Source organism: Panthera tigris, chromosome B4, assembly GCF_018350195.1.
Source record: "Panthera tigris isolate Pti1 chromosome B4, P.tigris_Pti1_mat1.1, whole genome shotgun sequence".
Taxonomy (NCBI): domain Eukaryota; kingdom Metazoa; phylum Chordata; class Mammalia; order Carnivora; family Felidae; genus Panthera; species Panthera tigris.
The window spans coordinates 15026959-15090970 of NC_056666.1; the positions used below are offsets into that span (position 1 = coordinate 15026959).

At 38.0% G+C, this 64012-nt stretch overlaps 1 long non-coding RNA gene across 1 annotated transcript; it reads right to left on the bottom strand.

Moving 5' to 3' along the window:
* Window positions 1-33058: 33058 nt before the first annotated feature.
* Window positions 33059-54056, bottom strand: LOC122240566. Its single transcript, XR_006220346.1, has 2 exons — window positions 53971-54056; window positions 33059-33478 (listed from the first exon to the last, which is right to left on the bottom strand). It is a non-coding gene; the product is annotated as an uncharacterized LOC122240566 (long non-coding RNA).
* Between the last annotated feature and the right edge of the window lie 9956 nt (window positions 54057-64012).

Here is a 64012-nt window from a genome sequence, read left to right on the forward strand (position 1 = left end):
AATTCAATTATTACCTTGGCACAATTACCAGGGTGAGAACAAGTTAAAATTAACAGGTAGAATGGGATCCCATAAGAGCAAGCAGATAAGAACTGAAGTGGTTTCAACACATATGAGGCTCTCTCCTATCATTACTGAGAAATAGCTTCCAAATTGCTTAAACCTATCCAGCAAGAATGGTTCAAAGTGTAATTGACAAGGGGAGGCCATGGGAGGGGAGGGACAAGGTAGTTAATTATAGGAAAGTAATTAGAAGGTAGTTTGGGGGAGTAATGATTGAGGTATATTCAAGGTATCTAAATCAGATGTGTGGTTAAAACCCAGAAAGGGTCCTTCAGATATCTCTGCGTAATTCAAAAACTCAGAAAGCAGAAAAGTCCCCTAGACTGTAAGGATTCAATGAAGTTGTCAGCAGCAAGTACACATGTCGGGTGTCTATGGTCAGATCATGTTGGGTTGTCTCAGGGCTGAAAGACATGAACAAAATGCGTCTATTGCCCTCTGGTCAGTGTCTGGCCCTATCTGTGAAGTTATGCTGACTTCTGTAAGGAGAAACACAGCATTGAACAGAACTGCATACTCACTTAGGAACATGATCAGGAGTATATATGGAAATTAGTAACAAAGGCTTCTGGAATCTTTCAAAATTTAGGAGGACTGCAGAGGATCAGCTTTGTGAATGATTAGAAACACCTATGAATCTAGTTATCCATGACAAATCCAAAGGCAAAATTAAATAATGATACTTAATAGTTTGAAAATTAAATTAGACCCCAGAAAAGTGGGGGAAATGAAATGTTTGATCTTTTCAGGGAAAATGAATATAATAAAAATGGATTTTCCCTGGAATTTAATGTCTATCTCATAAAAGTGTTAGAAAAATAGCATTCATTTCAAGAGAAAATAATAAACCCAGGACGGAAGGAATAAAAACAAATGGAAACTTATTAAACATTTCAATTGATTTTAAAATGCTATAACTTTTCAATTCAGAAAAGCTATCATAATAGATCATAAATCAGATTAAAAGAGCCCTAACTTGTGTCTGCATAGGGGAAGAACTCACAAAATGAAGCCACATACATTTGCTTATAGAAGAACATTCTGGAAAATTTCATCCATGAACTACTTGAGCTCTTAACCAGATAGCACACGTCAGCAATTATTCTGTGTGATATTGCTTTGAATCTTCTTTAAATTAATATCACTCTGACATATTTCAGGGAATGGAAAATCTTTACATCCAATAAAACTGATAGGAATTTTAGAAATCATGGTATATTTTCCTTATGCACCCTTCAAAAAAGACATATTACAACATCTGGTTCCAGTGAATGGAATCTGTGACCAAAAAAATAAATAAATAAACAAAATAATAACATAAGTCAACAAACAAAAATCTCATAAATGCGTTCCCTTGACTTTGAAATTAGCCACTTCCCAACATGCAGAGTGTGAATCACGGGTCCTGTAGAAAGGGTGCTTGAGACAATATTTTGTAGTAGGCGTTTTAAAGATAGAAACCTGCATAAGCACTTCCACTTAAGGATATAAGAAAAAGCATAATTTCAACAGTGGCAGAACCTTACTAAACTATTCTGAACATAGTCATTCACCAACCTATACCACATGATTTTCTTCAAGAGGTCAAAACACTGGTCATTTCTGTGCCTTTGGTAATCAAAATAGTATATAAAAGAATTTAGCTGATTGGGTCTTTTGCAAGTTATGGTAAAAAATGAATATGGTTCAAATGAAACAGTTTGATGGGCAAGGGCTATGTGGAAACAGCCATTAGGGTGGTGAAAATGAGATTCAAAATTAGTTCAATTCAGCAAATGTTTGTTAGCTTTATACATAAGGCTAGAGAGGTGTTCTAAATCGGAAAGATATGGAGATGAGTAAGACAAGTTGCTTTCTCTCAAAGTCTTCACAGCTTAGAAATGAAGCCAGCTATGTAAACTCTGTAACAGAGTACAAACCATAGTGCTATAATAGACTTACAGTCCTCAGAAGAAATTTCCTCTTGACTAGGAGACCTCTAGGGAGAAGTAGAAGACCTCCAGGGGCAGTAAAATTTGAAGAAGTCCTTCAGTGGAAAGAGATGAGAGATAAAGCAAAGAGAAAAGAAAAGTGCATGTGTTTTCTTGAAATGGCAGGTATTCAAATGGGATGGACACAGAGGGGTGGCAGAGGTGGAATATAAGTCTGACCAGAGTGTTTAGGGATAATTGTGTAGGACTATTAAGCTCTAAGCTTAAGGCTGGCACTTTGTTCTGCAGGCAACAAGGAGACATCATAGTCTTTTGAGCAGAGAAGCAGTGTGATTAGATCTATAATTCAGGCCAAGCATTCACATAGCCATATGTGGAGTGGATGGCAGCCAGGAGTGACTGTCTCGGGAGGCCAGTTCCAGAGATTGTTACAAGATTCTAGGTAAGAGGATATGAGAGCAGCAGGAACAGTAAGTGGAGTATGGCCAGAGGGAAATGAAATGAGGCAATGGGTACAAAGTTAGATGACAAACTGAAACAATAGGACCTGTAACCCTATTAGCTTATAGGGAGGGATAACCGGAAGGGGTAGAAGTAAAGATGCCTGATATTACTGCCTTTACTTCTTATTTGTAAGTGAGTTCAGGCTTATAAAAATATATAAAAATTAATATAAAGAGTTTTTATGGCTCTTCACCCAGATTGCCCAAATGTTAAATTTTATCATTCTTCCTTTTTCTCTTCCTCTTTCTTCCTCACACACATCACTATATTTCTTCTTCTTAAAAAAAAATCCCTGACCTCTAAATACTGAACGTATTTGAACCTCTGAGCTTTGAGGTACTAGAAAATTTGTGACAACAGTAATTTAGAGTATGAATATGAAAGAAGAAGAGAAGGATGGGTTGTGGACTATACAATGCAAAAATCTAGGAAACACCACAAAAATGCCCTACAAACACTTTTTCCTAATGTTTACCTCAACAGTGGGTATTCCTCCTCTGTCTAGAAAGCTTAACCTTTTCTAGCAAATGTACAACTCTGAAAAGATCACAGTCAGAGCAGTGACTGAGATGGAAGGGCACTCACCTTGGCAGATAGTTTAGGTAAGTGGAAGCTGGTGACCAGATATTGCAACAGATCAAATTAGACATTATACTAGACATCAGTCTTCCTCCCAACTCTAAATCATTCATTTATTTAGTCACTCAACAAATAGTTATTAAGGGCTTAATATGTCAACCACTTTTCTACATACTGGAAATTCAGCAGTGAACAAAACAAAAATCCTTTGCTCTAATAAAACTTACAAGCCTAGTGGGAAGGAAGAGACAATAAACAAAGAGATATGCATCATGAGATAATAAGGGCTATGAAGAATAATTGAGCTGGATTAAAAGACAATAATAAACCAGGTTCAGGCAGCCACCTTTATTAGGAGGTCAGGAAGGGCTTCTCTGATAAAGTGGTATTTAGGCAGAGATGAAATGAAATCAGAGAGTGAATCATGTAGATATCCTCATAAGAGCAGAGAAGCTCTCAGACATGGCACTGAACTGGACTCATGTTTAACACATCTGGGAAACATGAGGAAGAATTCTATTGAATTGATTATTGCTTAAAGCAACCATCAAAACAACAAAATGAAGAATTACAGTTCATAAACTGACAGAGATTAAATTAAACCATGGCAAAAAACAATCCCAAAGAAAGCAGAATAAGAGGAAAAGGGAAATGAGGAGCAAATGGCACAAATAGAAAACAAATAGTAAGATGATAAGCTCAAATATAATCACATTAATAATTACATTAAACATAAATGGTCTAAACACTCAAGTAAAAGGTTCAGATTGTTGGGAGGCAGGATCAAGATAGTACAATAACAACTTTCCGAGCTCACCCCCTCCCACAGATACACCGAAACTACAACTACATATAGAACAACTATGAGGACAAATTGAAGACTAGCAGAACAAATTTTATACAACTACGGATATACAAGCAAACCTCAAAGATATTGTAGGTTCTGTTCCAGACCACTGCAATTAAGCAAATATTGCAATGAATTGATTCAAATGAAGCTTTTGTTTCCCAATGCATATAAAAGTTATGTGTATGCTATATTGTAGTCTATTAAGAGTACAATATTATATCTAAAAAAATAATGTATATACCTTAATTAAAAAATACTTTATTGTTAAAAATTTCTAGCCATTATCTGAGCTTCCAGCAAATTATAATCACTGATCATAGACCACCATAACAAATATAATAATAATCACAAATATTAAAGTACTGCAAGAATTACCCAAATGTGGGGCACCTGAGTGGCTCAGTTGGTTGGGCGTCCGACTTCAGCTCAGGTCATGATCTCACGGTTCGTGAGTTCGAGCCCCACGTTGGGCTCTGTGCTGACAGCTCAGAGCCTGGAGCCTGCTTCCAATTCTCTCTCCATCTCTCTCTGCCCCTCCCCTGCTCATGCTCTGTCCCTCTCTCTCAAATATAAATAAAAACATTTAAAAAAAAAAAAGAATTACCCAAATGTGACATAGAGATACAAAGTGAGCAAATGTTGGGAAACAATTACACCAACAGACTTGCTCAATGCAGAGTTTCCACAAGCCTTCAATTTATAAAAAAACAGTATCTGTAAAGTAAAGCAGAGTAAAGTGAGGTATGCCTATGAAGGAAAAGTCACATCAAGATAGATAAGATGGATGGAGATTCAGTTTAGTTAGAATTCACAACATGAGCATGGGGTGACCAATAAGCAGGAAAAATACCACAACCATAGACACACTCACGTGGGAAAAAGTGGTCAGAGCCCCACACTGGGCTTCCCAGCCCAGGAACACAAGCACCCACAATATCTAGCTCTGGAAACCAGCAAGGCTGTGTCTGGAAGAGCCAGAGGGGAACAGGAGAATAAGACTTTGCTCTTAAAGGGTGCACACAAATCTCACTCACACTGAGTGAGACAGCAGTTTGAAAAGTACCTGGGTTACAAGTGAAAGAAATTCGTTGACTAATTTTAGGGCACATGCCAGAGGGGCAGAGATCTGTTGGAATGTTCTCCAGAGATGGAAGTGCTGTCAGGCACCTTTTTTTTCCCTCTCCCCTCTACCTAGTGGGCCTAAGTGCTGGTGGAAACCATTTCTGACATTCTTCATCTAATGTGCTAGCACTGCCTCACCCTGTCTCAGCATTCCCTTGCAGATTCCCCAAACCAACCTGCCAGCCTTGGCCAACATCCCTCCTAGGCAACCTGCTCATCCCACCATACTCAGCAAGTGGCCTCAGCTGGTACCTCATAAGTACCCCACAAGTGACTCCCTGCACACTAGCATTCTTTCAACAGCTGAGTCTCTCAGCCAGACAGCTGGGGGCCAACGCTTCTCACCAGTGCACCCATACCAGGTGTGGATGGGCTCACAGACAACCACACCAGGGGGCAGCCTTGCACATCAGTGAGCCCACACCAGTCACAGTCGAGCCACAATAGGAGGACACATGCAGCTCACACAGGGGACACCCCTGGAAAGTCTGGCTTGGCTGACCAAAGTGGGGGATCGGTGTTTGCTCTACTGGGCCCCACAGGACAACTTCTATACAAAGCCACTACTTCAAAACCAGGAGATATAACTGACCTAACACATAGAAACAGACACAGACAGGAAAAATGTAGAGACAGGGGAATATGTTCCAAGTGAAAAAATAAGACAAACCTTAAAAAAATATCTAAAAGAAATAGAGATAAATTACCACATAAAGAGTTCATATGGCACTCATCAGACTTGACAGAAGAGTAGATGAACTCAGTGAGAATTTCAACAAAGAGATAGAAAATATTTAAAAAGAACCAATCAGAGGTGAAGAATACAGTAACTACAATGAAAACTACACTATAGGAATCAAGAGAAGATTAGGTAATGCAGAAGAATGGATCAGGAATCTGGAAGACAAGGTAGTAGAAATCACTTGGGTGGAACAGGAAAGAAAAAACAATTTAAATAAATGGAACAGTTTATGGCAGCTCTGAGACAACATCAAGGGTACTAACATCTGCATCATAGGGGTCCTATAAAGAGAAGAACTAGAGAAAGGGACATAAAATCTATTTGAAGAAATAATATACAAAAACTTCCTTAACCCAGCAAAGGAAATGGATATCCAAGTCCAGGAAGCACAGAATCCCAAATAAAAAAAATCAAGGAGAGCTACACCAAGATACATTATAATCAAAATATTGACATTAAAGATAAAGAATCTCAAAAGCAGCAAGAAAAAAACAACTATTTATATATAAGAGAACTTTCATAAGGTTATTGGCTGATTTTTCAGCAGAAATTTTGCAGGTCAGAGAGAGCAGCAGGATCTATTCAAAGAGGAAAAGACTTACAACCAAGAGTAGTCCACCCAGAAAGGTTATCACTCCAAATCAAGAGAGAGATTAGTTCATCACCATCAAATCAGTCTTGCAAGAAAAGTTAAAGGGAATTCTTTAAATGGAAAAAAGACCATAACTAAAAAAAAGAAAATTATGAAAGGAAAAATCTCATTGGTAAAGGTAAACATACAGTAAAGGTAGTGGATCAACCATCTACATAGCTAGTCTGAAGGTAAAAAGACAAATGTAGTAAAATAATATAGACCTACAATTATTAGTCAAGGGATACACAAATAATAATACATAAAATTTGATACCAAAAACACAAAAAGTGGAAGGGAAGAAAAAAAATGTACTACTTTTAGAAGACATTTGAACTTAAACAACCATCAACTTAAAAAGGACTGCTATGCATGTAGCATGTTATATAAAACCTCTTGGTGAACACAAACCAAATATTTACACAGATGCACAGAAAAAAGAAAGAAAAAACAATATCAGCATAACACTAAGGAGAGTCACCAAATCTCAAGGGAAGAAAGCAAGAGAATAAAGGAACAGAAAAGAACTGTAAAAAAAACAACAAGAAATAATCAACAAAATGGTATATCTATATGTCATATATACAAAAGTACATATATATCAATAATTAATTTAAATTTAAATGGATTAAATGCTCCAATCAAAAGACACAGGGTGGCCAAATGAATAAAAATGCAAGACCCATCTACATGCTGCCTACAAGAGACTCACTTCAGTTCTAATGACACATACAAACTGAAAGTGAAGAGATAGACAAAGATACTCCGTGCAAATGCAAAGAAGTATGAGGTAGAAATATTCACATCAGCCAAAATAGACTTTAAACAAAGACTGTAACAAGAAACAAAGAAAGGCATTACATAATGGTGAAGGAATCACTCCAAAAGGAGGATGTAAACCTTATTAATATCTAGGCACACAACACAGGGGCCTAAACACATAAAGGAAATATTAACACACATAAAAGGAGAAATGGAAAGGAATAAAGTAATGCTGAGGGACTTTGACATCCCACTGTATCAAAAGATAGATCATCCATACAGAAAAACACTAAGACTACTTGGCTTTAAATGACACATTAGATCAGATGGACTTAACTGAAATATACTGAGCATTCCATCCCTAAACAGCAGAATACAAATTCTTTTCAAGTGCCCATGGAACATTCTTCAGGATAGATTACATGTTTAACCAAAAAGCAATTCTCAGTAAACTTAAGAAGATTGAAATCATATAAAGCATCTTTTCTGAATGCAAAAGTATGAAACTAAAACTCAATTACAAGAAAACTGGGGGAAAAAAACTAACCATGGAGGCTAAACAACATGGTACTAAACAACGAAAGGATCAGTGAAGATATCAAAGAGGAATTATAAAAATACTTTGAAGGGTGCCTGGGTGGCTCAGTTGGTTGAGTACCGACTTCTGCTCAGGTCATGATCTTACAGTTCATGGGATGGAGTCCCACATCGGGCTCTGTGCTGACAGCTTGAAGCCTGGAACCTGCTTTGGATTCTGTGTCTTCCTCTCTCTCTCTCTGCCCCCCCCACCCCACTCAGGCTCTGTCTCTCTCTGTTTCTCAAAAATAAATAAACGTTAAAACAACATTTTTAAAAAATACCTTGAGACAAATCAAAATGGAAACAACAAATGGAAGTTTATAGCAATATAGGCTTACCTCAGGAAACCAGAAAAATCTCAAATAAGCAATCTAACTTTGTACCTAAAGGAGCTAGAAAAAGCACAAAGATCAAAGTTAGTAAAAAAAAAAAAAAAGGAAATAACAAAGATCAGAGTAGAAATAAATGAAATAGAGACAAAAAATAGAAAAGATCAATGAAACGAAAAGCTTGTTCTTTGAAAAGATAAACAAAATTGATAAGCCTTTATCCAGAACTCCTTAAGAAAAAAAGAGGGATCAAATGAATAAAATCTGAAATGAAAGAAGAAAAGTTACAACTAATACCACAGAAATACAAACGATTATAAGAGACTACTACTATGAGTAATTAAATTCCAACAAATGCCTCAACCTAGAAGAAGTGGATAAATTCCTAGAAATGTACAATCTTCCAAGAATTAATAAAGAACAATTGGAAATCTGAACAGACTGATTACTAACAATGAAATTGAATCAGTCATCAAAAAACCTTCAAGAAACAAAAGACCAGAATCAGATGATCTCACAGGTAAATTCACCAAACATTTAAAAAATGTTAGTACCTATCCTTCTCAAAATATTCGGAAAAACTGAAGAGAAATAAATACTTCCAAACATTTTATGAGGCCAGCATTACCCTGATACCAAACCAGACAAAAGCAACACACACGCACACACACACACACACACACACACACACACACACACACACACACAATTACAGGCTAATATTCCTAATGAACCGAGATCCTCAACAAAATATTAGTAATCCAAACAAAAAAATACATTAAAAGGCTCATACAGCATAATCAAGTGGGATTTTTTTCTGGAAATGCAAGGACGGTTCAATATCCATAAATCAATCAATGTGATACACCATATGAACACAAAGAAGGGTAAAAATCATATGATCATCTCAATAGACATAGAAAAATAATTTCATAGAATTCAACATACATTTATGGTAAAAACTCAATAAAGTAGGTATAGAGGGAATGTACCTCAATATAATAAAGGCTATATGTGACAAGCCCAGAGACAAGATCATACTTAATGATGAAAAGCTAAAAGCTTTTTCTCTAAGATATGGAACAAGAAGGATGCCCAGTCTTACCACTTTTCTTCAACATTGTATTGGAAGTCCTAACCCCAGCCGTCAGACGAGAAATAAAAGGCATCCAAATTGGGGCGCCTGGGTGGCTCAGTCGGTTGAGCGTCCGACTTCGGCTCAGGTCACGATCTCGCGGTCCGTGAGTTCAAGCCCCACGTCAGGCTCTGTGCCGAGTGCTCAGAGCCTGGAGCCTGTTTCAGATTCTGTGTCTCCCTCTCTCTCTGACCCTCCCCCGTTCATGCTCTGTCTCTCTCTGTCTCAAACATAAATAAACGTTAAAAAAAAAATTTAAAAGACATCCAAATTGGAAAGTAAGAAGTAAAACTTTCACTATTTTCAGGTGACATGATGCTATATATAGAAAACCCTAAAGTCTCTACCTAAAAATATTAAGACTGATAAATAAATTCAGCAAAGCTGCAGGATACAAAATTAATATATATAAATCTTGTATTTCTATACACTAATAATGAACATCAGAAAGAGAAGTATAGAAGAAAATCTTTATACAAGTGCATTAAAAAGATTATCTAGGGGGTCACCTGGGTGACTCAGTCAGTTGAGCATCTAACTCTTCATTTCAGGTCAGGTCAAGATCCCAGGATTGTAGGATTGAGCCCCATATCCGGCTCTATGCTGAGAATGGAGCCTGCTTGGGATTCTCTCTCTCTCTCTCTCTCTCTCTCTCTCTCTCTCTCTCTCTCTCTCTCTCTCTCTTTATCTGTCTCTCAAATTAAAAAACAATATCCAGGATAAGTTTAACCAAGGAGGTGAAATACTTGTACTTTGAAAATCACAAGACACTGATGAAAGATATTGAAGATGACACAAATAAATGGGGAGATGTCCTAAACTTATGGATTGGAATAATATTGTTAAAATGGCCATACCACCCAAAGCAAACTACAGATTCAATGCAATCCCTATCAAAATAGCAATGGCACTTTTCACAGAATTAGAACAAAGAATCCTAACATTTATGTGGAACCACAAAACACCAAAAAGCCAAAGCAATCTTGAGAAAGAACAAAGCCAGTCATGTCACACGCCCTGATTTCAAACCCTAAACAAAGCCACAGTAATCAAAACAGTATGGCACTGGCACAGAAACAGACACATAGATCACTGGAACAGAATATAGAGTCCAGAAATAAACCATCACTTACATGGTCAATTAATTTTCAGCAAATAAGGTAAGAACATACAATGGGGAAAAGACAATCTCTTCAATACACGATGCTGGGGAAACTGGACAACTACACACAAAAGAATGAAACTGGACACTTTCATACACCATTCAGACAAATAAACTCAAAGTGAATTAAAGACTTAAATGTAAGACCAGAAACTATAAAACCCTCAGAAGAAAACATAGGGAATTAAGTTCTTTCACATGGATCACAGCAATATTTTTTGGACCTGTGTCCTCAGGCAAGGACAATTATAGCAAAAATAAACAAATGGAACTACATGAAACTAAAAGGCTTTTTGAAGAAAACCATCAACAAAATGAAAAGCCAACCTACTGAATGGGAGAAGATTTTTGCAAATGATATAACCAATAAGAGGTTGGTATCTAAAATATATAAACTCATAGTATTTAGTATAAAAAAAAATCCAACAATCCAATTTTAAAAAATGGGCAAAGGATCTAAATAGACATTCTTCCAAAGAAGACATCCAGATGGCCAAAAGACACATGAAAACATGCTCAACATCACTCATCATCAGGGAAATGCGAATCAAAACCACAATAAGACAGAACCTCACACCTGCCAGTATTACTATTGATCAAAAAGGTAAGAAATAACAAGTGTTGTCAAAGATGTGGAGAAAAGGCAACCCTCATGTGCTGTTTGCAGGAATGCAAAATGGTGCAGCCACTGTGGAAAACAGAATGAAGTTACATCAAAAAATTAAAATACAAATAAAATCCAGCAATTCCACTTCCAGGTATTTATTCAAAGAAAATGAAACCATTAATTTGTAAAGATATATGCACCCCTATGTTTATGGCAGCATTATTTCATTATTTACAATAGCCACGATATGGAAGACACCTAAGGGTCCATCAACAGATATGTGGATAAAGATGTGAGTTGTTAGAAAGGTAAGTAGGTAAGTAGGTAGGTAGGTAGGTAGGTAGATAGACAGACAGAAAGACAGACAGACAGATATGATGTGCATACACACATACACACACTAAAAAGAAAGATGGAGTGGCTACATGAATATCAGCCAAGGTAAATTCCAGAATAAAACTCATTTTGTGGGAAAAAGAGGGTCGTTTCATCAAGAGTAAAGGGTAAGGGATCATTCTGTTAAAAAGACATAGTAATCTTAAATGTTTAGTCCTCTAACCACAGCTTCAAAAATGATGAAGTAAAAACTGATAGAACTGCAGGAAGAAATTGAAAAATTCACCAGGGAATCAGATATTTCAATACCTCTCTCTCAATAAATGTTTCAACAAGTACTATATTGAACAAGAACACAGATTTGACCACCACCGACTAACTTGATTTAATTGACATTTAAGGAGCGCTCTACGTGGGGGCGCCTGGGTGGCTCAATTGGTTAAGCATTCAGCTTCAGCTCAGGTCATGATCTCACAGCTTTTGGGTTCAAGCCCTCCGTTGGGCTCTGTGCTGACAGCAGAGAGCCCACTTCAGATCCTCTGTCCCCCTCTCTCTGCCCCTCCCTCTCTCTTTCTCCCCTCCCCCACTCTCTCAAAAATAAACAAACATTAAAAAAAAAAGCATGCTTTAGGCAGAATACACATTCTTCTTGAATGCACACAGAACATTCACTGAAACTGGATACATACCTCATTTGCATAACTCAAGGCAAGAGCATTCAACGATTACATGATACCCTCCCTACTCTGGCTCACAGGGAGCCACGTATTTTCTGATGTCTTTTTTTTTTTAATAGACAAAAACAAATACAATCACAAAGTTCTTTAAACAGTTATAATCACAAAGTGCCTACTCTGCTAGGAAAATCTGTGCTCCAGACCAAAATTACAGATCAATCCACACATTGTATTCTCTTAGTCTGCTTTGTTTGGTTAGCCAACAAAACCAAACTCACTGTCTTTCACTCTAAGGTGTGATGTTCACTCTTAAATCATTAAATCCCTCTAAATTAAACTCTGAGTTTGCCCTTCATTGTTTGGTTTGAGGAATTTCCAGCATTCGCTATTAATGGAGTTGCAGTAGACACCATCCATATGAAATAATCCCATTTAACACCGTCAAATTAGTGAAAATGCCATCTAGAATAGTGTGCTAAATTTAGCAAATAAGAATACAGAACAGACGCCCAGTTACATTTGCATTTCAGATAAACAACAAGTAATTTCTTAGTATAGATACAGTCCAAATATTGCACGGGGCCTACGTATCTTAGATGATCACCCGGAAACTGCAGTTGAGGACCACGTAGTAAATTCTTATGGTGGAGGATTAGAAGGCCACAATGCCTACATGTGGCAGGAAAATGAGTCACTAAAGGGATCTAAAACAAAACCAGCCAACAGGACAGAGGGATGATCACAAGCACAGAATCAGAGCCACGTATGTGTGACATGGAAATAATCTCGGTGACTTTCCCCAAGAGGTGTCCATTTGGCCCCAGCATGAACACTGGTACGATTAGCCAGAGTGCAGCTCTTAAAGCCTACAAACTACAGTGCTGTATTTGTCTTGAATCCTTCTTATGCTTCCTACATGCAGTAATTAAAGTAATGCTGCTACTGCTATTTTTATGGATGTATATTGCTCTGACTTCCAAAATGAAAGCTTTAATCTATAATCACACACCAAGGCTCTTGAGCAAAGGATACAGTCTTTATTCATAAAACCATTCCCTCAAGTAACCACCCTGCATGGGTTAGATTAAGGGAGAGAGGAAAAAGGAGGGGGACAAAGGAGGAGGAAGCAAGTGAGGAAATATGAATAAAACTGCTTTTGCTAATAATGAACTCGTAGTTATAGGAGGCAAGGAAAATGGACATGCTTTAAGAATTCCTCGGGGCTAAAGCAATTGTTATTTTTACATTTTCAACCTCTAATTTGAGATCTTTCTTATAAAAAGAATAAAGCCGTGAAGTCTTAGAATAGTAGTAGGCTTATATAGCATTGAGCACACTACATTGACTGTAATAACCAAACCTATTGAAAACAGAGACATCAAAACACCATTTGGTCCCCTATCTTCAGACAGGGCTGTTCCGATATCTCTCAGGCCAAAGAGAATTGATTCTAATTTGCGGGGAGGGACAGGAAAAACTCTTAGGGGAACAAGACTGAACACCTTCTTTGCTAAATTATTTTAGTCTTTCCTGCCAAAACAGGCAGGAAGTTCTTTCTCATAACTCACCCCAATAACTCCTATTGTAGTTCAGATTGACATCCTTTGAGATTTATTAATATATTCCATAGAGAGAAAGAACAGCTAGTTACTATCTTCTGGACAGTCCTCCTTCAGGCACTGAAAAATCCTGACCAAATAATTCCATCAGCCTTCTCACAGATTTAATTATTTCAGGTCTTGTAACCTTTGTTAATAAGTCCTATTTTTCAAGCCTTTGTTCATTTTTAATCATTAGTTATACCATTGCATGAAGATCAGTGCATAAACCTTTTGAAAAAGTGAAAAACTCAAATAATTCATTCCAACAAATGAAATGCTAATGCTGTTGCTATGTAGCAACGCTAGGTTCATTAGATGCCTTTGCTCGGCATACCATCTGCAGATCTCCTTCTTTTATCCCACCAGCCTTGGAACATTTCAAAGGGTGGAATGTGTCATAACCCATTTATTTTGACTAAATACCAAATCGCATCTCTGTTTTCTATAAGACAAAAATGAAGCTTGTCACACTTGGACTAATAGTTCTTAATGAGAATTATGTTCTTTATCGTTATGTTTTAACATTCCCCTAAGAGAGACATTTTCAATTTGAGTAATTGTTTAATTAATGACTATAAAGCAATTTGATGCAACACCAATAGCACGTAGCATGAATTCTGAACAACTATGATTGTTAGTTTGAGCCACATGGACTCAGTTTTCATTGCATGAGGCATGTCAATAAAATAATTTCTTGTGAGCCTCAACGAGACTCTGGACAAACTTGTGAAATAAAGCAAGTAAATGTGTCCTCTTAAATTCTTATTATTTACCGATGTGTTCTCTCCTCACCTTCTAAACTGTGCCCTCCAACCCATAATAGGCACTCAAAGCTGTCCTGCCCCTTCTGAAAAAACTCCTTCAACTGCACATTCTATCACTACCCTGGGTCAGCGACCCAGATATTTGCCAGATCTATCCCTCCTATAATCTATTTGCCAGACTCTGCTGAATTTTGAATAACTAGTCAAATCAATTCATCCGCTCTAGTGACACAAATTCTCTAAAAGAGAAAAATTACAAACTGAGAGAGTAATGTTTTTGATGAGGGGAGCATCCGTTAACCAATAGAAATATGTGGGGGCCACGATTTTTAACTCATGAATCCACAAATGTATCTGTATTTCCATCTTTTCCCATTGCTTCAGCATACACTCCAGATATTACTTTAGCATTTTTTCCAGAGTGGACTTACATCAAGACAGGAAAGTGTCTTCCTCCTTTTGCTGGAGGTACTCTATTGTTGATTCATTAACATTGAACGCACAGCCAACACACTAACTCATGCCTGAGCAAAGCAGATCTAACACACATTTTTCCTTGTAAGGTACATCGTAACTTCCTTACACTTAGAAGCACTAGACAGAACTTCAACATTATGCTTAGTGTCCATTTTAAACAGCAAAATCGCCAGAAAGCACAAGCATGAAAAGCAAAAATTGTGGAAATAATTGCCACTAAACATACCATGAAAAAGACACGTGTTTACGGTATGAATGCTGAAACAGGAAGGTAGAGTGTTGCCTTGCTCAGCCTCAGCTGGCAGGGAATGGGCACAGGAGGCAACTCACATTATTTGCAGCTCTGTGGTCTCAAAACAGGCACTGATTTGGGGGTAATATGAATCAAAAAGAATAAAATATTTAGGCATAAGTTAACCAGGAAGGTAAAAGATCTGTATACTAAAAACTATAAAACAGTGATAAAAGAAATTAAAGGAGACACAAATATATGGAAAGATACCCAGTGCTCATGGGTTAAAAGACTTAATATTGTTAAAATGTCCATACTACCAAAAGGGATCTACAGATTCAATACAATCTCTATCTAAATCCCAATGGCATTTTTCACAGAAACAGAAAAAACAATACTAAAGCAATCTTAAACGAAAAGAACAAAACTTCATTTCAAATTATATCACAAAGCTAAAGCAATCAAAACAATATGCTACTGGCATACAGACATATAGACAGATGAAAGAGAATAGAAAGCCTAGAAATAAACAGATGCATACGTGGTCAACTAATTTTTGACCAGAGTGCCAAGAACACACAATGGAGAAAAGATAGTCTTCTCAACAAATACTGTTGGGGAAAGTGGATTCCAGATGCAAAAGAATGAAATTGGACTTTTACACCATGGACAAAAATCAATTCAAAATGGATCAAAGACAAAAGAGAGAGGGAAACAAACCATAACAGACTCTTAATGATAGAGAACAAACTAAGGGTTGATGGAGGGAAGTCGGTGGGGGATGAGCTAGATGGGTGATAGTTATTAAGGAGGGCACTTGTTATGATGAGCACTGGCTGTTGTATGTAAGCGATGAATCACTGAATTCTACTCCTGAAACCAATATTGCACTGTATGTTAACTAACTAGAATTTAAATAAAGTAAAAAAAAGTGGATCGAACACTTGAACTCAAGAGCTGAAACCATAAAACTCCTAGATGAAGAACATAGGAGGAAATCTCCTTGACAGTGGTCTTGGCAATAATTTTTTGGATATGGCACCAAAGCACAGAAGACAAAAGCAAAACCAAGCAAGTTGGACTACATCAAACTAAAAAGCATCCACATATGAAAAGAAACAATCAACAAAATGGAAAGGCAACCTGCAGAAAGGGGGAAAATATTTGCAAACCACATATCTGATGGGGGGTTAGTATCCAAAAACTAAGGCCAATAAGTACATGAAAAGATATTCAACATCAGTAATCATCAGAGAACTATAAATCAAAATCACAATGAGATTTTACCTTACTCTAATTAAGACGGCCATTATTAAAAGAGAGAGAGAGGTAACAAGTGGTAGCAAGGATGTAGAGAAAAGGAAATTCCCAGACACTGTTGATAGAAATGTATATTGGTACATTCATTATGGAAAACACTGAAAAAATTGAAAATAGAACAACTATATGAACTAGTAACCCCACTTCTGGGTATATATGCAAAGGAAGTGAAATCAGCATTCTAAGAGATATCTGTAGTGCCATGTTTATGGAAGCATTATTTATAACAGCCAAGATATAGAAGCAGCCTAAGTGTCCATCAAAAGGTGAATGGATAAAGAAATTGTGGTATGATGGGATATTATTAAGCCTTGAAAAGGAATGAAATTATGCCATTTCCAACAACATGAATGGACCTGGAGGGCATTATATTTCGTGAAATAAGACAGACAGGCAAATACTGCATAATCTCATTTTAATATAGAATCCAAAATTGACACTCATAGAAGAGAGTGGAATGATGGGTGCCAGGGGCTGGGGAAATGAGGAGGTGATGGATGAAAGGCAGAAGCTTTCAGTTATACAAGATAAGTAAGATCTGGAGATCTACTGTATACCACAGTGCTGATAGCTAACAATGCTGTATTGTATACTTAAAATTGCTAAGAATGCATATCTTATGTTAGGTATTCGTGCATTCAAATAACAGAAACAATAACAATGATGAGGTTAGGGAGAAACTTTGGGAAGTAATGGATATGTTTATGTCCCAGATAGTGGAGATGGTTTCACAGGTGTATATTTATCTCCCAACTCCAGATGTATGCATTAAATATCAACTGCTTTTAATGCATTAATCATACCATTAGTTGTATATTAATCATTGACTGTATTATCCTCATTGTAGAGATGAGGAAACAGGTAAATGGGGTAAATAATTTGCTTAAGGTTATCTAGCTAGGAAAATAAGTGGAAGTCTACCTTTAATACTTTCTGGATCCAAATCCTATATATAAGCTATTATGCCACAATGCTTTCCATATTGGTTTCAGCATTATTACACTGTCCTATTGCATGACATCCTTTGTCTTCTCTTGGTGAAAAGTGAAAACAAGCATCGGATATCCCCATCCTGTATACATCCCAAAATGCTAATATTGTTACTTAGAGATATTCTAGGCCCTGTCTTCTCGGTGACAGAGGAAACCTGTCTTCTGATGCATTTACATTCCTGATGGTACGTTCAGAGCTGGCGTTGCAATCAAGTAAGGGTTTTGGAACCATAAATTTGCTAGTTACCCCAGCTTTTCTCTACACTAGTTGTGTGACCCTAAAGATCTCATGTATCCTCAACACAGGAATTGTCATGCTAATTTCATAGGATTATCCTGAAGATTAAATCAGATAGCTAGTGCAAGGGCCCTAACTCATAGTAAGTGCTTGGAAATAAGCATGTAGTGCTCTTCAGAATTTGTTCTTCGGGGGGGGGGGGGGCGGGCAGAACCTATGCAACAAAGCGACTTTTCATCAGTTGGTTTCTCCATACAGGCTCTTAAAAATCAAAAGTAAAAACAACCGTCACTTCGCCACGACTGTGATAATAGCAGCTACATTGCTCTGCAACCCTCTACAGCTCAGCTCTAGCTATGCCCCCCTCTTTGTCAAGGGCAATATAGACGTGTGATACATATATAGTAGCTCCAGGGTGGAGATCCCAATATTCCATCATCAAACGTGGCTTGAAAACAAACCTTAACCCCCTTAGAATTAAAGCTAAGTCTGCCATGAACAGTTGTTTCTAAACTTCCACCTCTTTAAAAAGCACTGTGTTTTGATTTTCAATCCTAGTGCAGAAATCACTCCATCTGGCCTGGCCAATCAGGATGCACAAGAAGCACCGGATTTAGTTTATTTTATTTATATATATAATACCAGAGGATGTGTTAATGTAAAAATGAAACCAGGTTTGCAATAATGCTGGGGAAAAGATGGAAAGATTTCAGGAACATTTCTCCAAACCCAATGGGTTTGGTTAAGATGGGAGACTCGGGTGGTTTCACCAGAAAGACCACAATAGCTTCTTAAGGAGAGGACTAAACAAAGTTTTAATTCATGGCGGGCAAGGTTAAAAATAAAAATGACAACGCTGTTTTAAAGGATGAACCAACCACACAGGGTACCTATGTTATCTGCGTTTTCCACATATTCTGAATAATGGGAAGATCATGTTTCGGATTTGAACTGCCACTCTTTTACTTCCTTTGTGACCTGTGCAAGTTACTTGATCCCACTGAGCCAAACGTTCTGTTTACAAAAATGGTGGGAATAATATCAGACTCCCAGCATTGTTGCAAGAACTGAAATTAGGAGATACGTATGAAATTTCCTGCAACAGAGGTCTTAAGAAATCTTAATTTTGTTCTCTAAAGATGAAGAATTATTGACTGGCAATATAGATTTAAGATGAATTTTTTTTCTTCAAAATATTTCAATCATTTATTCAACTTGCACTGATCATTTTCTGTGGGCCAGATACCATGCTAAATCTTCCAAGTCAGAAATCCTTGCTGTGTGTGGGGGTGGGGGTGTGTGGGGGGGTGTTGATAGAGAAGGAGCATGATACTATCCGTGGATGTCTCTTCAGAGATGTATAAATCTTACCCTTTTATGTACCGCGAATTTGACATATTAGCAAAGACTCTACTCTTGTAACAATCCCAAAAGGGAATTAAATGTTACTTCTTCCATTAAATTTTTTCCCTCAACATTCCGAACAGAAGCAATCACCTTAACCTCTAAGTTCTTACTACATCTCTCACTTATTCATTTAACAAGAATTAATGTATCACTTTTCCATTTAATAAGTACTTACTGGACTCGTACTGTAGGTAAGCCATGAAGCTGTAAAAGGGGAAAAGATCTCCTTTCAGCAGGATCAAAGGAGACTTCTTGGAGGATGGGCTTTAAAGGACGGATGGCATTTTGACCAAGAGCACAAAGTAAGACAGGAAAACACAAGTTCTGTTGGTTTTAGCAGAGTTAGGTATGGCCTTGTGTTGTTCATCGTCTATTCATTTTCACATCTTATCTCCCCATCTACTTGACAGCCACAGAGACTGTGTTTAATCTCCTGTTACTCGCACATCAAATGACACACAAGGTCATATGTACGTGCATCAAATGGCTGGATTTGAAATCCAGATTGGACTAGATTAATTCAGAGAATACATGCAGGTAAGATCTACTCCACCTTCCAGTATTCAAGGAAAGAAACCCTACAGCACCCTCAAAGTCAAAGTGTTTCCATTGGGGTCCTACAGCTACCTCCAAATCCCAAAGGATTTAGTTACCGGTCATGACATGTCAGCATGCTAGTACCAGAATATGTTCATGCAAACATGTGACATGTGCCTCTGCTCATTTTCTGTGTTCTTTGTGGCCTTTTCTTTCTCCAGTGTGACAAGACACTTCAAAGGAATGTTGTCCATCCCTGGCCAGGAGATGGAGTCCTGGGCTTTGATACAGGCAGCACCACTTACCTTCCTTGCTAGAATTTTCTCCGAGGGTCTAATTCAAACCCTGTATCAGGGCTTACTTCATTTCTAAGGCAGTACCAAGTCATAAAGTTACTACAGCACTGAATTAGCATATGCTGTTGCAATTTTTTGGCATGAATGCAGTTTTTATGTAGTTAGAAAAGGTTATTACTATGGTTTTTGGAAAGTAAAAATAAATGGTTGGGGAAATAGTTATGATATCATTTTTTTCAAAAAATAGACATGTTCCAAATTCTCAGCACCTATCTCAGCACAGAAAACATGGCCCTGAATTTCAATGCATGTTGGACAAGGGCCCCAGCTTTCTGTGTATCAGCAGTCTTAATGTCACATCATCTAATTCATAGATGATGTGTTAAGAGAATTGGAAAATACTTTTCACTCCTGGAGATGCTCTAGGATTGTTTTTGTTTTATTATTTTCACACTATCACATTGCTTTTTTGGTTCCTACTGGGGAGTCTAGAGATGAGAACTGATTCCTAAGCCTTGGAAATCTTTTATTAAGGAGGAAAAACCAGTCAAACTATTATTTGAATGGCATATTCTGGTCTTAAGCAAAGTTAACAATCTCACTGAATACATGCAAATCAAGTTTCTAGCAAAACTTGGCTTTGCTTCTACATCAGTAAGTAGGTGGCATAGGAAAACCTCATAGGTCAGAGTCCATGTAACCACTACTTTTGGTCCCATAAATATACCACCATAACTCCTGGCTTGTGTTATTAGTCGTATTGGAAGACATTGGCAAACATGGCTCGTAAGTTTTGAAACTTTTTGCCGAAATCTTAAGTAAATAACAGAAATTCTGGTCCTCTTTCAAAGTACTAGAATTTAAAATGCTACTTTAATCTATTAGAATAATCACTATAGGGGTTCCTGGGTGACTCAGTTGGTTGAGCCTCCAACTTCAGCTCAGGTCATGATCTCATGGTTCATGGGTTTGAGCCCGGTGTTGGTCTCTGTGCTGACAGCTCAGAGCCTGAAGCCTACTTCAGATTCTGTGTCTCCCTCTTTCTCTCTCTGCCCCTCCTGCACTCGTACTCTCTCTCTCTCTTTCTCAAAAATCAATAAACATTAAAAATTTGTTAAAAATAAAATACAATAAGACAATCACTATCTGTCAGAGTTAGGAGAAAATCCAGAGCTGGGCTGGTACAATTCTTGCTTTCTCAAGGGGTCATGGCTGGTTGGAGATGCAATAGCTCTCAGAATCCATACTTTCTAAATTAAAGTTCCTGACAATCAGCTAGCCTGAAGCTTAGTAGAGTATCCTAGATGATCCAGGTGAGCGAGTGTGACCATAAGTGTCTTTATAAATATAAGGAGGAGGCATGAGAGTCACTGATGCTATGTGAGAAAGGCTAAACTGTCTATTGCTGGGTTTGAAGATGGAAAGGGGACATGGACGAAGGGATGTGGCACTTTTTAGAGGCTGGAAAAGGCAGGGAAATAGTTTTCCCTTAGAATTCTCAAAGGAATGCAGCCATGCTAACATATTAATTTTATCCCACTGAGACCCATTTTGGATTTTTGACTTCCAGAACTGTAAGATAATAAATTTGTGTTGTTTTAAACACAAACTGAAGTTTGTCACAACAGTAATAGGAAACTAACACACTGTCTAAGGATGTATTCAGTTCAATTTCCTCTTTAGTGTATAGGAAGGCACTAAATTTGCTTCCTCCTGCTAGGCACAGAGGAGAAAAACTCCCATCAATTATTTCCCCCAGCAAATACTCGACAGCTCAACAAAATCGGTATTTAGGATTTAAGACCCATCTAGCTCCATCAGTCACTCAGTGTTTCTGTACCCACCCTAAGCAGCATAGCACCCAAATAAAAGGTACAAACCACCTTGTATTAGTCAGGGGGTGTAGCAGGGAACAGATGGTTCATTTAAAAAGACTAATTGAAGAGAGCTTATTAAAATGACTATTTGCAAAAGGATAGGCAGAGTTAGAAATAGTACTAAAGAAGGGATGATAAGTACCCAGGGACGAGCAATAGAGAGAAATTAAGCCTAGGATTAAAAGGACAAGGCATGGAGGCCATTCCCAAAACTCAGGGAGACCTGATGCTGTAGAGAGGATGGTCTGGCAAGAGCTATAGGCTCTGACAGACAAATAGAGCTCGAGCCAACCACAGACCATGGAGAGAGGATGCCAGAGGAATAAATACCTTGACCTTTCTCTCTTCCTACACTCTGGTTTCCTACTAGTTCCTCCCATTGGCTGAAACCTAATGGAAGTCAGAAGGCAGCAAGAGTAGTTGATGTAGTCAACAAAGGTCAACCTTCCAGGGCACAGATCTGGGAGAGAAGGGAGAGGCATGAATCTGGAAGACCAAACAGAGAAATACAACATCCTCTTTTCAACTCACTAGACCCTTCTCCCCTTTTCCATGATATGAGAGGTCAAATGGACTTGCTATTAACTTATATAGTGGAAAGATAACATGTTATGGGAAAATGAAAAATATTTCAGAAACATTTGGATAAGGCTCTTTCTACTACTATCAATGCATAAAATGGTTTCAGAAAACATAGATGGTAACAAAACTTCCTTAAAGTTAAGAATATTTTGGCACATTTGAGATTAGTTTAATAAAAGGGCACTACCCTGCATTCTCCTCAAAAAATGTTGGTCAGAACCACCAATGCCAAAGATAAGATGATGGCTGGATGTACCATTAGTCTGACCCAGCATGCCGTTTCTTATAGTGCTATGATTTATGGGATTATAATTTTTTGGCCAAGAAATAACAAAAATTTTACTGAAATTTGTTTCCTGGGCCTTCTAATGTTGCAGTAGGACAAATTTTTATGAACTTTTCTGTTATACCTACAGAAAATAAAAGATAGACAATGAAATCACCTAAGGACCAAGAATGAATGAATCCAAGGTAGTAAATTTAATACACTTACTAGCATTAAACTGACTAGAAGACATTTACCCTTCCTAACAAAAAACAAATACTTTGACAGCTCTTAGTCAAAAGTGCCATTGATCTAAAGAGATGCTACAACTTCTGACCAACTTCTGTCACATCCACCCTTGGTGTATACTAGGCCACAGTATACAGAATCACTAAACTTGGAATCATCTCAGACTTCTACCCCCACTATATATGCTGAATCCCTTTAGCATTATTGACCTGTACAAAAAGAAGATCCAGGGGTAGAAATATGAAATCAGTGTGAACAACACTATCACGCTGAAACATAAACCCTGGAATGTAGTCGTTCCACCTCAGCTACTGGATGAAAGCAAGAAGTTCTGCTGCCTTAATCCTCCAATTCATTCCTTCCTAAATGTTAATAAGCACAATAGAGAAGCAGCACTAAGATTAGCATGAACCCTGAAGTCTTGGAGATCCTTCATCATCCTGTGGCCATGGTGATGAGTGAAGCCATGTCTCATAATGTGTGAACAGCCCCCTGTGGGTTGTAACCAGTGGAAAAGGGCCATAGGTTTAGAGCCCTTGCAAAGTACCCTCCAGTTTTCCAGCAGTTATTAATTTCCTTGGTGTTAGAGGTTGGACATAGCCTTAGGTATATTTATACATAGTAATAAAGGACCCAGTTCTGATGATGAGAATTGTGTAGGGGGTCACTGAGGACAGAATTTGGCTTGGTATCAAACACATACAAAAAGCCAAGTTTACCCATATTCAGTTTCCTAATTATCATTTGTTTCCAAATTGGCTATATTATTTTCATTCTGCCTTTCCAAATAGAAGAATCAACAATATTTATTATCATATAAATGCTAGTTCTAACATTACTAAATTTTCTTTAAACTTTGATTTGACAATTCTACAAGATGTTAAATAATATCTAGTGCTTTGTAGAATGCCTGCATTTCCCATTGCCAAAATATTTGGAGATGATATTCACCATCCAAATATACAACAGAGTAAATAAGCCAGAAAAGAATGTTTTTGTATTTAATACATAAGGTGATATTAACATTAATATGTTCTGAAGGCGTTTGGACCTTCACTTTCTCCCACACACATTGGCATAATTTCAGATACAAAAACTTTTGACATTTAATCTACTTAGCAAAAATCCTAATTTCCTACTAAAGCCTTGGTAGTCATTAGTGCTATTCACATATATTTATAGTTTTCTTCATCCTGGGTACATGGCAAGCTACATGTTTCCCCTGAAGTCAGATAAAACCATCTGACTTACTTTAGCTACTGAAGAGTGAGTAGAACTAATATGTATCAATTCTGGGCTGAAGCTGCTGTATGCATGATCTGCTTTGTTCCCAACTCCCTGCCATAGGTACCAGTGATATTCTAGAGGTTGGGTCACCCTCAGCCTGGGACCAGAGTGAGGACAATATGCTAATCTGAAATGAACATGCAGAATGAGTAAGAACCACACTACATGCACTCAGCTTACCTTCTCTGCTCTCTCTGGGAATGACTAAACCTTCCTAAGAATCACACACATACACACAAATGCCCACACGGCCCTAAGGTCTAAACACCCTTTCACAGCTGTGCTATATTTCACAGACCACACTGGCATTTAAGATACTTGAGATTACTGGGGTTATTACCAAGTACAGCCACACCTCTCCTGATGGATAAAAGACAACTTTAAACTTCTCACAATTTACATCTCTCACAACAAAGGGTCAACTGAATGAAGTAGAGACAGTGTATTTGAATGAAGGAAGCATGAGTTTCGTAGTCACCTTGATCTGGTTGCAGTAGAGGGTTCATCAGCTATTGTTTATACAATCTTACAAAACTACTTAGATAGTTTGAACAATTTACTTTTCTCATCCATGAAACAAGATAATACTATGTATTTTACAGGATGCTATGAAAGATAAAAGAGATAACTAATTTCAAGTATCTAGCCCAGGATTTGTAGTAACCATCAGTGTCTATTTGTTTCTCCTACTCTGATCCCTTCTGATAACGAAGTATTACTAGAAGTGACAAGATCGGGGTGAACAAATTACAGCCAACAAGCCAAATATGGCCCACTGTGTGGTTTTTGTAAATAAAGTTTTATTGGCTCACTACCCCATTCACGCATTTATGAATTGTCTATGGTTTCTTTCACACTAAAATGCAGAGCTGAGGAGCTGCAACAGAGACTGTATGGCCTACAAACCCTAAAAATATTACTTTTTGGATTTTTTCAGAAAAAGCATGTTGACCTCTGAACTAGATTCATTTATAACGTGGACAACGGAATTTCTCATACAAATCTCGTCCCGGACTTATTTTCCTAGAACAGGTCAATATTGTGTTGTGTACCAGTGGTAGGTTATGGAAGCTTGAGATCCAATGATCACGGCCTGGTGTGTGACATGACCCAAGATTTTACAGTGAATCATGAAGCATACTAATGGACAGTCAAAAAGGTTGCTCTAAGTCTACTACTTGAATGTCCTAAATAAGCACTTATGTTTTCACTTAGTAATTCATCTCACAAGTAAGTGTCTAAATACCAGCTATATGGCAATGGACTGTGCTAGGCACTAAGAACATGAAGACAAACAGTGCTGCACTCAGAAGTTCGTGGTCTAGCAGAGTGGGAAAATATGCAAAGAAATAAATAATTACAATTCAGTGAGTTAACAGCTAATGAATATATAAGCGTACACACATAAGCAAACTGTAGCAAGGAGATGAAAGGTGGTATCTGAGCAGAACAGACTGGATTCCTTGACATAAAGCATCCCAGAGTGAAAGCCTCTGCATATGGACGTATAGAAACAAAAACAAAGGCACTAAGCAGACCCCAGGGTGGGCAGAGTGCACATTTCCCTGCTCTTGTTGGAGATTTCAGATAGTATCTTGATCTGGATCCTATTTGGTTCCCGGCTTTCGCTTCTTGGGAATGTCTTGTGACATTTCTCTTGACCTCAGAGTTGGAGCCTCAATACCATCACAACTTATTCTTTGTTAGACCTGACTTGGTTCTTCTCTTTCAGTTCTGGACTTCCCTAGAGCCATGCTGACTTTTCCATTTAGTTCAGAACCCTCACCCCAAGCTTTAGATCTTCTCTTATCTGATTCTAATATGCTCACCTCCTTACTTCTGACCTATAGGTGTCAACAACTTGTACCTTTGTCCTATTGTTGCAATCCAAATTTGATACTGTTGAATGGAGTGTTATGGAAAAGAAAGATTTTTCCAAGGAACAAATGCAGACAGTTATTACAGTTGCATGGAATGTAATGTTTGAAGTTGCAAAGGTGTGAAAAAGTAAGGTGGGTTTAGTTCCCCCAAATAAATTTGATATGGATCGTGTATATACTACAGAGCAAAGAATGGCAGAAGATTAAACTAAAAACTAGTAAAGAGCAAGATTGTGGAGGAGCTTGAAAATCATGTAAAGGAACATGTACTTCATTCAGTGGCTAGTCAAGAACCATTGTCAGATTTTAAACAGAGAGGCATATGATCATCTTTGCATTTTCAAATATTTCTCTGGAAGCAATATGGTACATGATTGGAAGAACACAGAAGCTTAAGGAGAAAGAAAGCAGTTACCTAACCATTGTCATATGCCAGGTAAACAATGAGAGCCTAAACTGAACGAAGAGAAGAGAATGAATTTGAGATATATTTGGGATGGGATCACAGAATTGATGTCTGCATGGATATATAGTGAGGGCAGAGAAGCAGTCTAGAACAGTGCTTCTCAAACTGTCTCAGTGAAGTCCAGTTTAGAGAATTCATAACCACTGTGGAGTAATACCTTTGTAAAACAAAACAAAAGAAAATGATCATGTGCTTGGATGTTGCAGAAATATCAAATCGCTCTAAGAGTTTCTAATGCGTACTTTCAATTTGTGTGTTTATCTCGTGACAGTGGTAATCTGTGGTCCAACACTTATCCGTAGACCACACCTTGAGTAGTCCTGCACTACTAGGCCCCCAGGGTTTCTGGTTTGGATGACTAGATGGGTGGAGAGGACTTTAGCCAAGTTAAGGAACAGAGGGCAAGTGGATTTAGAGGATGAAGGATGAGTTTCATTTTAGATATGTTATTCTTGATGTCCCAATGAAACATGGATGGAGAAATCCATTCAGCTTGTATGTGCTTCATTTGCAGAGAATGTCTCATATGTGGTAGGTATTTAGTAAGGTTTAAAAAAAAACTTTTTTAATGTTTTATTTATTTTTGAGAGAGAGACAGAGCATGAGCACAGGAGAGGGGCAGAGAGTGAGGGAGACACAGAATTCGAAGCAGACTCCAGGCTTTGAGCTGGAGCTCAGGCTTCGAGCTCTCCAGCACAGAGCCTGACACGGGGCTTGAACCCACAAACTGTAAGATCATGACCTAAGCCAAAGTCAGACACTTAACTGACTGAGCCACCCAAGTGGCCCCAGTAAGGTTTTTTTCAATGCATAGATGGAAGCAAACTTCTTATTTAATTGTCTCCAAAGTAAACACACTATTGGAACAAGCAAGGCAGGATATTGGGATAAAAACCTAATGACACAATTCTACTACCAGACTTCTGCAATTACACCACAACCTGAAAATCTGAATAACGAGACTGTTAAAACAGGGCAGGACATGAAAGGTTGCCTTTTTGCACGAAGGAAAAATGGTAAAAGGCAGTCAGTTCTTCTCTCTACTTCATGTATTCATTTCTCAGTCACACAGTTCATGTGTCTGCTGCGTGATAGTTAACTGGATCCAAGTTTACTGAGGAATCACAGAAATCAGCCAGGTTGTTTTGGTAGAAGGTACAAATCTGCATACAACTCAAGTGCACAAAGCATGTAATGTTTTGTATATGTCATATTACTTTTTATTTATAACCCATATTCTACCAGGGGAAGAAAAATTAATCTGCCTTTCACCCAAAGTTGCATCTAGATAACTGGAATCTTACAGAGTGCTGCCATGGTGTGAGCTGTCTGACTACTGGGGGCCAACCCTGTCTGATTTCTCCCTGCCCTACACTCATTTACTTCAATGACCCCCATTCCCTTGGTCCCCATCATTAATCCACAGCATTGGCCACTGTCACACCCTTTGTTCTGACCTCACAATCTCTCAGTTCAACTCTCAGCCATTTCTTAGCCCTCCTCCATGCCTCGCTGGTCAGGGAACGTCATGGGACTAAGACCTGCCACTACAATTGTGCTTTTATGTGCTTGAGCAATCATTCCAGTGCTTCCTACACTATACTTTGAAGAATTCATTCAACCATCTCTGCCAGCAAGTATCTTCTGAGCACCTATTATGTTCTGAGCCCTTTTCTAGACTCCTGGGAAACTTCAGTGAGCAAAACTAACTAAAGCCTCTGACGTCATGAAGCATGCATTCTTGGATGAGGGAATAAGTGATGAGGGAATAAGTGATAAATAATAAGCATAATACATAAGTCTAACAACACAGTATGCTTGAAGTTGGTAAGTGCTATGGAGTAAAGCAGAGGAGGGCAAAGGAGATTTGGGAGTGCAGCCTAGGGATGGTGGTTTGAAATTTTAAACAGGTTTGTCCAGAACAGAGTTCACTAAGAAGGCAATATGTGGGCAGATGAGAGAAGTGAAGAGGTTCTTCAAGTGGGGGCGTTGGGAAAAGGACTTTGCAGGCACAGGGAACAGCAGGTGCAGAGGCCTGGGGATAGGAGTGAGTCTACTCAAGGAATAGCAGGAAAGTCACTGTGGCACAGTGAGCAAGGGTGAGAAAAGCAAGAGACACATTCAGAAAGGCAATTGGGTTTGGTTTTACTCTGAGTGAAATGGGGACTTCAGGGAGAATTCTGAGCAGAAGAGTGACCACGCTAGTATGTTGAGATCACACTATGAGAGGAAGGTTGAAGCAAGGAGACTCATTTCAGTAGCAGTAGAGGTGGAGAGAAGTTTTTGGATTCTGGATGCATTTTGAAAGCAGAACCAAAAGAATCTCTTGTTGGATTGGACACAGAGTACGAGAAAAAGAGGAGTCAAAGATGATGTCAAGATTTGTATCCCGAGCACTGGAGGAGTGAATTACCATCAGCCTGACAGGGCAAACTATGGGCAAAGAGTTTTGTTGAGCAACATTAGATCCTACACTTTTGCTCTTATCCCGGGTTTCTACACACTGGTATTCCCATTCCCAGATACAGTGCCCACCACCAGGTAGGCAGAAAATACACGCTGAGTGAGCAAATGAGTGAATGGATAATTAAATACAATCCCTACAGGGCAGACAACCTGAGGTCTTGCTGCTTGCTGTCAGAAAGCACAAGGCAAAATTAGTGTCTGCTTGCAGATTCCCAAACCATCTGAAGTTCTTTCGCCCTGTTTCACTCCCATCCAGGGATTGCCAGTCTAGTATGGGGGAGAGTACTAGCTCTATTCTCTGAGACACATATCTCAGCTCCCTGGCTTCCATTCCAGCTATCCTTTTCCATCCACCAGTCCAGACAACTTTTGTCTATTTCCAGGGGGGAAAAAAAGCCTAATTGTATAGTCTTTCAAATCCAAAGATTTTATGCTTGTTTTTCAGCTTTGAAAATATGAGAGTTAAAAATCATACTCTCAGGGCACCTGTCTGACTCAGCTGGTAGAGCCTATGACTCTTGATCTCAGGGTCATGAGTTTGAGCCCCACATCGGGGGAAGAGATTATTTAACAATAAACCTTTAAAAAACAACAAGGAATCATACTTTTATTCTCTGAGTTTAAATCCATTGATCCAAATATGGCAGGATAATATTTTAATGTATTAACCCGTGGCATGCCAGTGAGCAAACTGGGGAAAGGCAAGTGGTTCAAGAGAATGCCAGGAATGAAATACACCAGTTAACGTATCAAATATTATGTTGTTACTTTTTGATCATTTAGATGAAACAGATTTGCCCCTGGAATAGGCTCTATCTGCACAATCATCTTGTAATTGTTATCAGTTTGCCTATTGATCCAGAGTAAATTAGTGTGATGGTATTTAAGTAAAACAGATACTGTCCACGAAATTATGCAAAACCTAACAATGTTGACACTGGTCATACTGCGCAAGCTAATAATTAGACGTCGTGTATGTCATTTTCTGAACTTTCCGAGAGAACATTAAACAGCAAGGCATTTGCTAATGGTAGAACATTTCCAGGGGAAAATGGCTGGCAGGAGAATTGAGGGGCAGGGATCAACAGTGTGCAGTAAGGAGAATGAAATGTGAAGGGGGCTGAGGAAAGAGAGAAATAGATACTTCAATAACAGGGCAGAGCATCCCCTAGCTTCAAATCCTGCCTGTGTTACCATACTACCTAATTAATTATTTTTATAGGTTAATCTCTACCTCCTGTTTATGAAGTTGCCAACTCCTTGTGTGCTTATTAAACAACAGCAGATTCTTTAACTCATGAGGGAGAGTTCCTGAAACCCTTGGAAATTGCAAATTCATAAAGACCATCATGGTATACCATTTTCTCTATGCAATGTAGTTTCATATAACTGCAAAAGTATATGTAAATGATCCAACTCTCTTGATGATCAGCTTATGTCCTGGCTGCAAACACTTACTAAATCCATTTCACAAATCTTGCTTTTTGTATTTTCATAAAGAACATATGGCTGGCTTGTTTCTATCATAGCTTCTAGTCACCAAGGAATTTAACATTTCACTCTTTATCCAAAAGTCTATTTTCTGGCAAAGAACTAATACCTTTTTAGTCTCCTTCACCTACCTTATCATTCTCAAAGTTTTCTTTATTTCAGGCAACATTTATATATTACCTTTCAGAAGAAAAATCTTTTCCTACACACACAAGATCGTAAGTTGAACCCACCCCATCACCAAACACGCACATCCTGCGTTGCATACTGGCTTCTGGCCACATTAGTCTCTAAGAGAGTGAGCCCTTTTCACCAACTTCTAGGATTCAAATTAATCTCTCAGCAAAATTGTAAATTATCTCATGTCATGAACTTATGCATTACCTGCAAAGAGACTACCACAAATGTTAAATTCATGAAGACAAAGGTTTTAGTCTTGTTTCTTTTGAAAATAGAACAATTTATTTGAAGTGAGCTTACACAAAATCATTGCACAGGCTAAATTTGAAGAGCTCTTCATTCATAGAATCAAAATCCAAGCTAATCTCCTAGGTACTCTGAATCATGCAGAGATGATTCTCTTATGGCCCCTGTCCCCAAAGAGCATATTGTCTGCCTTGAAATTTAACTATGCATTTAACAAATGGTTGTTGAGTAGCCACTATGTGCGAACCACTCTCATAGGTACTGGGCATATAGCAGTGAACAAGATAGGCAGTGCTCTGGGGTGCCTGGGTGGCTCAGTCGGTTGAGCGTCCGACTTAAGCTCAGGTCATGATCTCATGACTCTGTGAGTTCGAGCCCCACGTCAGGCCCTGTGCTGACAGCCCTGAGCCTTGAGGCTGCTTCAGATTCTGTGTCTCCCTCTCTCTCTGCCCCTCCCCTGCTCGTGCTCGCTCGCTCTCTGTCAAAAATAAATAAACATTAAAAAAAAAGATAAGCAATGCTCCTGCTCTACTGCAGGAAGATAAACAATTAATAAACAAATAAAATAGTAGGTAGTAATGAGAGCTACGGTAAAAACATAGTAAAACATTGTGATCAAGAATGACGAGAGACACTTCTTTAAATTAAATCCGAGATCAGGCACACGACAGTCTGTGCTGAATAATGCCTGCCATCTTGTTTCTGTATGGCCCATGCACTAACAACAGTTTTTACAATTTTTAATGCAAAAAAGATCACTGGTTTTCCATGAGAACAGTTGCTCAAAGCATTGAAGACATTACCTCTTGGCCCACAAAGCCTAACTGCTTCACTATCTAGCTCTTACCAGAAACGCTTGCAGACCCCTAAATCAGGTGACAGGATAGGACTTTCTGTGGAGGAGATGATCAAACTGAGAACTGAATAGCAAAAGAAGAGTCAGCCATGGAGAGATGTAGGGAGAAAAATTGCTAATAAAAAGAACTCACAGTGGAAATGGGAATGACATATTCCAAGGAAAAAAAAAGAAAGCTAATGTAGCTAAAGGGTAGTCAGTGGAAGAATTCAGAGATAAAGGAGGGGGGTGGATCTACACAGTACAAATCAGGCCTGAGAGAGTTAAGATAATTCAATTTAAAATACACAAGGCGACAAAATGGCAATCCTTGGTGACTGCACAATACCTTCACCATGATGGTTCCTAATTTATTTTAACTCTTTTCAGTGGGTGGTACTTCAGCTATTTCCAGATTTTCTAGTTTACAGGCAAAGCTTCTGTAATAGATGTAAGTATGTTGACAAACTTTTGGAAGTAAATTATTAAGGTAAATTCTTAGCAGTGGGTCAAGCACTATAGGCATTTTAAAATTTGACAGCAAAGTGGATATCATGGATAAGAGTGAGAGAAGGGAAAGAAGAGGGCATTTGTAATAAAAATGATTTGAGCAAAGGCTCAGAGTGGGAACCTCAATGACATGCCTAAGATTGAGTGCCAACACCGAGTGGGCTGGAGCAAAGTAAGTGTGTAATTTAACTGGGAGAATGGTAATGTAGGTTTATAGAACATAGAAAAGGTCATGATATCCATGGATCCAGATAGAGTAGGGTGAAAGACCATAACACTTACACGTTCCCTGCTTCTGTGACTGATGTGAGATTAAGAGAGAAGAAAAAGTCATTGTTCTTTTGGGTCTCCTGATGCTATTCTTGAGTTGTCTTATCTTCAGAAGACGTGGACTGATGGCAGTGTGGGGAAATGGAAACTCACCAAGGGGAAAGTGCTTAGAGTGGTTATGTAAATGTAAATGATGACCTTCCTTGACTCTTATCTTCCTCAACTTCAATAGTTTAACACACATTTGCTGAGTTTCTGTTGTGATGTGGAACTGAGTGTTCCAAAGATAGGTGAGTAAATAAACTGAGCTGCTACTCTCAAGGAGCTTCTAATAGAGGTGATTGCCCCAGGAAGAGTTAGTGGCCTCCTTCTTGGTGGGGTCTCAGCCCATCTATACCCTTCTGTCATAGCACTTCTCACATACACTGTATAACTAATTGTTTAGAAGATCACCCACTCTGTGAGCATCTAGAGGGTAGTAACTCCATCTTATATATGTTGTATCCCCAGTAGCATTCCCAGTTGTTGCTATCCACAAGGTGGAAGATACATATTGATTGAATAAATGCACAAGCCAATGATTAAATATAATCCCATGGTCATTCTATAGAGGTTGTAGAGGAGACACACACACCTACTCACTCATTTCCTATCCATCTCTGGCTTTCAGGTGACAATAAAACAACTGTCGACTCAGTTAATGCTATAGGGGCCACGGTTGGGGAGTAGGGATCAGTTCATTAAACTTGTCAAAGTTGATCAATCTCTCCATTTAAACTGCGATTGTAGTTTCACCAGAAGATAAATCTCTCTGGGCTCCAGAATCTCAGCCCGAGAAGCCACACGAGCAGTTGGAATAGCAGACATTTGGGAGCCACTCGGCCAGGACTCCAAATGCCAGGACTCCGAATGCCAGCCCACCATTACTTCAGGCAGCTTTCTCTGTACCTCAGTTCTTAAGTAAAAGGAGAATCAAAACATCAGCTTCACAGAACAGTGGTCTGGAATAAAAGAGTATATGATTAACTCAGAACAGAACATAGGATATGTTGAGTATATATTTAGTGCATGTATTTTCATACTCAACATGTATGCCCTTCTCTATTTCTTAACTGGACTGGAAGATCCTTGAAGGCAGAGCCCATGTATTACAATTCTGTACCCTGTCTTGAGTCATAGAACAGGGAAGATGGTAGAGACTCAGTAAATATCTGCTGAATGGGTTTTTGTTTTGTTTTTGTTTGTTTTAGTTTTAGTTTTGTTTTTTTCTTAAGGAAGAGGGAGAGCAGGGAAGGGGCAGAAGGATAGGGAGAGGGACAGAGAATCTTAAGCAGGCTCCATGCCCAGGGCAGAGCCTGATGCGGGGCTCAAACTCACAACCCTGGGATCATGGGTTGAAATCAAGAGTTGGACGTTCCACTGACTGAGCCATCTAGGCACCCCTTTGCCGAATGAGTTAAAGAAAGGATTTCAGTAAGCTAAAGAGTTACTTGTACATTTCTTTTAGATCATGTAATTTACCATCATCTAATCATAAAACTAATATATGATCATTGTAGATAATTTTTAAAATACAGAAAAGTATACAGAATTAAAATCACTCATTATTTCAAATCAAGAAACAGAAATAATATCTGAATATGTTTTGGTCTATTTACTTCTAGTCTTGTTTTTTTTTTCCCTATGCATTTTTTATGTGCATTTTTTTAAGAAAATAGACTCATAATGCTGCTGTTGACTTGTAACCTGTTTTGATTTCTCTGCTTTGCATTGTACAACAAGTATCTTCAAATGGCTGTTTTTGAAAAACATGATTTTTAATGTGGTAATAATATTCTCTTGTACCATAAATCATTTGCCATTTTCAACTGTCGGACATTTATGAGATTTCTAATTTTTCACTACTTGAAGTAATGCTAAGATGACTAACCCTGTACATAAATATTTAACCACATCTCTGATTATTCTGTGACTTTTATGCATTCCTGGGAAGCCATCTAGCATAGCAGTAAGAGAAAAATTCCAGATTCTGAAGACACCCCATCCTAGGTTAAAAGTTGAGCTTTACTACTAACTATAGCTATGTGTCCTGAGGAAGTTACTTAACTTTTTTGAGCCTCAGAAATGTATAAAAGGAGAAGACATTTCTATATATGCTTATTTGTGGGTACAAGTTTACAATTGTGTGATATAATTAGTAAAGAGTGAATAGATCATGTCTACATAGATTATGCCTACACACACCCCCTACCAGCCCTTGCTTTAAATACCAGGCCACATATTCTTAGTGCAGTTGAAACATTAGTAGGTACACATTCTAGGGCTTTAGACACTTTCTTCAATGTGACTATTGTTTGTGTGTTCAAACAGATGAGTAAAGGTGAGAAACAAGTGGTGTATTTCACTGAGTGCTGTTAATTGAATGATTTTGCTAATTAATATACTACATCCTAACTGTGACTAGACAGAGATGTTAATTGTCTTCTCTGTTACAAAGATGGAGTTAATGCCAAGGATTTGAGACGAATAGCACTTAACCCCCTGAACTCTGGATGAAGAGGGAGATGGATGTTTGCTTTTGATCATTCCAGTCTTTCCATGATCTGAATCAATAAGTACTCCTTATAGCTTTGAGTCATGGTTCTAATTAGTGGTTCTCCTGGTCCTGGTTTACAAAGTAAAATATAAATCAAAAGATTATTTGTAAATTCCAACAAGCTTTCTGGGCTCATGCCATCTTCATAAAATAGTTTAAATGCCACCCTCTTGTTAAAAATGCCTTCCCTATGCCAAAATATTTATACTAGTGAATTCAAATTGCATTTGAAAGGAATGGGTATTTTAAAGCTATGGATGTATGATGTAATGCTATCACAAATAATGGAGGATAGGATAAATAAGTTCATACCTAAATGGAGAAAATGTATTCATACACATTAAGAACTTCAAAGTAAAAATTAATAGGAGAGTGTGATGATTAGGGAAGGATAGTGTAGGTGGCATGTCTCATCCAGAAAAAAATATTCAGAGGAATTTTCACCCACAAAAATCCCTTGCTTTGCCAAGGCACAGAAATCAAAACATAGCAAAGTGAACATTGGCCCTGAGTTTTGCCCAAATCTCTAACATTAAAAAAAAAGTTACAGGGAACATTTTATTCTAAAATTGTGAACTCCTTTATAGGAGATGGAGGAGGTCTATCCAAAAGGTAGGATTACATAGGAATCCTTCCTTTGCTTGTGAAATGTGGGTGAGATACTTGAAGTGTAGATGACCAGTTCAGTTTAAGAATTGCCAATTCCCCATTCCAGGTATAACCACAGTGCCTACTCCACGTGTTGCTCAAATGAGTCATACACATCTTTAGTGGGCTACATGGTGTGTTGTCAAGATTGCCCCAGCCTCACTAGACCTCGTGGGGGCAGGAATCGGTCATCTACCTCATCTTGGTAGCTTCAGCATGTGGAGCTGAGTGGGTTCTCAGTGCATATATGTTGCATGAATGAATAAATGCATGAATGAGTTGGTGTGTGTCTTTATTTCACTCTCTCTCCTGTTTAAGTCAGTGAGAAGATGACTTCTATTTCCTGTCTCTTGGAAGTTACAAATTTAGATTCCTATTTTCTGAAATTGCCTCCTGTGTTTGCCCTAGTACTACCCCATTTTGTAATGGACCTGCAATCTGCTTCTGAATAGAAGTCATGGAAGGGATCAAAATAATTGCTCAGCAGAGACAAAGTTTAAAAAGTATATATTAGTGTAGCACCCTGTATTTGTAGTACCTGCTATGAATATCACAATATTATATGTAAGTACATGTAATAGTAATTGAACACCTACAATCTAACAACTCAGTATAAACTATTAGTATCTTACATCTTTCTGGTATCCAAAGTGAAGATTCTAGGTTTCTATGAGATCTTCAATTCCTACAAGTTACTGAGTGCTGCCCCCTCCCCAGATGAGTGATCTTCTCATGAGCAGGCAGTACATACTCACTCCTGCCTGATGTGTGGCTCTGGAGGCTCAGGAGGCATGAATTGCACAGATGTCTAAGTCAGGAACATTGAATGAGCTGGCTGCATGGAATCCCTAGATTTGCACAATGCCAGGAGGGAAACGCCAGGCTCCTCTTTAAAAAAATCAAGCCACTACCACTTTAGCAGCATCATATTTGCTTCACATTCTTCATAGTCTTTAACCTTCTTACACTGAGCATGCACAATAATTAATGTGAACCCTAGCACAGTAAAAAGCATGGGCAGGTAAGCGTGGCATTTCGTTTCTCCCATTCTCTTGCGTCATAGAGAGCCACTTATGTTATGATTGTTTTGATATGTTTCTGAATGTACTTTCATGGTCCCAAACAGTTATACACAAGTATACCCCTGATTTATTTATTTATTTACTTTTTTAACTTTATCAGTTAGCAAAGAGCTGGTGATATCACACTAGTTTGAAGTAAGGACCTGATAGGAATCCTCAGCTTCAGCAGGCGGAACAATGGTTTCTTGGACTCACAGTGGTAGGGAACGTTATCGGGTTGCTTCTTATTTCTCATTTTAGCCTTCACCATGAGATAGTATATTGCAAAATCATTGCATTCCTTTGTCTTTCAGTCTCACTATCTCTTAAATTAAAATTAGAGTATTCCCCCTTGTGTCACGAGGACTCTGGGGAGACTTAGAGTTAGAAGACTTAGAAGACTTACGAGCTTCTGGAAGAGTTTCTCAAAAGACTACTTTGTGCCTCCAAAAGGCACACCATAGCTTCATAGCCAGCAAAGGTGCAGGAATAAACAGTACAGCAAATGAAAGTTTTTTTCAACTGTCCCAACTCCCACCCTTCACCTTCTCTCCAGTTTCATAAATCTTTGGCTCAGTTGGCTCTGTCTGATTCTAATTCTTAAGCTCTCAATTTCATTTCATTATAGAGGGGGCTATGTAGGTTAGGCTTCAGAGTTATCCAACCCATGTTCTAATCCCTATTCCTGAACACTTAGCTCATGGTGTGACTAGACAAATAACCAATCAAAACCCCGGTTTCCTCATCTGCTAAATGAGGCACACACCTAGAGGAGCGAAGTGATATGCAGTAAATGATAACAATATTCACATTCCTTCTAAATACTATTAGACTAAGGAGGGGTAAATTAAGGACATTTTTCTTACTACCTAGGCACATATATATATATATATATATATATATATATATATATATATTGTGTGTGTGAAAACAAGTCCCAAGTGAGTGAAAGCAATTACATCAGTCTAAGTTAAGGTCAACAACAATGGAACAATTAAAACGTATAACTGCAACCTATAATTGAAAGTAAAGGTCCTATTTTTTTTTTCTCCTCTACTTTTTAAATAGTCTAGACCATCATCAGCTTCATGTTGAATATCTATACTATATCCTGCTGCCATGGTAACTATAATGGAGAAATACAAAATTGTATAAGGGAGTTTCCCAAAACATAAGATAGGCTGATACACATCAAATAATTAGGGGAAAATATAACATTTACAATAAGGTGCTTTAGAACAAATTATACTAGTTGGAAAGGACTTTTGGGTTTAAACTTGACCACAAATGGGGTCAGAGGGCTTGAACAAAAAAGGAGGAAGAGTATCCTTAGCAAAAAGAACATTATGACCATAGATTTGGAGAGAAACAGCAACTTGAACCATTTGGGGACATAGGTTGGTAGGGGGAGAGGGGTGCTGACTGTATACGGATTAAAGGTATGCTACAAGGTTGTGGGGACCACGCTTAAATATGTAGGCTAGGGCAGCACCATGGAGAGCACTGAATGACTGCACCTGATGCATAGGGAGCAAGAGAATAAGCAAATGTTTAAAAAATTACCCATATGCAGAAGGGGGTAGTAGCAGAAGAGGCAGAAAGTGGGAAGAGTCCATTGTGAGGCTTCACTTTTCAAACTCTTATCATAACTCTTTTATGCAGAGAAAGTGTACCCCTAAATTTGGTCTTTAACTCAGCCTTTTTATACTGGCACAGCTATCCGTGGAGCAAAGATAAACTAAATGTCGAGTCTGATTTAAAACACAGTTCTATCTAACCATCTACACAGTCCTTACATCTCTCGCTGAATATCTCTCGGACAATGGCACTCAGCCTCTAAGATTATTTCCATCTCCCCTTCTTTTCTAAGATGTTGTTCAGGTGTATGGAGGGAGGAGGGTGATTTCTGTGTCCCTGTGGAATTGGGGAGGAGGGGAAGAGCTTTGTGTTGGTCCTGGAGTGGGCACTGGCCTGCATCCACTGACTTAAGGGCCAGTCTTTTTCCTAATATGGTACTTCCCCAGCTTGACTTGCATCTGCAACCTGCCTTTTATGCACCTTGTAATTTGGTCTCTCTCAGTGTGCCTAGAACCTGGGAAGACACCCCAGCTCACCTGGCCTCATTTTTTACTTACTCCAGCCACAAACAGTGTCAGTCAACCATCTACCAGTCTACCTGCCTACTGATGTGTCCCTAACCTCTGCTGCCAGCCCCTCTTCCTACCATGCAGTACCCAGTGGCAGCCATGGCTTTCTGATCAGAGTTTAACCAGGCCAAAGCTGAGAATGGCTCTGGACAGACTATGGAAAGCATGAGGACACTGACTCTCAGATCCTCCCTCTGTCTAATATGTCATGCCACCTAGTTTAGTGTGCTGTGGACAGAGTCCAGGTTGACATAAGGCAGCTCTGCCTGCTTTGTCAGAACCTACACTAGACTAGAAAGAATTTGGACTTTAGTTATTTTTTTAATGGGGAAACATAAAACTTTATTGAGTGACATTAAAGATGACCAGATAAATGGCATAATATACCATATTCATGGATTTGGCGACAATACCATAAAGATATTACTGCCAAACTGTTTTATACCTACAATTCAATCAAAATCCAAATACAGAAATTATTCTGTGAAACTTGGCAGGCTAATTCTCAAATGAAACCATCAATGAGTTATTACCCCAATCAACAAATTAGCTAAAAGTAAGTTGTCTGACAGTAATAAATATCAGAGAAGGTATGGAGGAATGCAGTCTCTCAAATACCATGGTGGCAGTGTTCACTGGCACAACCATTTTGGAAAATATTTTGGCATTATCTACTAAGAGTAGATAAATACATATTATGGGTTGAATTGTGTACCCTAAAAAGTTATGTTCAAATCCTAACCTTGGGTATTTGTGAGCGTGAGGTTATTCAGAAATAGTGTCTTTGCAAACGTAATTAAGTTGAGGTCATACAGGATTAGAATGGCCCTAATTCAATGACTGATATCTATGTAAGAGTAAGGAGAGAGGGGCTAGAGAAGGGGCAGGGACACAGGCACACAGGGAAGGTCATGTGAAAATGGAAACAGAATGTTATGCTGCCACAAGCCAAAGGTTTCTGACTACCACCAGAAGCTAGAAGGGGCAAGAAAGGATCCTTCTGTAGAGCCTTTAGGGGGAGCACGGCCTTGCTAACATCTTGATTTCAGATTTCTAGCCTCCAGACTGTGAAAGAATAAATTTCTGTTGCCTTAAATTACCTAATGTGTTGTACTTTGTTATGGCAACCACAGGAAACTAATATAATATGCATACCCTATGACTCAGCAATAAATGCATACCCAATGTCTCTTAGCATATATTGTATAGAATGTATATCTATATCTATATCTATATCTATATCTATATCTATATCTTTCTATATTATCTACCATGTGTTATACATGTGTGTCATGTGCAAAATGATTTTAGCGCATTGTTTTTAACAGCATTAAGCTGGAAATGACCCAAATGTTCATCAATACTACATGGATAAACTTTATTCATTCAACACTATGCGTGGATTGCTTCCTATGCACTAAGCACTGTTGTAGTGCTTTGTAGAATTTACATTCCAATTGGAGAAGACAGATCATAAAAAATATACAGGCATAGATCAAGTTATATACCTTGATAGAAAGTGATCAGAACTCTGGAAATAAAAATGTACAATGCAAGGGGAATTGGAAGTACCAGGTTGGTGTAAATTTCAATATTACATCTGGTGGTCAGGTGTTGTGGACTGAATTGTGTCATCTCAAGATTCATATGTTGAAACTCTAACACCTAATACCTTAGAATGTGACTATATTTGGAGACAGAGACTTTAGATAAAAAATTTTAAATGAGGTCCTTAAGGTAGACCCTAATCCAATCTGATTGGTATCCTTATAAAATGGGAAGATTAGGACACACAGAGAGGCACCAGGGATGTGCATGTGCAGAGAAAAGACCACATGAGGACACAGTAAAAAGTGGCCATCTATAAGCCAAGAAGAAATGAAACCTGCTGACATCTTGATCTTGGATTTCCAGTCTCCAGAACTGAGAGAAAATAGTTCTGTTGCTGAAACCACTCGGCCTGTGGTATCTTGTTATGGCAGCCCAAGCAAACAAATACATCAGGTCAGACCTCACTAAGAAGACGAGATTTGCACAGATATTTATAGGAGAATCTGGGGGAGGAATGTTTGAAATAGAGGAAACAGCCACAATAAAGAATCCTGAATCAGTAGCTTGCCTTATATATTTGAGGAGTAGCAAGGAAATGAGTTGTCTGAAGGAAAATTAGAGTATGAAGTGGGTTGAGGGAAGTTAGATAGAGTTGAAGAAACAGAGTAAAAAGAAACAGTAAGTAGGACTTAGAATATTATAATGAGGACTTTGGCTTTCTCTCTGAATGGGACAGGAAGCATTTTAGGAGGCTGTGGAGAAATTAGATGCCTCATAAACTGGTAAAGGCAATGCAAACTGTATACCCATTTTAGTCAGAATTGGATTTTAAAAGAATCATTCTTGGGGTGCCTGAGTGGCTCAGTTGGTTGAGCCTCTGTCTTTGGCTCAGGTCACGATCACACAGCTTGTGAGTTTGAGCCCCACATCAGGCTCTATGATGACAACTCAGAACCTGGAGCCTGCTTCAGATTCTGTGTCTCCCTCTCTCTCTCTGCACGCCCTGCCGCCCGCTCACACTCTGTTGTGTGTGTCTCTCTCTCAAATATAAATAAACATTTTTAAAAAGAATCATTCTTTTCTTCTTCTTTCCCTCTCTTCCTAAACATTTAGTCCAAAGTCATCAGGTAGCACAAAGCAAGGTAGGCATTTATGCCAGCTGAATAGAGAGACAGGGTCATGATGACCCAGAATGGGTGTCAGAGACCAAGTGAAGTGCAAAAGGCAACCACATAGGAAGCCTGCCCAGCACAGGATGTCAGAGATCAAGCATTGTAGGGAGGGCATCTATGTGGAGAACTGGCACAGGGTACTGGGGTCCAAGCGGGATAAGGAGAACCACCACATGGGAGACCCAATATGAAGGATCAGTGTCTGAGGGTCTGTAGAAGGCACTTCTACAGGGAGGTGGTCTGCTGTGGGAATCAGAGCATCTGTGTGTGGGAGGCGTGGGGTGCAGCCCAGAAAGTGCTGTTACAGCCCAAGTTGGGTGAGGAGGGTGTCTACGCAAGGGAGCGGATGGTGGTGCAGATGGAATAGTGGTTACAAATAGCGAAATATATTAGAAATAATGGATCCAAGTTTCTCGTGGTTACAGAAGGGAGTTATAAATATGAAGGGGAGAAAGATTAGAGTAAACCCTGTGGTGTTGGCAGGTAATTGGTCAAAAAAATACAACTCATGTTTATATATATATACACACATATATATACATATATATGTATATTTTATATATGGTATATTATGTGTATATATGTATATATGTGGCCATATAAACTCATGAAAATAATCTAGATGTGCTATATGTGTATATACACACTTACATGCACACACACTTACATGCACACACACACTCCCTAACTCTGTTCATTGAGAGCACTGGGAACAATGATACCCCAATAGCAATGAGCACTGTTAGCATTAGGATCATGGCCTCTAAATGCTGTATTTCACTATAAGCGCTCCTTGGAAAAGTAGCTGATTCCAACCCCAGAGCAAGCAATACACACGCTGAGTCTGGGATATCTCCTTGTACTAGAAACCACAAAAGGTATTAAAAGAATATGTTAAAACAACACCGAAATTAGCTTGAAAGGGTTTCCATATTTGTAGGGGCCAGATATGTGGTAATGTGAGTATGATAATATAACTCATTAAATAAAATAGGAAATCTTAAATCCATACATATTAAATGAATAACTATAAAGTTTGATGATAAATGAAATATTTACACAGTTTCACAGCACTTCTTCTTTGCAAAATTCTTGATAATTAGAAATAGGAAAAGAGTACTCACTACCAGCAATCAAAATCATGTAGCATCTGAGAAGATATAGCACCATTTCTATGTAATCCTTGACTAAGATGTATAATCTGAATCTGATCATGAGGAAACACCAGACCCTCCAAACTGAGCGACTTCCTAGAAATGATCTTCAAAAGTTTTATATGAAAGACAAAGGAACAATTTCAGACTAAAGACTCTGAAAAAGGCATGACAACAAAACACTGAACATGATTCTGCACTGAATCCTTTTGCCATAAAGGACATTATTAAGACAACTGGCAAAATGTGAGTGAGGTCTGAGGACATTATGGTAGTAATATATCAATCCCAGTGGTTGTGTTATGGTTACTTACGAGAATATCCTTGTTCGTAGGAAATATTTGCTAAGGTATTAGAAGAAGTTGGGGCATAAGGACAGCAACATACTTTTAAATGATTCAGGAAAATAAATAGTTTTTTGTACTGTTCTTAAACATTTCTGTAAGTTTGTACTTGTTTCAAAATTTTAAAACAGGTAAAAAGAGGCACTCAAACCAATACTTGTATACAAACACTCATAGCAGCAATATTCACAGTAGCCAAATGCCGGATACAAACCAAACGTCCATCATTGGACAAAGAGATAAATAAAATGTGATGCGTACAATGAGGTATTATTCAACCATAAAAAGAAATGAGGTGTTGATACATGCTACACCTGGTTGAAACTTGTAAACAGTATAAGTGAAAAAAGTCACAAAAGGTCACATATCATATGATTCCTTTCATATAAAATATCCAGAACAGGTAAAACCATAGAGACAGAAAGCAACTGGTGGTCGGCAAGGGGGTAGGAAGAACAGGGATTGGAGAGTAACTACTTAATGGGTGTGGGGTTTTCTGGGGAGATGACAGAAATGTTTTAACTTAATAAAGGTGGTAGTTACAGAACATCGTGAATGTACCAAATGGCACTGACTTTTACACATTAAAATGGTTAGTTTATGTTAGCTTCATCCAAATAAAAAAATATGAATCTCATTCCTTAAAAAAAAAAAAAAGACCATTCCAACTGCTATGTTGAAAAAATTCTGTGTAGTGGTGTGTAAATATGAACTTCAGTTAGCACCCTAAGGCAGAAACCCAGGAGTAATAGCAATGGAGATTGTAAGAAGTAGTTAGATTCTGAGTGTATTTTGAAGGTAGAGTCAACAGGAAGTCCTTAGAGATTAGATGTGAGATGTGAAATAGAGTTAGGAATCTCTCATAATCCCAAGGATTGTGGATTTAGCAAGTGAAAGAATACACTTGCCTTCAATTAATAGGAAGATTGAATAATTACAGTTTAGTTTTGGCCAAGTTGAGTTTAAGGCGATCACAACTTGAGTAGAGATTTGAATAGGCATTTGGATGTACAAATCTAGAATTTGAGAGAGAAATTTGGGCCGTAGATATAATATTTGGTAGTTGTTAGTGTAGTGATATTTAAAACTGTTACAGAGGATGAGAACATCAATGAAGACCCAGAAAAGAAGAGGAATATGGACTGAACCCTAAGACATGTCTACATGCAGGAATATGAGAGAAGAGATGTTGACGAAAAGGTACTGAAGAATTATTAATGAGTAAGCAGTATTAACCTCTGAAAAACCATGAGAATGTGTGTTCTGGAAGCTATGTGAAGAAGCTATCAGGGAGGAATGTGTGATCATTCATGTCAAATGCTACTGATCTCTCTCATAAGACAGCAGAGATTTTTAAAGCTACATTATTAGATGCAAACTCATTTAAGGTTTTTATTGGTTTTTTAATGACACTACCCTTTTATCATTTTGAAATGTCCTTCTTGACTTCCAATAAGGCTCCTTGTCTTGAATTCTATTGTCTGATATTAATGTAGCCATATCAGCTTTTTTATAGTGTTTGAATAGTACAACTTTTTAAATCATTTTACTTTCTTTTTTTAAAACTATATTTATTTATTTTGAGTTGGGGAGGGCAGAGAGAGAAGGAGAGAGAGAGAATCCCAAGCAGCCTCCACACTGTCCGCACGGAACCGATGCGGGGCTCAAACTCGCAAACTGTGAGCCGAAATCACAACCTAAGCCGAAATCAAGGGTCAGACACTTAACCAACTGAGCCACCCAGGCATCCCTAAACCATTTTACTTTCAACCTCTCAGTGTCCTTATACCTAAAGTGTGTCTCTTATAAGCAGGACATGGTTGGATCTTGTTTTATTATTCAGACTAACAGAAACTGACAACAGAGTAATCATTCCTTTTGCACCTAATGCAATTGCTGATACGATGACGTAAGTCTATGATCTTGCGATTTTCTAGTTGACCCTCTGTTCTTTGTTCCTTTGTTCAAACTTCTCTGCCTTCCTTTAAATAAAAATTTTAGTTTTTCCTTTTAGTTTTCTTTTTAACTATATGCTTCTGCATTTTACTCACTGCTTACTCTTAACATTATATGCATATGACATTGTAAGTTTACCTTGAGTTACTCTATCGTTTCATTTAAGGAAACTTACAAATATAATTTCACTAAACCCTCCTATCCTTTGTGCTACTTCTATCATGTATTTTCCTTTTACATATGCAATAAAGTACATCAGTACAAAATATTCAAAATCCTTTAAAATTACTTCTTATAGGGCACCTGGGTGGCTTGGTCAGTTAAGCATCCACCTTCAGCTCAGATCATGATCTCGCGGTCTGTGAGTTTGAGTCCCGCACTGGGCTCTATGCTGACAGCTCAGAGCCTGGAGCCTGCTTTAGATTCTCTGTCTCCCTCTCTCTCTGCCCCTTCCCTGCTCTCTCTGTCTCTGTCTCTCTCTCTCAAAAATAAATAAATTTTTTTTAAATTACTTCTTACATTACTTTTCATTCATTTCTGTAGATCTATTCTTCAATTTGGGAATATTTCTCCTTTAGCGTGACAATTTTTCTGCATTAGTTCTTATTAGATTATCTCAACTTATGTTTGTCTGAAAACACCTCTATGTTAGCTTCATTTTAAAGTTTATTTTTACCTAGTAAAGAACTCTAGGTGAGCATATTTTTTACTCAGTACTCTAAAAAAGTCATGCCATTGTTTTCTGGCTTCCATTGTTTCTGATGAGAAGTCAATCTCATTTATTTGTTGTTCCCTGAATATAATGCGTTTTTTATTCTTCGGCTGCTTTTAAGATTTTCTCTTATGCTTTGCTTTTTAACAATTTGACCAAGATGTGCCAGGGTGCAGCTTTTCTTATATTTTTCCGTATTAGAGTTTGATAAGCTTCTTGAATCTGTAAGTTGATATTTATCATCAATTTTGGAAAATTTTCAGCCATTCTCTCTTGAAACATTTATCTGCCTTATTTTCTCTTTCATCTCCTTCAGGAGATCCCTATCACAATTATTAGACCATTTGTTATTGTTCTTCATGTCATAAATGTTATTTTTTCTCCATTTTTTTCACCCCCTCTTCAGTTCTATTCATCTTCACATTACTAGTCCTTTCTTTTGTTGTGTCCAGTTTGGCCATGAAGCCCATCCAGTGAATTTCTAATTTCAGATATTGCATTTTTTGGTCCTAGAGTATCAATTTGGTTAGTTCATAGCATTTCATTGTTCTTTTAAAATTCTCCATCTTTTCATTGATTTTTCCTTTCTTTTCGTATATTTTCTTTAAAAGAATCAGAATTGTTGAAGTCTTTAACCTGTTTGTTCCAATATCCGAGTCATCCATGGGTCAGCTTCTTTTAACTATTTTTCCTCTTGGTAATTTTCTCATAATCATTTGCGTGTCTCATATTGGTTTTTTTTTTCTGTATGCCCAGTATTCTGATTACAGAACTGTCGAAACTGGAATACGTAGTGTTTTCTCTCAGAGAGGAAATACATTTTCTTATGCCTGGCAACTAGTGTGAGTAACTGATTTCTTTGATCCAAAAAGGAACAACACTGGTTTGAAGCTGAGTTTCCCCATTAGTTAGTTTTGATTCACCTCTGGTTTCAAATGTTTTGAAGGCAAGATCTTCTCTGTGTGTATTGATCTCTCTCTGCCTCCTATCTCCACCTTTAGCTTCTCATAACAATTTGTGCTCAACAAAATGCTAGAAAGATGTAGAAAAGTAAGCAGGAATTTCAGGTAGCTCCACATTCCAATCTGTCCCCAGATGGTTTAAAGTTGTGCTGGCCTCTCTTTACCCCAGAAAGTTCCTCTGTCTATAGCAGACCCTGCTATATATAATTGTCCTGCCCATATTCAGACATGACAATTTGCCCCTGAGATGGAATTGGCTTTATTCACTTGGGAAAGGTTTGCCATTTTCTGTAACATATTTCCTTTAGATTTCTTTGCATCCATAGCTCTCTGCTAGCTTTAAAATGTAGGGCTTTTTTTTTTTTTCCCATGATTTCCCGGTTGTTTTTTTTTTTCAATATATGAAATTTATTGTCAAGTTGGTTTCCATACAACACCCAGTGCTCATCCCAAAAGGTGCCCTCCTCAATACCCATCACCCACCCTCCCCTCCCTCCCACCCCCCATCAACCCTCAGTTTGTTCTCAGTTTTTAAGAGTCTCTTATGCTTTGGCTCTCTCCCACTCTAACCTCTTTTTTTTTCCTTCCCCTCCCCCATGGGTTTCTGTTAAGTTTCTCAGGATCCACATAAGAGTGAAACCATATGGTATCTGTCTTTCCCTGTATGGCTTATTTCACTTAGTATCACACTCTCCAGTTCCATCCACGTTGCTACAAAGGGCCATATTTCATTCTTTCTCATTGCCATGTAGTACTCCATTGTGTATATAAACCACAATTTCTTTATCCATAAAATGTAGAGCTTTTATAGTTACTTATTCTATTATGGCAGGAGTAATGGTCTGTCATGTACTTTTTAAAAATGTTTATTTATTTATTTTGAGAGACAGAGAGAGAGCAAGAGCAAGAGAGGGACAGAGAGAGAGGAGAGAGAGAATTCCAAGCAGGCTCAATGCTGGAAGTGCAGAGCCTGATGTAGGGCTCAAATTCACAAACCATGAGATCATGACCTGAGCTGAAATCAAGAGTCAGATGCTTAACTAACTGAACCACCAAGGTGCCCCCTCATACACTTTTCATCTTAGCTAGAAGATGAGTTTTTGATCTTTATCTTCTTATTTAACTTTCCTCCTTTTCTCTCCCAATTTCCTTCCCACATTCCAGGAAACAGAAGTGTTTTTATATACATCTTTCTTTCTAATTCCAAGTGCCTGCCCAAGCATTAATCACAAATATTGGTATTTTCTATATATTTTCAGGGTATTCTGTGACCTGAATCCCTGGTTTAGCAATTTATATGCCAAAATGTAGGGGGATTAGTGCCAAAAGAATTGATTAAATTCCTTTTTAACTAAATAGATAGGCTTACAAGATAATTATCTTGGCTGTAAAGACATATTTTGAATGTCAAAAGCTGACATTATTTCTATACCTGTAACAAATCCTAATCCCCAGCTCCCACAACCAGGAGATGGCTATCCCAGGCCAATTAGAGTCAAATTTTTATACCTGAAACAAAAATTGGATTACACATTTAAAAATATTAGTTTTATACACTAGAACCTTATGTAGGGTGGTAAGAATGGAATAAAAAGAGAGAGAGAGTGTGTGGGCAAATACAAAATACAAAAGACTGCTTTAAAGGCAGATTATTTAGGAAAGTGCAAACTTCCTTTATTTCCTCTTTTTTCAAAAATGAATTTTTATTTAGAGCTGTACCTGGCTGAACTGTGTCCCCCCTCCAAATTTCATGTCTACCAAGAAGCTCAGAATGTGACCTTATTTGGAAATAGATTCTTTGTAGATGTCACCAAGTTAAGATGAGGTCATCCTAGATTAGGGTGGGCTCCAAATCCAATGACTAGTGTCCTTAGAAGGAGAGGGAAATTTGAAGATGCACAGAGACACAGAGGAGACACACAGGAAAGAAGGCCATGTAAAGGAGAAAGCAGCGATTGGAGTGATACAGATACAAGCCAGGGATGGCAAAGATTGTCAGCAATCACCAGAAGCTAGAAAAGAGACATGGAATAGAATCTCCTTCAGAGCCCTCAGAAGGAAGAAACCCTGTCAACTCCTTGACATTGGACTTCTAGACTGTAGAATTATAAGAGAATAAGTTTCTGGGTTTTTTTTAAGCCACCCGGCTTAGGGTAATTTGTTAAGGTAGCCCTAGGAAACTAATATAGTAGTTAATTCCTTTAAAACAACACAGAGGAGAAAAAAGCAAGAAAATTCTCTGGTTTTGTTTTTCTTCTGTTTTTCTGTCTGATAATCGTTAATAATTTATAGTATGAGGGAAGGATCATTTGTATATCTGTTTATCAGAGGTATCAGTAAAGAAGAATAAAATTTCTAACTATGAAAACAAAAATAAATAAATAATAGAGAGTCCAAGGTGATGCTAAGGTACGTGGCTGAAAGACTGTGACAATAAGAATTCCAAAAATATTAGGTGAAAGAGACTGTCTGACAAATTAGCAGGTTGATGAATGTGTCAGGCCTGAGAGGGCAACATGAAGTCAAGTGAAGAAATTGCACATGGAGTTAGAAACAACACAAACCCGAATCACCACTAATTACAATGATACCATCTATTGAGAACTACCCCGCACCCTGCTAATTGCTTTACATCATCTAATTGGAGAAAACCCTATGCAGTAGATATTATGATCCCAATATTCAAATCAGAAAAGCTGAAGCTCTAAAAGTTTAAACTATCAAATTGAAACATGCATGTCACTGTGGCAAGTGGCAACCCCAGGTTTTGAATTTCAAGTCCGTAGGATTACAAAATCTTTGCTCCAAATCTAGGTTTCTGTGTTCTACTGTCTCATTTCAAGGGAGGCAGAGGGGTGAGAGGAAAGTCCTAGAGTCTTGGTTTAGATGGAAATTTAGGATACTTCTGAGTTTCTTTGGAGATTATAAATGGTTTATATGATCCTTTCGTAAATCTTTCCTGAAGCAATATTTGACTTGATATTTGCTTTTTATTTTCTAATTCTCTTACAGAAATAGAAACCTCTACTTATTATGGGGCATACCAGATTGCTTAATGGATCCATTCTTAAAAATAATTAGGCTGAGTGAAGCTTCTCTGGGTAAGTTGAGTCTGACAAATGGATATAATCAAGCCTTTGTGACTATGCCTTTTTATCAGCGAAACATTTTGCAAGAAAAAGCTACAATATTTGAAGGCAAGGAACGACTTTAATCAAAACTCAGTTGCAAAGCAGCAATTCCAAATAATCTGTTAGTTTGGAAATCAGATTTTCTCACTAGTCGATTCTCTTATTTGGCTTGAAAAGGCAAAATATGGAGGCAGAAGAAGGGCTTACTTTGGATTCCTTTAAATATTCTCAACATTTTCAAAGGAGAAATATCCTTTCAAGTTGTACAAATTACAAAATGCAATTTGTATCTTTTGACCCAGTGTGAGACCTTCTTAAGCCTGCTGAGGATTTCCCCCAGATGGCTACCATGACTGATTGTCAGTCACTAGCCCCGCCTGTACTGATTCAATGCCTCAATTGACCAGACATTGAAACCTGCCACCCTCCAGCCCTGACAAAGGAAAACAAATAGCTGAGTGCGGTCAGTGAGCTGATGATTCCATTGCCAACAACATTTCCTCATTTCCTGCGTGATATCATAGCACATTTTAACCGGAGAGATGGCTGGAAATGGATCCCCTGCGCACTCACTGAGATAGAACCCTCTAGATCAGAAATACCATTGCCAACTGTTATAATGTCCAATTATCTGTGGTGCTTTCTCCAGAGTTTTTACTTCCGTGATACCTAAACGATGAAGCAATTCTATGGGTGCAGAATTCTACCATCCTTCTCGAGCTTAAATAGATGACAGAATTGATTGTCTGAGGTCACACGTAAGGTCAGTACTCAACAATCACCACACAAATACTCGATGGTGTTTGGGATAAAGTCAAGGAGGAACAAATTGCAGTGTACAAATCTCTGTCTCATGCTTTGCTTAGACTTTGAGACAGACTGCTACTGCAACCCTTCTTCCTGGAAGCATACAATGAGAAATACAATTCTAGACAATTAAAATAATAGCCAATCTAGAGTTATTTAAAAATTAAAAATTAAATTTAAGAAGATAATATGAAGGCCCCCTTTTTTTTTGCCATTGCTTGCTATATTGCTGTTCTGGTCATTTGAAGATGCAAATCAATACTATATTTCACTTTTTGAATTCTTATCTGTTCATTTGACATTTATTGCTGTTGATGTTGAAGATGTTTGAACAATAGCACATGGTTGGTCTGTTTTATAATTATTTATAAGAAATCACTATACTGTAAGAGCAAAGAATGGCCATATAAAATGTGAAGTCAAAATGATTTGGCTGATGATTAATTGACTATTAATTCCTATTACATTCATTTTAACGGGTCCATGAATTAGTTAATGACTTTAGGTGAAAGGTTTAGGATTAAGAAGAACACATTTTTAAAAGGCCATCTTTTGCTGAGTTTCATTTAAAATAAAATTCCTTCTATACTGGTCATTGACGACACTTTCAGCTGCATTAAACAAAATGCAACTCAGAATAGCATAAACAATAAGGATACTCATCACAATCATTAAAGTCCAGAAGTAGGTCTTTTGCATAGTTGACTAACTTGGTGGTTAGATGATAGCAGCAAAGACCTAATCTTGTCTTTTCTGAGGTGATAAACTTGTCCCAGTTTGCCTGGGACTTTCCTGGTTTTAGTTCAAAGTCCTGGAAACATCCTCAGTCCTGGACAAATGGGATGGTTGGTCACCCTATTAACCTCTCTATCCTTCAAGCGTTAGCTTTAGTCCTCAGACTATGTTCCTGTTCCTAAAGATGATTACATCAGCTCTAATTTTTTTCATTCAAATGCATTCAGAGACATAAAAAATAAAGTCTCTTTCTACACCTGTATATAAGACCAAATGTCTCTTTCTATGCCTCTATATAACAGCAAATGGAATCTGTCCAAAAGACTCCCCCAACATCCCATCAGTCAAACTGTGTAACATCCCCTTTCCTCAACCAGTTATTGGCAAAGGAAATGGCAGTGGCCTCCTGGGCTTAACCTAATCAAGATTCAGCCTGCTGGGGCTGGGAAGTCATCTTCTCAATGCACAGTAATGAGGAGAACAATGAAGAAAGGTACAGGGTGCTGAAGGATTTGGGTAGTGTCTGTGCAGCAGACTGCGGGATGCCTGTGGATTTTATTGTTTAATTTATGCCTGCCTCTCCACCCCTATAGATTCCTTGGGGGTAAGGAAGTCCCTTTCCCATCCACATTTTAGGAAAATGGCGGGGGGGGGGGGGTGTAGAGGAAAGGAGTGGGACCTCCCTACGTGATTCTAAGATTCCTCCACTCCTCTACATTGTAACTAGAAGCCATAGCAATACAAGCTGGACCTCCATGACTTCAGGCAAGTCTTGCTAGTCTTTTTAAAGTTGCTGCACTCCAGGAAAATCAGACTCTAGCTTGAAAGACTATTATAAATAAAGGAATGCTTGTTTCTTTATATTTCACCCCCATATTTTCATAGTCAGTAGCATCCCTGGCCTTATCTAGCATCAAAAGGTTGAAATGTCACATTTAATACGGTATCAGAGGCAGAGAGGTCATGTGGAGTGGGTGTGGGACAGGCATCTTACACCTGATGTAGTGTTTCTATGAGAAGCTACCTTAATGTTTGTATAGTAGAAGGCTAGTCAATAAAAGGCTCACTAGTAGAACCATCAATTTATGTATAAAATATCCCTCAGTTGGGGGAGGGAATGTTCTGCCTTTTCTTCCAGAGCCAGCAACGCTCATTTAGAATTCATCTTCAATCTTTTTTCCCAGATTCTCCATAGCCAAAACATTGGATTTAAGCCTCAATGCTTTTTAGCTGTAGCATTTCAAAAAGGTAGACTGAAGACGCGTCTAAGTTACAGGTTAAAAAAAAAAATTTTTTTTTAAACCAAAGGTGTCAAACATTAAAGTAAGTCATTTTTCTGCCTAAACTGGTAGATACCTTCGTGAGATTTAAAAATGACTAAAGTAACACCTCCAATATTTTCAATGAACTGTAATACGATGACCCTGTTCGTTGCTTCTTCAGAACGTCTGTGCTGAGGATTTCTGGCTACACTGAATTCTCCCTCCACCGAGGACCTTAGATGCCACATCTGCCATATCACATCAACAGTAGCGAATGTCCTTTGCAAATGCAAATATTTGTAAAATATTCTCAGAGTAGGTGGGGACAGGGTTCGCGGATAGTTTCAAATAATTAAAGGGGCTCCATGTGCAAATGTCAACACAAAAAAAAAATTAACAGACAACGGAGCAAAGTGACAATACAAATGGCCAGATCTCCCTATTATCACTTGCTGTACATCTCACAAGACAGCTGATTCCCTGCTCTGTACGGGTTCCAGCATTCAGTGATTTATTGGGTAATTCAGCATTTGCCAGTATGTCTGCTGCTAATTAAATGCATCGCACTCTATTCAGAAATGTCACAATTGATTTGTCTTCTGCAAGCACTGACTTTATTTCAATCTTCTGAAAAAGATTTTATGAGCCCCGGATAACTTATCCTGGCACATTCATCTCCCAGGGTAGCTTCTGTGTGTGAGGGCAGTAAGAGAGGAAACCCTCAGTGAACATTCGATACAAATACCTTCGCAGACATCTTATTTATCTGTTATGTGCCATATATCTGAGAAATGGCATAGGTATCGTAGAATTACAAACCGCCCCATTAGCCTATAAAAGCATTTAAACATGACAGGAGTTAATGTAAAATGATATTGGCAGATCTTATTGGATGATGTAAGATCAATCCAAAAAAACACGCGCTTTGAAAGTGTGTTATTTATTACGAGGTGTTTACTTATTCACAAATTGATTTTGACTGAACTCAGCTATTAACTAACTTGCATACAAGAGGAAATCACATAATGTCATTTCAGGGGCAAGGGGAGAGAAAAGGAGAAAATGCAATGTGGTGGAGGTTTTTAGGAGATGTAACGCATCTCACCCTCATGTAGAAAAGCAAAGGTGGACGATTGACTAGTAGCCCTTATATAATTCCAGGTAGGTTTCCCCACTGCCCTCCACCTTCTGAACTTGGATACAGCCTCCATGTTCATTATCTTCATTAAGGATGAACCACAGTAAAAATACACACCTTAGTCCGAGGGAAATAAAAATCCAGTCCCAGTCACTGCTTGTGAATTGATAGTCTGTGCCGCAGAAAAAGAAAGACCATATATGTCCTATTGGAAAAGAACAATCGTTGTATCTATGTGACAAGGAAAAGATTACTCAAAGAGAAGACACTACCCCACCTTTAGCAAGGAAATTTTAGAGGGGATTTTTCTGGAAATGAGTAACTCACTAGCTTGTATTATTCCATTTTGCTCCTTGTTTATATTAACATTTGAGTTTGGGTGCAAAAATGCATCACTGAATAGTAAAAATACCAACTTTCAGAGTTCATTTGCTCTTCTAGTAAAGACAGTCTCTGTTTTTGAAACTAAATGGAATGCTAATCATAAGGGCTGAGCTCTTTATGGGGTTCAAGCAGATGTTCTATTGAAATGTCCAGTGCCTTTTAGCTTCTATTTTAGGGAAAGTTAAGTCTATGTGAGACTGATTAATTTATTCAGAGGTCTTCAGAATTAGCCATTTTACCCTGCTTGTAAATTGCAGTCAAATATTTGTAAAGTCACTCCATGGGATTGGGTTTGTAAATAACTAAAATAAATCTGCAAATGACTATAGAAAGTTATTTAGCAAAACACAAAAGGAATGTAAAAGGTAACAGTTCACCAACTAACTTCTTATGCTTTTAAACTTTAAGATATATAGTTAACCCCAGAGCAACAGGAGTTAAGGGCACCCACCTCCCACACAGTCAAAAATCCATGTATAATTTTTGACTCCCCCAAAACTTAAACTAATAGCCTACTGTTGGCCAGAAACCTTATCAAAAAAATAAAGTTGGTAGACACATATTTTGTATATATTATATATACATAAAAATATATGCATATTTTATATATATTATATACCGTATTCTTACAATAAAGTAAGCTAGAGAAAAGAAAATGTTATTAAGGGGTGCCTGCATGGCTTAGTCGGTTAAGCGTCTGACTCTTGGTTTGGGCTCAGGCCATGGTCTCGTGTTTCGTGAGTTTGAGTCCTGCATCGGGCTTTGTGCTGACAGGGCAGAGCCTGCTTGGGACTCTCTCTCTCTCCCTCTCTCTCTGCTCCTCCCCGACTTGCTCTCTCTGTCTCTCTCCAAATGAATAAATGAACTTAAAAAATTTTAATAAAGAAAAAAAAGAAAATGTGATTAAGAAAATAAAAAAGAAGAAAAGTTACATTTACAGTACTGAACTGTGTTTATCGAAAAAGATCTGCATAGAAGTGGACCTACACATTCTAACTTATGTCGTTCAAGAGTCAACTATAATATGCTTTTCATTGAACACAATAGGAAACTGAGAGGCAGATTCCTTGTGTGACCCTACGTGTAAGTATACAAAAAGCTGCAAAATGGCAGAACCTAAACTCAAACAACAGCCTTCCACCTTCAAATTCCACCTCCTTCTGTCATAGCACATCATAGCACAGTTGAATCTGTGTTGCAGGGCACTATATAAACAAAACAAAAACATTATCAAGGAAGGTGGATGGACTGACCCAATTATAAATCAGTTGGTTTAATATTATACATAGTTTTAAGTTTACTTATTTATTTTGAGAGAGACAGAGACAGCGAATGGGGGTGAGGGGGAGGACAGAGAGAGGGAGAGAGAGAGAGAGTCCCCAAAAGGCTCCCTGCTGTCAGCGCAGAGCCCATTGTGGGCTCGAACGCATGATACCACGAGATCATGACCTGACCTGAAACTGAGAGTCAGACACTTAGCCAACTGAGCCACCCAGGTGCCCCAATATTATATTTTCTTAAACACAGAAGCACAGAGGATACTGTGGTATGTTATCCAGGTCTTATTCAAGGACTGAGGAGGCCTTGATTCCCCAAATTCTGGAAGTATTGGTGACTGCATTATTAGGTCAGTCCCTCTCTAAGAACTACCATTAGTCCAAGGTCACATGTCCTTCCAGAGAGCAGCCCATATCCAAAGACTGACTCAGAAATGAGTTATAAAATCAACCACTTGGGGTGCCTGGGCTGCTCAACTGGTTAAGTGTGGAGTCTTGATTTTGGCTCAGGTCATGATTTTAAAGGTTCATGAGATAGAGCCCTGAGTCAGACTCTACACTGACAGTATGGAACCTGCTTGGGATTCTCTCTCTCTCCCTACTTCTCTGCCCCTATTCCACATGCTTTCTCTCTCTCTCTCTCTCTAAAAATAAATTTTAAAACTTTGAAGAAAAATAAATAAATAAAGTTAACCACTTGCCTCAAGGTGAGAAGACTCCATTTCAGTTGTAGAAGTCCCTGTGGAAATCATTGAAGTCTCAGAAATGACATGAACAAATGGAAAGATATTCCATGCTCAGGGATTAAAAGAATATTGTTAAAATGTTCATACTACCCAAAGCAATCTACAGGTTCAATGCAATCTTTATCAAAACACCAGTAGCATTTTTCACAGACTAGAAAAAAAGAATCTGAAAACTTGTATGGAACTACAAAAACCCTGAAGGGCCAAAGCAATCTAGAGAAACAACAAAACTAAAATTATTACAATCCCCTATTTCAAGATATAGTACAAAGGTATAACAGTCAAAACACTATGGGATGGGCAGAAAAATAGATACATAGATCAAGAGAACAAGATAGAGAGCCCATAAATAAAACCATGTTTATATAATCAATCTACAACTAAGGAAGCAAGACTAAACAATGATGAAAAGACAACCTTTTCAATAAATGGTGCTTGGGAAAAAGGACAGCTAGATACAAAAGAATGAATCTGGACCACTTTATTACACCATACACAAAAATAAACTCAAAATGGATTGAAGACCCAAATGTAAAACATTAAGCCATAAAGCTCTTAGAAGAAAACATAGGTAGCAATCTCTTTGACATCAGCCATAGCAACATTTTTCTCATTGTGTCTCTTCAGGAGAAGGGAACAAAAGGAAAAATAAAAAATTAGGACTGTACCAAAATAAAAGGCTTTTTCACAGTGAGGGAAGCCACCAAGAAAACAAAAAAGTAATCTAGTGAATGAAAGAAGCTATTTGTTTTTAAATTTTTTTAACGTTTATTTTTGAGAAGAGAGAGACAGAGCACAAATGGGAGAGGAGAGAGAAAGAGGGAGACACAGAATCTGAAACAGGCTCCAGGCTCTGAGCTGTCAGCATAGAGCCTGACGCGGGGCTTGAACTCACGAACAGTGAGGTCATGACCTGAGCCAAAGTCGGACACTTAACCGACTGAGCCATCCAGGTGCCCCTGGAAGAAGCTATTTGTCAATGATATATGCAACAAGGGGTTAATATCCACATACATCAAGAACTTATATAACTCAACACCAAAAAACAATTCAATTAAAAAATGGGCATAGGATCTGAGTAGACATTTCTCCAAAGAAGGCATACAGATGGTCAACAAACACATGAAAAGATACTCAATATCACTCATCATCAGGGAAATGCAAATAAAAACTACAATGAGGTATCTCCTCACACCTGTCAGAATGGCTATTATCAAAAACTTCCTCAAAAGAAATATCAAGTGTTGGCCAGGAGGTGGAGAAAAAGGAAAGCTCATGCACTGTTGGTGGGAATGTAAATTGGTACAGCCACTGTGGAAAACAGTATGGAATTTCCTTAAAAGTTAAAAATAGAAATACCATATGATCCAGTAACTCCACTACTAGGTATATACTCAAAGAAAGCAAAAATACTAATTTGAAAAGATATATGCATCCCTATATTTATTGCAGCATTATTTACAATAGCCAAGATATGGAAGCAATTTAAGCACCCATAGATAGATACACAGATAAAGAAGATACGGTTATTATTATTTACAATAGCCAAGATATGGAAAGTTACTCAACCATAAAAAAGAATGAGATCTTGTCATTTGCAACAACATGGATGGGCCTAGTGGGTACTATGCTAAGTGAAATAAGTCAGAGAAAGATAAATACTGTATGATTTCATTTATGTGTGGCATCTAAAAAACAAAACAAACAACATAGGCAAAAACAGGTCCATAAACACAGAGAATAAACTGGGGATTACCAGAGAGGAGGAAGGGTAAGGGGATAATCAAAAAAGAGGTGAAATTATGGAATGAATAAGTCACAGGAATGAAAGGTACAGCATAGGGAATCCAGTCAATGGTATTATATCAAAAGTGTTGCATAATGACAGATGGTAGCTACAATTGTGGGAAGCATAGCATAATTATAAATACTTATCACATAATTATATTGTACACCTGAAACTAATGTAAGATTGTAGGTCAACTATACTTCAATAATACAAGAAAAGAAAAACACCGAGGTCTCTGTTGTAACCGCATTGCAGTTGGACTTCTCCATTGATCCAGTTTGGTTTCCCTCACTCCTTTGCAGATAAGATTATTAATAAACTTCATGCAATCTAATCTCCATTTCAAGGCCTGTTTACAAGGGAATGTAACCAATGACATAAGTATCCAATTGATCCCAAAAGTCATCAACAATTTTGCATTTTGAGTGTATAAGAACTATGTAGATATAAAATCATTTTTACATATTATTATCTCCCTACTTTCAGTCACATATAGTTCACACTTATTTTGTTAGCTTTATTTATTCTAAAATTAGGTACAGGGGCACCTGGGTGGCTCATTCCATTGAACATCTGACTCTTGGTTTTGGCTTAGATCATGATCTCATGGCTTCCTGAATTTGAGCTTTGCGTCAGGCTCTGTGCTGGCAGCACAAAGACTTCTTGGGATTCTCTCTCTCTCTCTTCCCATCCCCAACTCATGCTGTCTCTCTCTCTCTCTCTCTCTCAAAATAAATAAACTTTAAAAATAAAATAAAACAAAATAAAATTAGTACAATCATTATTTGAGTTGTAGGTTCACAGGAAATAAAACAACTCATGCAGATTGTAGCAGATTAAAAATGTAAGTAGGTTTGAGAGTATAAATATATGTTTTAGGGTATTTCCCATAAAAAGTGCAAGTGGCTTTAATCAGCTTATAAGAATTATAAAATGTGAATTGAATAAACATACTTTTTTTTGTTTTTACTCATAATACTAAGATAAGCGTTTTCCAGAGGTTTGGGAGAAATACACAAATAAATTTAAGAAAGCATCAGACTAAGCTATCCAAGTGACAGTAGAGACAGAAAATAAAAGCAAGTTCTTTAAAAATTAATGAGTCTGCAAATAACAAATTTATAAAAAGTAACAGAAATATAATCACCTAAATAGTTCCAAAAAAGCATATGTGAAAATGTAGTACTTATTTAAGACAACAAAGAAACATATAAAAAGTGAACATAGAAGTGACTTATCTAACCTGATAAAGAATGTTTCTCCCAAATCCATATTTAATTATGAAATATTCAAGTTTTTCTCAAATTGAAATAAAGACAAGGATGCCTGTTAATATTTCTACTTAAAATTATATAGTTCTAGGGGTGCCTGGGTGGCTCAGTCGGTTAAGTGTCTGACTTCGGCTCAGGTCATGATCTCGTGGTCCGTGAGTTCGAGCCCCGCGTCGGGCTCTGTGCTGACAGCTCAGAGCCTGGAGCCCACTTCGGATTCTGTGTCTCCCTCTCTCTCCGTCCCTCCCCCATCATGCTCTGTCTCTCTCTCTCTCTGTGTCAAAAATAAATAAACATTAAAAAAAAAATTATATAGTTCTAGCCAGTGTGATAAGGCAAGAAAAAAAAAAGCCTAAGAATTAGAAAGCAAGAAATAAGTGTTCATTATTTATAATTAACACGATTTTTGCACATAAAAATGCAAAAGAAAATAAAGCTATTAGAATTAGTCAGTAAATTCAGTAAAGTTGCTGGTTCCAAGGTCACTATTTTTTTAAAAGATTTCTAAAGATTAGCACCAAAAAATCGAATTTTATAAATTATACCATTTACAACAGCATCACCAAACACAAAATAAGTTGGGGTTAAATGTATGCAAGGATATGCAAGATTTCTACTCTGAAGACTTTGAGACATTACAGGGAGAAATTAAACAAGAATTAAATAAATGGATAAAATATTCCATTTATGAATTATAAAAGCAATATTAAAAAGATGTCAGATAGTAAAGCTGAACATCTATCTACCCTATGATCTCACAACTCCACTCTCAGGTATTTACTCAAGAGAAATTAAGATATCCACAAAGACATCCACCTATGTTCATAACATCTTTATTCATAATAGCCAAAAATTAGAAATAACTCAAATTTCCACTGATAGCAGAATGGATAAACAAATTGTGATATGCTTATACATTAAAATATTGCTTAGCTGTTGATAATACCCAAAGCAATCTACATACTCAATGGAATCCCTATCAAAATAACACCAGTGGAGTGCCTGGATGGCTCAGTCAGTTGAGCACCCAACTTCAGCTCAGGTCATGATCTCACAGCTTGTGGGTTTGAGACCCACATCAGACTCTGGGCTGACAGCTTAGAGGCTGCAGCCTGCTTGGGATTCTGTGTCTCCCTCTCTCTCTGCCCCACCCCCACTTGCACTCTGTCTCTCAAAAACGAATGTTAAAAAAATGTTTTTAAAAAATAACACCAGAATTCTTCACAGAGCTAGAACAAACAATCCTGAAATTTGTATGGAACCAGAAAAGACCCCAAATAGCCAAAGAAATCCTGAAAAAGTAAACCAAAGCTGGAGGCATCACAATCCCAGACTTCAAGATGTATTACAAAGCTGTAATCATCAAGACAGTATGATACTGGCACAAAAAGAGACACTCAGATCAATGAAATAGCATAGAGAACCCAGAAATGGACCCACAAATGTATGGCCAACTAATCTTTGACAAAGCAGGAAAGACTATCCAATGGAATAAAGACCGTCTCTTCAGCAAATGGTGCTGGGAAAACTGGACAGCAACATGCAGAAGAACGAACCTGGACCACTTTCTTACACCGTACACAAAAATAAACTCAAAATGGATGAAAGACCTAAACATAAGACAGGAAGCCATCAAAATCCTTGAGAAGAAAGCAGGCAAAACCTCTTTGATCTTGCCCACAGCAACTTCTTACTCAACATGTCTCTGGAGGCAAGGGAAACAAAAGCAAAAATGAGCTATGGGGACCTCATCAAAATAAAAATCTTCTGCACAGCAAAGGAAATAATCAGCAAAACTAAAAGGCAACCGATGGAATGGGAGAAGATATTTGCAAATGGACATATCAGATAAAGGATTAGTATCCAAAATCTATCAAGAACTTATCAAACTCAACACCCAAAAAAACAAATAATCCAGTGAAGAAATGGGCAAAAGACATGAATAGACACTTCTCCAAAGAAGACATCCAGATGGCCAACCGACACATGAAAAAATGCTCCACATCACTCATCATCAGGGAAATACAAATCAAAACCACAATGAGATACCACCTTACTCCAGTCAGAATGGCTAATATTAACAACTCAGGCAATGACAGATGTAGGTGAGGATGCAGAGAAAGAGGGTCTCTTTTGTACTGCTGGTGGGAGTGCAAACTGGTGCAGCCACTCTGGAAAACAGTATGGAGGTTCCTCAAAAAATTAAAAATAGAACTACCCTACGACCTAGCAATTGCACTACTAGGTATTTATCCAAGGGATATAGGTATGTTATTTCAAAGGGGCACATGCACCCCCATGTTTATAGCAGCACCATCAACAATAGCCAAAGTATGGAAAGAGCCCAAATGTCCATCGATGGATGAATAGATAAAGAAGATGTGGTATATATATATACAATGGAGTATTACTTGGCGATCAAAAAGAATGAAATCTTACCATTTGCAACTATGTGGATGGAACTAGAGGGTATTATGCTAAGCAAAATTAGTCAGAGAAAGACAAGTATCATATGACTTCACTCGTATGAGGAATTTAAGATACAAAACAGATGAACATAAGAGAAGGGGGGCAAAAAGAATATAAAAACAAGGGGGGGACAAAACATTAGATTCTTAAATACAGAGAACAAACTGAGGGTTGCTGGAGGGTTTGTGGGTAGATGAATGGGCAAAATGGGTAAGGGGCATTAGGGAGTACATTTGTTGGCATGAGCACTGAGGGTTATACATAGGGGATGAATCACTGGATTCACTAATTTGGATATAAATTAAAAATAAAAATAAAATAAAAATAAAATAAAATATTACTTAGCAATAAAAAGAGAACAAACCACTGACAGACACAAAAACATGGATGCCTCCTGAAAGCATTTTGCGTGGAAAAACAGACATGAGATTATATCCTGTTTATTTCCATTTATATAAAATTCTTGAAGGCAAACTAATCTTTAGTGACAAAAGGTAGATCAGCTTTTGCCTGGAGTTGGAGTAGAGAAGAAATAAACTGGAAAGGGACACAGAGAACTTTCTGGTGTGACTGAAATGTTCTTTAACTTAATCGTTGGGGTAATTATACAGGTAGATACTTTTCTCAATACTCAAACCATATGCTTAAAATGGGTACAATAAATTTTATGTCAAAAGTCAAAATTAAAAAAAAAAATCACTAGCTACAAGCAAATGCAGAAAGAGAACTCATTCTAAATAAACTCAGTGTAAATGATACATAGCAATGGGCTATCTCCCGGAACAAAGAGATTCTGTAAATTTTAGATGGATATGTTGAACTCCATATCACGAGTCCAGCAAATGACGTGACACACTCAAATTAGACAATATTCGGGCATTTTTATAAAAGAATTTATTATTAAATAAAATAACTTATTTGCAAGACATGAGCAGAATATAGAGAAAAAAAAACTGCAAGGGAAAGTACAGTAACCCAGAGGGTTATCACCTTAAGACCAAAGCGACCAAGAATGGAGTGGTTTTCAGGACATCAAAGAGACTTTTTTTTTTTAATGTTTATTTATTTTTGAAAGAGAGAGAGAGAGAGAGCCCAGAAGGGGCAGAGAGGGAGGCACAGCATCAGAAGCAGGCTCCAGGCTCTGAGCTGTCAGCACAGAGCCCAACGCGGGGCTCGAACTCACAAACTGCGAGATCACGACCTGAGCTGAAGTCGGTCGCTTAACCAACTGAGCCACCCAGGAGCCCCAAAAAACACTGAATATTTATGATGCATGTTTCCTGGGTATCTGAAGAAACCAACACTACAGGCAAAAGGCATTTCAAGGACTATTAGAAAATTCAAGTATGGAAGCTGGATATTGGAAACATAGAATTAGGCTCCTTCTTCTCTGAGAGAAGGAGCATACCCTCTGGGAGTTAAGGAGCTTACGATTCAGGTCCTTACCCTTGACACTTCCTGGAGAGCAGCCCTGAAGATCACAAGAAACATGAGAAATCAGCAAAGTCAAGCTATTCAACTGTTGAAGAGATAAGATGATACAGTCATCAGATAGTCATGGGCAGGGATGTCATCCCAGAAAGGCAGCAGCTGTTGGGTGTATGGAATCAGTTTTGCTCAGTCATCCTTTACTTATTTTTGCCGGGGGAAGCGGGGTGTCTAGGAATAACTAAGAGGAGTCAACTCACTTCCCCGAGTATTTCAACTGCTCCCTTCTTCAATCTGAGACTTTCCATAGAATGAGAGAGGCCAAGAAGGGGGAGAGAAGGAAGGGCACTTGCTCTCAGGTGCTAGGCAGAAAAGTTCCAGACTTTTCCCTAATGGCAAGTCACACGGTCTGCACTTAAGGACTCTCCAGATTAATTTCACTGACAAAATAGAGTAAGGTGAGAAAAAGTCAGCAAAATCCAACATCAGCACAGACGCAGTCACATTTTCACAGATGTATTTTTTTGGTAGTACCGAAAACTCTGTTTAAAGTATTCAACAGGAAAAAAACAGAACTGAAATTATAACATAAATTCTGTAAAGAATGCACTTTGAATTTATTTTTATCTTGAATTCACGTAATAACAGTATGATGCATACCTCATATGAGGAGACAGTTACTAATGCATCTACAATGCCTCCTTTTTCATTTAAATACCACAGTAAGTAGATGCAAAACGTTCTTGTATAGGAATAGTCCATAAATATGTTCATCACCAAAATGACACAAACTGT